This window comes from Paramacrobiotus metropolitanus, unplaced genomic scaffold (assembly GCF_019649055.1).
Source record: "Paramacrobiotus metropolitanus isolate TYO unplaced genomic scaffold, Prichtersi_v1.0 Parri_scaffold0000094, whole genome shotgun sequence".
Lineage (NCBI taxonomy): Eukaryota > Metazoa > Tardigrada > Eutardigrada > Parachela > Macrobiotidae > Paramacrobiotus > Paramacrobiotus metropolitanus.
Genome location: NW_026570314.1, coordinates 396194 through 464085, shown reverse-complemented (window position 1 = coordinate 464085; position 67892 = coordinate 396194). Strand labels below are relative to the sequence as shown.

Below are 67892 nucleotides of genomic sequence, written 5' to 3'. Positions count from 1 at the left end.
TGTAACTCAGAATTATCCCAGTTGACCATACGGCTAAAAGTGTGTGGTTTCTGTGTGTCTGTGCTTGTAAATAATCATGTGTCTGTGTTTTTAAATTAATGTCTGTGTTTTTAAATTATTTCAGGTCAAGACCAACCATGCAGCGGTCGAGGCACATGCGTTAATGGAAAGTGCACATCATGCGAAACCTGGCAGGCAAGTTCGTAAACAGATCAAAGAAAACTGGGTCATTTTCATAATTCCGTTTTTAAATCTTTATTCGCTATGGGCTACGTATACGACATACCATAAGAGATTTGTTGTATAATGCTTACATCTCAGCCTACATATTTTTACTCGTAACTAGTACTGGTCTTCCTGGGTCTACAGGGAAATCGCGATGGGGAACACGTGAACGTCGTATATTCTGGCCAGTACTGCGAATGCGACAACATCAGCTGTCCCAGGTTTAACAGAGTTATGTGTAAGTGTTGCGTATTATAAACAAAATAACTATAGCGTCTTATCAACTATAATAATTAACATTTTGATTATTCTCTGTTTGCGTGCTTTTCTACATAACCATATATATAGTTTCTGGGACGCTCGCTTATGCAGAGTTTAAAATTCTAAGAGAGAAAATTCATAAAAATGTGATTGTAAGTTTATTCATGGCGATGACCTTTGTGGTATGTATATAACAATATACTAATACTCGTACATAACTATACTATATATGTTCAACAGTTTAACACAATGTTAGCATACCTCTGTATGCACCACTATCGAAATATTATAATTATTTATATGAACAGGTTGTAAAGTTTAATTTCGGTTAAAATACTCTGTAAATATTAAACTAATTGTTTGGTTAGTGCATTAATTTTCCTCATTTCGCCGGTGTTTAGGTGCCGGACACGGACGCTGCGAATGTGGTCGATGTGTTTGTGAAAGCGGGTACAGCTCTTACGACTGCTCCCTAAACGATGCAGTAGCGGAAGATGTCGTTAACATGCTGAGAAACTTTAACAAGGACAAAACAAGCAGTTAGCTGAGTGTTGCAAAATTGTTTGATTAAAGAGCGCACTTCTCATTCTTTGTGCTGACTCGCTGGTCACAAAACTGTTTAACTTGACTATTATTATTATTATTATTGTAGTATGACAACGTTTGCGCCTCTCGTATACGATGTTATGTTGTCTGGGTTATTAGATAGTCAAACGAATTAAAATGTAATTGTTCGAGTCATTGCGTCGTTGCCTTTCTGTGAGATAAAATTTCTCAGAAACTTAACGCAGTGATTTGTTTAATACAATACAAAATCGCTGGAATTAGGGCCATTTATCGATACAGGTACCGGGTGTACGAGTATTTTGTATCCTCGCGCAATGCGGTTGATTATACAAGTACACCGACCACCACTGGCAACACATTGATTTTGTAGCGTGCTGCTATCTTTCTAAAATTTAATATTAATGACTCACTTGACAATTAGATAATAAGGCCACAGTGATTTTTTAAAAAATGGGGTACTACAAATACTGTACATGTGTTGCCGGAAACGAATGTCAGTACGCCAGTGCACATCCCACGCCAGTGATGCGCAATGGCGGCGCGGCGCTCTTCGCTCCTCTCTAATTTCATGACTAAGTACAACTCAAACACGACACACGAGCTTGTCATACAAGTTGCGCCAAGGGTGCAGTTTTTCGCCTAAGCAATCATCCAGAATGCAGCATTCTTCTTTGGCTGCATAAGTGCAGCAACGTTTTACCAAGCGAATAACGGTTAGTGCGCATTGCGCAATAACTAAATTTGCTGTACTTAACACCAGTTTACTGAAGTTCGCACAGAAAGTAGCTCGTGTCAGCACATTTACATTATCTGCCAAACTCGTCAATAAGCCGGTGAGCCACCACTTTCAGCGCTTCCATCGTCTCTCGTCCGCTGGGAATAATTTGTTCGGCCGGCAGAATAAACTCGAACTCGCCGGTATCACGTAGTTCTATGGTGTAGACGTATTTGGTGGTTGTGCGACCTTTAGCAAAATCCCGCGATGTTCCTGAAGATGTGTCTATCCGAACAACGGATGATTAGGTACACTTCTTACCAAAACTTTTAAACCATATTACAGAGAATCTCGGCGGTGGTCCCTACACGGTAAACTGTTCCGTAAACGGCACGCAGGGCCTCCGTGGCATTCACGGCTAAAGCATACTACAAGCAGCAGCAAGGTTAGTTAATTTGTTGCGCTACTTAGAACGTTCGCAAGTGTTGACCTAGTAGTTACTGTAGTACCATGTCGGCAAAATCAGCCGGAAGCTCGTAGGTGTATCCGTAAGGCGTCATCCATAACTGCGAATGGGAGTGAAAAGTCAGGAAAGCCCGCAATTCCCGCCGAAGATCCAAAATCTTCTCGAAGATAAGCAGATTTTCCGGCTCGGAATAAGGTGACGCGCCGCCGTAAGTGAGGCTGCAGGGATCCACCGCTGGCAGCACTTCTACTCAATGCCGTAACAGATGACATCGTGGTCTATTTAATAATCACTGAACCAGTGCCGACGTTCTTACTTTGCCACATAAAGTCGTAATTTCGGTTGGGATCCACTCCCATGCATTCACTAAAGGGATCAATCCGCCTGGTTTTTCGCCACAAACGGTCCTATAAATACGAAACCGGTTAGAAATCTTGAAGCCCGCGAATACTCTGATCGCTTTACGGTTGTGTGGGTGTATTCGTATCCGTCGGGATTGATCATGGGCAGAAAATACCAGTTTAGATTTTCGTACATCCACCGGTTGCTGCTATTTGTCACCACCTACAGCGAAATTGACGCCATACTCGTCAGCGCTGTTTATAAGCAGTCAATATTTACTTCAGACCTGGTTAAGCATAAAGGTCACCGTTGCGCTGGAGATCCATTCGCGCGCGTGGATGCCTGTGGGCGGAGATTAGTTTTAGGCAAGACATTCCATAGTTACTCGGATGCTGTAGCCTTAGAAACGCTTTTGCTACCAAGCAAACCATACGCCGAAAACGCTTTTAATGCAAAAAAATGTCCAGGGAGAATCGATAACAAAATAAAGCATAAATTATTATTGTTAGTACCTCCATCCACCCAGATGGATGGTTTAGTGGGATCACTGAATGTTCCATTAGCGTCGAGATGACCGATCTTTAGCAGCCACACATTTCGTCCTTCGTACGTTTGGCCTAAGAGTACGCGGCGCACGATGTCAGGATGCGTTGTCTCCAAGTACAAATAGAAGCTCGTAATCTGCAGCGGAAGCAGGTATGCCATGCATACCGTCAGTTGGAACAGAGACGGAATTTAGACAATTTAAAATGCGAGTTTACGGTATCATACCGTTGTGTATCGATGGTAAGTGTCCCAGTTCATCAATGGGGCTTTATCCGTGTCCAGCCGGCTGCTTGGCGCTTCTTGATCCTTCATTACACTAGACATTGCCAAGTGCAATCAACTGACTTTACCTAATTTTCTTACGATAAAATTTGGTGTGACACGTTCACTTACCGGGAAAAATCTTCCCAGACCAGTTCTATATCGAGATTGTGCTGGCGACAGAAAGTTTGGAAGGCAGCTATTTCGTCGGGGGCTACAGTGACCTTATGCCTCTGGTTGAGGAAGAACGTCTCATCCCAGAACTGTATGCCTGCTTGGGGCGCACCCTGGTAAAGTGCCGCAGTTGATGCATCAGCAAGAAGAAAACTTGCAAAATTATTGTTTTGCCGGTAACCTGATGGGAGTGTCGGAGACCATGGAGGAATCGTTGCAGGGCGTCGACATGCTGCGGCGAAGTAGGAATTACTTGGAAAACTGCGTAGCTATAGGCATGCAGTGCGAGAAAAAGCACGAACAGTCAGCAACATGAACAACCGAATACATACGCGATAATTCCACACATGCTCACCTTGCATAGCTTCCAGCGTCCACGTTTGTTGCCAGTCGAAGCGAAAGCAGCGCGATGCTAAGGCAGACAACTCTTAGCGACATGGTGGCTACCGCAGTGTGTTGGGAGTCCGGGACCCGGTAGCTAGTTAATTAAAATTTAAAAGGAACTTACCTAGAAATGATATTTGATTATATTTCGTCTGGCATGCGTTTCGGCGTTGTAGATTGAACAGCATCTTATCAATAAGGTGTACGATAAGGTGTACGATAAAGACATGCTCTGTTATCTATGGTATAAATACAGTTAATTAAATGTACGTTATTGCTTCGTAACCAGATGCTTTCTTAATCCTATGCGTTGGTGGGACCGCGGGAGAACGGATTGTACAACTTAATTTTTGCACCAATCTGGGAAACCGTAAAATCAATCTTACACTTCGTTTCTGTCGCAGTTCTAGGAACAAACGGTACACACTTAAATAAATAAAGTAACTATGCGCGGATGGTGAAGCCGGGCGACTGTCCACGTAGATTCGATCCGCGCACAAAGTCAAAACTGTACAAAATCCTCTGTCCAGAATCAATAAATGAATCAGTGAATGATCATTCCAAAAAATTCTACACATGTTTTGACGTAACGCCGAACTGTACAACCAGCTAGTGTGCAACACCATTCAAATTCTCGAGCGTTTACGAAGTACGCCCTCTTCATTTTCGTCACTCTGATCGCTACTGTCATGGCCTTCGTCGTTTCTCCATCCGCTTCTAGTCCTCCATCTCCTCGTCTTCTTCGTCCATCTCTTCCTCCTCCTCGTCCTCCTCGTCCTCTTCCTCGTCCACATCTTCGTCTTCGTCGCCATCATCATCGTGATCGCTACTGTCACGGGTTTCGCTGGCCTCCCCCTCGTCGCAGTCATGAACTTTTTTCCATTCCTGCGCATCATCACACTTAACCAGAAGATTCCCAAAAGACACTATCTCCTTCGGGCCGCGCGCTTTCACCCAGTGGCCGGAAAGGCTCCGCTCGTGATAAACAGCGCTGGCGTACTGGGCGCCACTACAGTCCCACACAACGTTGCGACCTTTGGTCAGGAAATCAGCAGCCCGTATGAGCTTTCCCGGTTCCACTAACAGAATGTTTCCTACGTCGGAAAGCTTACACATGATCACAATGAGTTTCGAAGAATGGACACCGAGCACTTTCGCCGGTACCCAGAACGGGTAGCTATCCACGAATACCTCTTCTCGAGGCTGGAATTCCTTATGACGGAGCGACGTAACGACACGGAAAGGTTGAGGCTTGCGTGGCTCAGTGGAAAACGGCAAATTCACGGACTTCTGCGTGGCCAGTTTGTACGTGTAGAGATCTAGCTGTTCCCGTTCAGACAATAAGCCGCTCTGAGAACAATACGGCAAATTTATACTGCAGTAAACTTCCCGAAAACTATTTTCGCTTTTGCCACCGTCGCATAAAACGACTTCGTGCTCATACCATACAAAGCGGACTATATGCATACATAATTCCTGCAGTGTAAGTGAGATACAACTCATAAGTGGCGCGAAAGCCGTTCAGGTAAGACCAATAATTATTACACAAGAAATCTGATCATACACATTACAACATATTTACATACTACCTAAAACATTTAAAGAGTTCTACTGTTCAAAATTTTTCATCATTTTAAATAGATCCCGCCTGCGGAAGCTTATTACCATCTGAACGGGCTACTGCTGAATAAGCATTCCCCTTGAATAAGTTACATTCCCCCTAACGAATCTCTATGCTGTATTTTACACGCTAATATCACCTTGGCAGGGCCGTCAGCCAGTTGGGTAGGGATGAGCAGGGGAAATCGGATAAGGAACAACGCCTCTCCCGGTGCTGCACGCCGATTGGCTGCCGAAGCTTCCTGATTGGCCCGCTTGCAGGCTTCCACGCACCAGCTGCAGCGATAAGCAATAGCAATGGTGAGAAAAATGCACGAGCCACAATCACGCCTGCTATTTTAATGTTTAAATTAATCATTTTACGTAGTATTACGCGAATGCACTTTTTGTTATGTTGTTAACTGCATCATTGCATCCGCTTTGATCATGCCTGGTAGGACCGAAACCTAAACCCGGCTATTCAGTGATTTCGTCAAACCCGTTTACCATAATCGTTACCGGTAAACAAAAAATTTAAGTACTCTGACATCCTTAATCACTGACTGCACTCTGGTCAGTTAGACAAGTGCCATCGTATACTTCAGTTAACTTCACAGCAGAAACACTAATTATGATGGAAGCTACACACCTTTCCACGGCTTTGTACACCGTGTGCTCGTCTACGCGCAGCGTGCCACTCTCCAACAGTTTCTGCAACGTGTCGCGGCTGATAGAAGCAAATTCTTTTGACGTGAACACGACGTCGGAGCAAGCCTCGGCGACATGGAAGCACAACTGCACTATATCATCAGGATGCCACTTTGCACCCTGCAGAGAAAACAACGCTCAAAGTTGTTGGCGCGGTTGTGGCGTACTTACAGCTGCTCAAATGTGCAGCGAACAGACAGAAACCGTGGCCACGATCTCTGATTTTGTAATAATACATAGATAGCGTAAACACAGCAAAATTGTGCTTTCAATTCTTTCTCAAGTCCTGTCAATCTAAAGCGCATTGAAAATTTTACGGCCATTGGGAAAACTATGTACGCACCCCTTCCAAAAGTGTCAGGCAGTTTTCCGCTCGGATATGCTTCAAAAGAAACTGATTGCACTGTTCCAGCAGTAACGGAAGATCATATTTATCCGCACAGTACAACACGGGCCACACATTCTCCACCGTGAGATCAGCCTTGTCAGTGTACAGGTAACTGCAACGGACAGTGCTGAGCCAAGAAACAGCGCACGAAATTCAGGGAAAACTTTGGAATACATAGCATCTGGCACGTTTGCTTACGTCAGCAGGATCTCGAAGGCTTCAGGGAGTACTTCGGGGATATCGATGGTCTCTCTCCGCTCTGGCATACTGCCGTGGAACATTGTGTAGAACACGTCGCTGCTCAGGCTCAAGATGCACCTGCAAAGTCAGAATTCGTCGGGGAACCACTGAAGCACTGACAGCTGGAGATTGATCAATATTAGGCTCAATAGGCTGCAGTGCGCGTACTTGAGTGCAGGGAACGTGCGGGTTTCACCATGATCGCGTCCGACTACGAACTTGATATCACTCAGTTCGCCAGTGTTCAGAGAGCCTTGCAGGCGATTGGCTATCCCTGCCACTGCGCCTCGCCGCGGCTGTGCATCGTCTGCCAGTGCGATCGGCGCAGATTTTCCCGACATGGTTAAACACGGAGCGAATTCCAGCCAAATACAGAATATTCTTTAACTTGTAAGGCACTAGCAGGTAGTTATTTGTCAGGAATCAGTTACTTGAAGTCTTGAACCGAAGAGTTAACAGTCTACCATAACACCTAGAACAAAACACGAAATTTGATTTGATAAATTACTTACTACTTTTAATTCGGCAATGGCCAGTTCACATAAAAATAAGCTTGCGCTGGTAGAAACTAATTAAAATGATTGAAAATTTAAACAGTAAAAATAGACTGCTGACCCTCCTTGGGGGCAAACATCCACTCACGCACCCCAATGTTAGGGGGCCAGTTTTCAGGGGCAAACATCTTATCCGATTCGTGAGCAAATGAACCAACACGCGCAAAGAGATTCTTGCGGCCCTTTTTAGCAGAATAGATAGACACAAATCTAACAAAGATCCCGTTTGATTCAATGACGCGTTTGAGATCTTTGCTGTAATCATCTAGTGACGAATGGTTGGTCTGCTCCAGAGGGGGGATGCCATGCAGACAGAAGTCCTTTTTCTCTTTCTTTTTCCCTTTCTCTTTTCTCTTTGTCTGTCTTGAGGGAACGTTTCGTCTGCAGTGCTGACATTACGATGTCTTCGCTGGAGGCCGAACCGACACTGCGCGCACCGCGAACCAGTTTCTTCTTCGCTACTGTCGACCATGAGTTCCGCGTGTTTGACGAATTCGGAGAAGGACTATCAAAACACGGAGGGACCACAGGAATCTCTGGGGTTGACAACTGGGTTTGTTGACTTCCAAGTGGGGGGAAACTTTCGTCAAAGCTTTCGAAAACAGGATCCTTGACAGGCGTCATCGTGGTCGATCGAAACCCATTGGGCTGAAGCGCTAATCGACCAACTTCGACGGTGTCCGAGGAGGATGCTGCTTGGATATCTTTGATGGCTTTGACTTCGTTACTGAGGTTTCGCACAATGGAAGCAAGCTCATCATACTTCTTCCGACTTTCCGCTAGCTGGGCTTCCACTGAGCTGAGCTGAGATTTGAGTCGCTGATTTTCCAGAGTCGCTTCTGCAACCAAGCTCGGGGCATGTTCCTGGATAAGCTGAGTTATCATCGGGGGAACGTAGTCTTGGATGAGATCTTTTGCTGGGTTCAAGGCCGCATTCGGATTTTCCCAAACATTAATCAGATCATTAAATATGGCTGGCATAAGCTTTCGTAGCAAAGGTATCAGCTTGGCGAAGGACCACTGGTTTGCTGGTGTGCCATCAGGGAAAACGTCGAAGAACGACTCAATATCAAATGGCTGTGGCTGGTAGTCCTGCGTTTTCCCAGTGGCTGCATCAGCCATGGTAGTCACAATAAAAAATAACGTGTAGGATCAAATAGGCTTTGTAAAGATGAAAGATCGAGGAAAGTAAAGATGAGATAATGCTTGGAAAAAACCACTTGCTTGGAATGTTACTTACCAATTACTTACTTAATAGCCTAATCGATCAGCTCTGCGGTATGCGAAGATTTTCGCAAAACCGCCACCCGGCACGCGGCTTGCTCCCCACTACCGCGTACAGGCTGCAGAGCACGTATGCAGCGCAGCAGCGTTCACCAAAATACGAGTACTTACACCAAAGTCCAAAATATACGTATTAAACTTTCAAAGCATTTTGTGTCTAGTTGGCGCGAAACCTGCAAACTGAAACAATAAGTTTTCTATATTTCCATTTTGTTCCACAATACCATAATCGTAGCTGCAATTAACCAGTGCCGCCAAAGCATTATTACTGGGGAGTGCGCGAGAATTCGCAAAATGTGCAGCATTCGCAAAATTCTGAAACGCGAAAATTACAATACACCGCAATTTTTGCGTGGGCATCCGCAGCTGCAAACGCCAGAACATCGGATTGACAACTAAAAACAAAAATCATGACTCATAGACTGCAACTTTCAAACAAAACAAATTCAATATTTATGGCCCTTCGATGGGCAGACAGGTGCAGTCCTGCACGTGACCACTGCTATCCGCAATGGCCACTGCAGCGTTTAGCTCCACATTCTTCCACGCACCGCTTTCGGCAACGTGCTCCTCCATACTGCGCACCGCCTTGGTATCGCTGTCGTTCCCGCCGACGACAAACCCGCCCCGCCCGCAGTCAGATGCCGTGCGCTGCGCGAGCCTTTTTCAACCCGGCACCTACAAGCTCCCATGTTTTCGTCTGCGGATTAAATCGCTCACAGGAGCGCAGCGAAGAATCGCACCAACCGCCTGTAACGCAGAGGTCGTTCTCGTACGCGATGGCCGCGCAATTCCGTCGCGGCCTCACCAGACTGGGACACTCCCCCAGTACCCGATGGCCGTGTTGAAGGCTTCCGCACAGCTAGAGGCGGCAGATGAATTCCACCCGCCGATATAGTAGATGACCTCACCCACCACCGCCGTGGCGAAATACTTCCGGGGCGTTCGCAGTGGTGGGAGGGTGTGACTTCTTGGTGCAGATGTCCGCTCGCATGTAGGTGTTTGTGTTGAAGCCATACAGGTTGTCGCCCTCCACCACCGGTTTATATTCGCCGGTAAAACTGATGGCGTCTGCCCATGGGAGGCCGCGCCATGTCTCACGGACAATGTCCACTGCCACAGTATGGTCTCTGCCACCGCCTTTCTTTCGGAATCGCCTTGAAAAGTATTTCCGTTTCGGCCACGTACAACGGTGCAGCACTTCAGTACTTTATTGTCCTCCAGCTCGGTAGGTAGTTGCAGTTGGCGCAGCGTGACCCAGTTCGGATCGTAAAGCTGCAGATGCAGTTTGCGGCTAATGCAAACAAAGAGGACGTTCAAGAAGAGAACGAATCAGCGGGAGTTGCGTTTCTTTTTGACTGGCACATTGGTATCGGCAGTCTGAGTGGACACTCGCAGACTCGCTGGATGCAGCTACGCAGTGGTTCATCAACGGCAGGAAACAAGATACGAGAACGTCGGCCAGTTGCTTGCAGTCTAGCTCGGCCAGGACGCTACCCGTTGTTGTCATCTCGAAGCGCTGTCGAAGCGGCACCAGGAAATGACCACCTACAAGCGCTTTGCAGATTTATTTTTACAACCGCCTCCATCACTTCATTTAATCAAAATGTAAAAAAATATTTCGATATTTCTCAACAACTTATTACGAATAAAGACTGAATGTGGAGAAAGAGCATGTTTTAATTAAATATGAAAACCGCTTGCGCTACCTACGACGTACATTGAGCAGCTCCCTCTTGGAGGCAACTTGCACATCTTCATGTGCCAGGACATCCGTCAGTTCTTCCGCGGTGTACTCCAAGAAACCATCAGCAACAATGCTGACAAGTGCTTGACCACCAGTCGCAGGGCGGTTTCCCGTAGCTCGACGTAGTTAAGTCACCTATGTGCACTGCCCAGTCGTCACGCGCGGTAGGCAGATTATCCAACAGCATCGCCAGACTCTGGTGTCGGTATCGGTTGTCGTTTGTTGCTCAAGTAAACAGATGACCCGTTTAAGGCTTGTATCTAGCGTGGGAATTTAAACCTGGCTAGAAATGGAAATATAACAAACCGATGAAGAAAGATTATACACACGCCATAAAAGGAATGTGCAGAAGTTAAATTACATATCCAGCAGTGGTAACGTGCTTCAATGTACTGCGGAAAACAGGAAAGTCATCTGCTATTAACAATGTCATTTTCGGCTCGATTCGGTTGGTCCAAGATATTGTGTAGCCTCCAAGCCAACCTGGAATCTCCCGCCCTTGTGGCCGCTTCCTCAACTTTTGCAATTATTTACGTTCCCATGATAGCAATTTTACCGTGACCTCTTTGTGATGACTGGGAGCCGTTTCCACCTATGGTCGGCATAACTACCCAAAACGGAGTAAATTCCGAGTACATGTTTGATGCTCTCTCCTGACGTGTCGGAGTGAGGGGCTGGATTCGGAGAGACGCAGGATTCCGGCTATTGCGACACGCCCGCTCTTTAGTGGTCTCACTGTTACAGTTATCTGTTATGTGTGTATGCGAGCTGATACAAATTGGGAAATGTTCAACGCTAACATGTGTCAATTACTACGTAAACCTTTTTCTGTTTTGTACCTCATTGTGATGGCTTGGGGCCGGTTCCGGAAATGTTGGGCATAATTGCCCAAAGGAAGTGAATTGCGAGCCCACCTTTGGAGTTCTCGCGTCGAGGGAGGGAGTAATTAGTTGATTTCCGCATGACGTCCCTAAATTATGACATGAGTATAATGGAGTGGCTTTATTGACACTTCGCTGCATCGCACTGCCTTTACAAGCAGCATCTACACAACCTGTATAAAAACTCTCAATCAAGATAATAGCTATTATCACAAACGTAACACCTATTAGTTATGTAATAAATAGGCGTTCGCCAAGCGTTTCCATATGTCTGGATCCTTTACATAAAGTGTCATAAACTGCCCTAATCGACCCCGCTCTGAATAATCTTCCTTTGTTGTAAATGCTTTCTGTGGCACACCAAGAAGGTTGCCAATATAATTACTAGGTTTAAGGTTTGATTTTCGATGAGTTAAACCCGATTGTTATGCACTATTTTTGGTTTATGGCAATCTCGGTGATTAAGTCTAACAATTTTACGCTTAAAAATTGCGGTGTTAATCCATAACGTGTTGTGGTTCCATTTTTAACGCCCGCCCGGTTTACTCCACTCTTGTTCAGCATAGAAACCGCGTCGTTGGCTAGGCATTTTCAAACATTCCTTGATTGATTGCCGGGATCACTATTAACAAGCGCCGGAATCGTACTTGCCGTACGTCAAATCCAAGGCGAAATTTCCCCTTGTGTTAAGATTAAAATTCATGTGAAGCGTTGCTTCCACGAACCGGCTTTCATGTTCACTACGAGTCCTATTACGGCGCGTAACGTGAAGATGATTTCGTTCACTCCGGTCTCCATCCTTGTTGCTATGGTGTGTGTTGATCCAGTTCTTAATCAGTTGGAGCAGCAGCCAGGTCATCGTACTGTAAATGTGAGCTTGCTAGTAGCCGGCATCACGAACGGAGGTTACGGATCTCTTCCATATACCGCACCAGCATTGTCGATCGCTGTTGAGCATGTGCACAAGATATACAATGGAGCCATACGATTCAATACTGAATATGTTCAGGATCGGAACTGTGGGGACCTTACCGGCAATGTCGCTGCAATGTCGGCCGGTATTTACTATCGTCAGCCTAATGAGCGCGACGTCCTCGTGTCCATTCTACCAGGTAAAATTTTGCAAAAAGGCAGAAAAGCAAGTTATCACAAGTTGTTCGCAAACATGCGAGAATTGCCCAGTTCCAAATGTCGAATACTAGCAGTATAAGGTGATTTTCCGAAATTCTAGGGTGTGAAATCGGTGGAGCTGTAGAATTAGCACGACTCTGTACACAATGGGACGCTTTATGGATTTCGATGTACGTAGGTAGATGCAGCAAGCTGCTCATTAGCAGTTTAACTGCTTCGTAAAAAAGCCCTGCTCTTAATCTTTCAGGGTAGGCTCCAGCCCGATCACCCGCTCACAACGGTGGCAGTACCCAACGGGAATATTCACCGCCTATTACCGTATGCCCGACGCTGCGGAACTATTTACTCAGTTACTGAACAAGTTCAACTGGACATCGGTGAATATCATCATCGACAATAGCTCGCCGGCCTTCTATGCTGAACTGGGAGCGTTGGTCGTGACGCATCTAAAGGATGAAAGACACATCAGGTACACTGTCTGGACCATTTACGCGCAGTCAGGTTTACCGTTTGCCGACTTTCCATCGATTCTGGAGAAGATCCGTGCAACAAGTAGAGGTGAGAAAGAGCTTTCGTGGATAGATAGAGCTGTCCGGATCAGGTTGGCTGAGAGTGTTTCATTTCTAGTTGTGCTGTATTTTGGTTTGGGGCCGACGTTACGAGAATTTCTGGTAAGGGATATCTGTGGGAACTGAAGTATTTACGACTGCTACGGTGTGACATTTGATGGAACGTTTCTGCAGTTCACAGCCTCCTCTATGGAAATGACGAATGGCGAATATGTAAACGAACTTGACTGCTTTCAATTGGTTTACGCCTTTACGGTACGTCGTGTTAACCGATCGATGGAAACGAGATTTCAATTGTAGGTTTATGTCTTGGTTGAGAACAATCTGTTTCGCCCAATAAATTGGCAAGCGGGCGATAGAAACGACTCGGTAAGTTCTTGTTGTTTTATGTGCAATACCGCTTACATTAATTTTAGCTGTTTTTGCGTTTTATCATTTTACCACGCCAGAGGTACCAGAAACCAATGTGTTTTGCTTGCTTGCTAACTGTGGTGAAGGGAAATTACTCACTCACAGTCACATAGGCACACTGTTTCTCCAGATTATACTGCAAGCGTTTCGATCCGTACTGATGATCAATCCAAGCGAAAACAAGAATAGCAGCTTTGCAAAAATGCAGCTTGGAGAAGAAATTCTTCGGCGAACCGAAAGAGATTTTAATTTTACCTATCCTCTACATAGCCAGGTAGGTAGACCATTCCCCTGCTGAAAGTTATCCTTCTCAAAATGTAGTTCCGCTGATATTCTTGTATGCTTTCTGCAGCCGTATATTCTTATCGTCAGCGGTTATACCACAATCTTTGCACTTGCTAAGGTAAGCTCAACAGTAAAGGTCCAAATACGTTTTCAAAACTGGGACGCCGGTAGACGTTTTCAAAACGTTTTCAAAACTGGGACGACGTTTTCAAAACTGGGACGCTCCCGTTTTCTGCTCTAACTTCTGAATACTACAAAATACAAACTTTTTTTTGAAATTTCTCGTTCTCATTAAGCCAGTAATTTCGATCATGACAGTCGTTCATAAATTATAAGGATTGTCAACGGACACAAATAAGTAATTCAACAAAACAAAAAATTTGAACGTATTTACGAAATATTGCTAACCTGAAAATTATTCTGTCATTTCTCCTGAAGGTCAACGAATAGGTTATGAAACAAAAATACGTTAATGAATGCTCGTTATACCTATTGTATCGGGATACCGACTGCAGCACATTGTTAAGGAGGTCTGTCCCGGTTTTGACACTCCTCTGATTCGGAGTACTTTTAAAATCCTTTTAAATCCTGTTACCGGTATCATGTTGGGTGCCAAAGATATTGGATAGAATGCGTGATCACGCAAAAACTTCATAAAGATATTTTACTGACGAGTGACCGGTGGGAACTTTTTTGTATAAGGAGGTCGGACAAGGCGTGAACCGTATTATCCCGTGACGTCATGCGGACAAAATGCTGAAGACTTTCGATGGTAATTATCGTAACAGACTGGCAGAAGGGAGTCACGGGAAAGATATCATAATTCCACAGGGTTTAGAAAATTGTCCGGAAAATCCCAGCCGGGAGCATTCGTAAGCGTGCTTGTTTTGCATACGTAGCCGAACCAAGCAAAGTAGAGATACGCCGTCAAAGCAAACAAAGCAGATGTCGTAAAGAAATCGAGCTAGGGGAGGAAACTAGTATTTCCGAAGAGGACTTAAGATCAGATGCGGAAGATCAAGCCATAGGCGGGAATAACGTAGCGTTTTTGTTAGACCGAGCCCCATATATGATTTGATCTGTGGCCAGTTTAAGAAAGTTTAGAAAAAGGGTGAATGAAACTTACCACTATACGCCACCAACAGAAGAATATGTGAGTTTCTGTCAAAATGTTTTCCAAGTATCAACTTTTAGGTTATTAATGATACAATAGTGATGGGAAACCAAGCAGACTGGAGTGGTGCGGCTCTAATGCAACGCCTGGTCAACGGAACCTTTGTCGATAACGTTGGCAACACAATGTACATCGACAGTGAAGGACAGCGGCGTACTGACTTCACAGTTTCTTTTTTCAATGCAAATGGAAGTCGTGAGGTAAGTTTTAGCTAGTGACTGTCTGTTGTATAACAGGGCACGCACGCCTTTATTTTCTTTTCAACAGCCCTTGCTGCGAAAGTTTGGACGGACCGGGGATATACAAGAACTGCAGCAACTGTTAGTGTGGGGCGTTTCCAATGTTTCTTTTCCTCCACCTGGCGAACCGCTATGTGGATATCTTAAGGAACGCCCGCCATGTATGCGCGGTAAGAAAAATGTCGCCAACATAAAAAAGCTTATCTGCCTGACACATACAAACCAGCAATTTTTCGAATCCTTCTGTTTTTCGGTAGGAATTTACCATTTCGTGTACGTTACAGGTGCTAATCAATTTACATACGTTTTATCGATCAGTTTAATTTTGTCGTGCGTGGCCGTCACTATCCTGGGATGTACTGCGTAAGTAACTTCTTCAACGGCTAGACCAATCAGAAATACGAACGGAATCACTGCTGACTTTATAGAACTGTCAGCTAAGAGTCATTTATTACTACATTCAAGATTCAGTTTCATAAACTGTAAAAAGAAAAAAAACGATTACGACAATAACTGTAAGGTGCGTACTGGAATTGCGCACCCCATAGAAATTTTAGCAGACGAAAAAAATAATACTTTTTTTATATGGTTTCCTGCTGTTCATAAGTTTACGCTTTGCAGGTGCATTAAACGCAAAGCAAAAAATCAGTTACTCCGTGAATCCTGGTGGCACGTGTATCTGCAGGCCCCAGATCACCGAGCTTTTTCCCGTCACTCACTTACACTAGGAAGAAAACCCAGTTTCCCATTGGAGTCAATTGCGCTACGTGGTGCAACGTTTTTATCATCTACAAAAGCAAGTTGTTTCTTACGTTTACTTAGCAGTTAGCACAATTTAATCTATTGACCTTTGGTATCTGCAGAACTTTTGCAGTGCCGTCGTTTTTGGTTCTTTTAAAGACCAGTCTGTGATGGGCTGGAAAGTGGTCAGCAGAAACAATCCAACAAGCTTTGCTGACATAGTTGCTACAAAAGAACTCCTTCTTTTATTACGCAAGGTACTGTGACCACTGACCAGTAACGAAGTACTTGTGCCTTTACAGGCCTTTCTAGATTTTCCGTTTTGTAGCTCGAAAGAATGGAAAGCGTCAACGTTTGCCAGTTCTTTGGACTGGCCATAACAGCATCCCCAAGCGGCGTTTACTTTATCTCCGCCGTGATGGAAAGTCCGTTACGGGGGGCTCTACCGGACGTATTTGACAGCTCTGTTAGCAGAGATCCGACAATGCAAAGCTCCTTAGTGATTGACTATATTGAAGTGCGAAGGCGTAGCTAACTATGTGCAGGCGATACTGAAAGCAGGTTTCCTATTTGCAGGCAGTTCGGTATATTCATTCTTCCTCAGTACAATACCATGGGAGAATCAGTGTCCTAACCTGTTGGGTGGATAAGCATTTCACCCTCAAACTGGCGCATTTGGGTTCGGAGAGAATTCGGCATAACCTGTGCCAAGCCAACCGAGATTTGACCACGAATTTATGTCACAATGTCATCGGGGAATCTGTATACTGGTCACCACCCGGAATGACGGCTAGCACTGACAACAAGACACAGCAAATGGTAGATATCTTCTCATCGGGTCTGGTCCTTTACGACATTTTGACGGCTGGGAGTATCTTCGCGAAAATTACCTCAGCTGTCGAAGGTAAGAAGAACCGCTATTTGCGACTGCAGCCGGCAAAACCGTCCGTGGGTTCGGAAAAACGTTCAGCAAGAACTTCGCCTGCCTGCTTTTGAATTTTTCATTGTGATCAAATGCCACGTTTCCGGGTTTACACCCGGACGAATTTTCCAAGAGTGCAAGTTTGTATCGCGACGCTTTTTCCGATTACAAGATATTATCGAGGTTTAGTTACATCCCAAATTTAATGGACATATCTTACAAGCAAGCTCCATAAGTGCAGTTCAATAATGAGCGGAAGTTCAATAATTCAAGGACCAAAATCTCGTTCTCACACATCACAAAATGCGCTTATATAAAGGGGCATGTGGTCCCCGAGAAGAGAATTTGGGCTTAAGAGCTGCAAATACTCCCCTTCTGTATACAGTAAATAGTTGGGTTCTCATTTTTTAATCAGTTTTAAGAGGTCAAAGAATATTACAAACGATTCAGAAAACGCTATACGCCGATGCATTCCGAGTTGTTGTTAACTCGAAGATCGCCAGTACAGACTGTAGGCGCACATATATTACTGTATCAGTACTTCTGTAGCCACACTTCTGATGCCGAATAATTAATTGCCATGCGCTAAAGCGCTCTTGCTGCACGACTGTTTGTAGTTTCTGAACTGCAGTTCATGCTTGAATTTGCAGAAATTCCAAGTCTCCTGAGAATTCACGACCTTTGCTTGAGTGCGCCGGCCATTCCAGAAATACTTCGATTATGTCTTTGTGCAGATCCGCTTCAGCGACCAGATGCCGAGAGACTTCGTCGTGAATTAGTCCAGAGAAATCCGTCGTTGGCACCCGATAGAAGCCAAACTACGCTGTTCGACAAAATTTACAACAGACTGGAGCGTTATGCGGTGGAGTTGGAAAAAGAAGTCGCGACTAGAACCAGCGAACTAAAGGAAGAAATGGACAAATGCGATGCCCTCATCTCACGGTTTCTTCCTAAGTAATGCGTTTGTACTACGATTTCCCACTTTATTATTGGTGCTTATTGATCTTCATGCAGATCTGTGTCAAAGCAGTTGCGCGCCGGCAGAAAAGTTGCAGCCGAAATTTTTGATTCGGTGACAGTTCTGTTCACTGATTTATACGGATTCACTGACTTTATCAAAAGCGGTTCGCCTGGTATCACAATTTCCTTGATCTCGACCACGGAAGCTTTTATCGATAGACTATCAACGGAGTGTCAGGTTTATAAAGTGGAGGCAGTTATGGATTCGTTTATGGTATGTATTTACCGATCAGGTTAAATAATTTATAACTGCTCACAGATATCAGCATATTCCTGTGCAGGTAGCGAGTGGGCTGCCAGAGCGCATCGGAAAAAGACACATCGAAAAGATGGCGGGATTCGCCATTAAGCTGATGAAGGCTAGACCGCAGTTAACCTTTCTTCTAGATTTGCAGTTTAAGATTGGCATGCATTCCGGTAAATACGGTAATTTCGTGTCTGGGTCGTCAGGACATGCTCTGCGTCGATGACAGCTGTTTTTTAGGTCCATGTGCCGCCGGACTTATGGGGTTGAAACGACCACGCTATTGCCTGTACGTCAGATGTATTAAAGGATTTCTTTTTCTTTATTACTGTCCTTGCAGCGTTTTAATAAGTATTTGATTGTAAGCAATAATGCTGCACACTCGAAGGCAAGCTTCCGAGATGTACAAAATGTTGTACATTAAGCCAAAGTTCTCAGCATCCTTGATGTGACAGATTCGGAGACACGGTCAATATGGCTTCCAGAATGTGCAGTCACGGCTTGCCTGGACTCATTCACTTAAGCCCACACAGCCAACTACTTTTGCAGGACTTCCGCCAGTTCGCTGTGGAGACAAGAGGACTGCAAGCTATAAAGGGAAAAGATTATATGACAACATACTGGCTTCTTCTACCATCATGCCACTAAGCATCATATTTATGGCATCGCGGTGTTCGTAGCTGCTACTGGTCAGAAACGCGCCAACTAATTTTTCCGGCGGCGGCTGCCGGTTCAGATACATCGTGTGAATGCTTCGACCATATGCCGATATGCATAATAGTTGCGATTGTGCGTAATAGGTACTTTGTTTTGATTAGTATTTGTGAGCGCTGCGAATTAGCCGCCGTGATGATCGTTTTTTTACGAAATTTCGTTTTACGTTAGCTCAAAATGTTATGTTATACGCCGTCTTAGTTAATGATGACTTCATACAATGATGCACTGTACACCTTAAATTTTCGGGGCATGTCTTTTGAAAAAAGTTTGGAAAGCGGTGATCCCTACACGGTACACTGTTCCGTAGACGGCACGTAATGCCACGGTGGCGTTGACGCCTCCGTAACTGGGAGTGGGAATGAAAGGTCAGGAAGGCCCGCAATTCCCGCCGAAAATCCAGAATCTTTTCGAAGATAAGCATACATTCCGGCTCGGAATAGGGCGACGCGCCGCCGTAGGTGAGGCTGCAGGGATCTACCGCCGGCAGCACTTCTGCTCAAAGCCAAAACAAATGGCACAATGGTCGACTCAGCACTTACTAAATCACCGCTACTCTAATAATACTCTTACTCTGCCACATAAAGTCGTAATTTCGGTTGGGATCCACACCCATGCATTCGCTAAATGGATCAATCCTCCTGGTTTTCCGCCACAAACGGTCCTTCATGCGCAAAACGATGAAAAACTCATCGAAGCCGAATGCCATAAGAGCTATTACGGTTTTATGGGTGTAGAGTCTGTCAACTGTAGTCGTATCCACCGGGTTGATCATAGGCACAAAATACCAGTTCAGATTCTCGTACATCCATTTGTTACTGCTGCCTGTCACCATCTACGGCCATTTTGCGGCCAGCTTGTCAGAGCTGTCATAAGTAATCAATATTTACTTCAAACCTGGTTAAGCACAAAGGTCACCGTGGCGCTCGAGATCCACTCGCGTGCATGGATGTCTGATGGAAGGATATTTCATAGTTACTTCAATGTTGCAGCCTTATAGAAACACTTTCGCTACTGAGTGGTTTTATGTAAATCATGGTTTTTGATACAAAAAATGTCTAAGTATTCTGTAGAATCGATAATACAAGAAATCATAGCGGATGTTAGCACCTCCGTCCACCCAGATGGATGGTTTAGTGGGATCACTGAATGCTCCGTTGGCGTCGAGACGACCGACCTTCAGCAGCCGCATATTGCGTCCTTTGTACGTTTGGCCTAAGAGTACGCGGCGCACGATGTCTGGATGCGTTGTCTCCAAGTACAAATAGAAGCTCGTAATCTGAAACAGTCACTTCACAAGTTATTAGTTAGGATAATGTTTACTGGCGGTCCTAACTGCAAATCTGTATCGTACTGTTGTGCATCGATGGTAAGTGTCTCAGTTCATGAATGGAGCTTTGTCAGTGTCCAGCCGGTTGGTCGGCCCATTGTGTTCTTTCAGTACACTAAACACTGCAGAAAGGCTTCCTTTGCCTAAATTCCTTACGTCCAAATTTGTTAGAACACGTCCGCTTACCGGGAGAAGTCTTCCCATATCGGTTCAGTGTCGAGGTTCTGCCGTTGCGGCAGAATGTTTGGAAGTCAGCTATTTCGTCCAGAGCTACGGTGACCTTATGCCTTTTATTCAGAAGGAATGTTACATCCCAGAACTGGATGCCTGCTTGTGGCGCACCCTGATAAAGTACCGCAGCGCATGCATTAGCTAAAACCAAACTTATCGGACTGTCGTTTTGTAGGCAACCTGGATAAAGTGTTGGAAATCATGGAGGAGCTGTTGCAGAGCGTCAATGTGCTGCATCGAGGTAGGAATTACGTGGAAAATTGAGCAGCTGAAAACAAATCGGTTAGGAATGTGAAAAACCGAACAAACAGCGCGACAGTTCAGCAGGTACTCAATTTTCATAGTTCACAGCTTCCACGTTCATTTGCAGTTGGAGCAAAAACAGCGTAATGCTAAGGCAGACTACTCTTCGCCACATGGTGGCACAGCAGTGTGTCTGGTGCTTTGGGATCAGCAAGTAGGCAAGCAGCGGACATGATTATTGCTTGGGAAAATTGCTGGATATCAGGGTTTCGTAGATATCAAGTGCATAGTGGCATTTTGGGATAATGGGATTCAGTTGTTACGAGTACTAAGAAGTAAGTACACCGCGTCGGCTACTCTTTAATTCCAGTAAGTATGCAGTGACATCCCTTGCTTATATAACAGTTCAACCTTAAAACGTTCTTACCAAGTCGTCAGGCAGTTTCCACTGTTTTGCATCCACACGAAAACTGTAAATGATAGTTGTTCATCTACAATTATATGGTAGCAGAACTTTTCACGTATAATAACTATAAGGCATGCAGCGACGTGGTATGAGCGGACTGTAAGTTGGGCAATCGGCAATTGCATCTCAATCTAACATCTCACTACCAGATCCGGAAGGCTCAAAAGCATCAAAAGTTTTACTTGATGTGCTATCATTGCATCTGATTATGAAATGTTCCCGTTTCTGCTTTTTCCTCTCCGCTTTCCTAGCGCATTCTTTTACAGTGAATGATATACGTAGCAAAATAGGAAAATAACAGTGATCAATAATCTTTATTACCAACGTGTACAAGCGAAACGCCATTTACACTTGAACTTGAAAATCCGCTAATTAAAACAAAAAGAAGAGTTCTTCTAGCTCTCTGGAGCAAAAACAAAGGTACATTTTTATGATGTCGTACTCAACAAACAATAAACGCTAATACTATGAGTTAGTTAGTAGTGTAGAATAACTGCGTCCAAATAAACAACTTACACACATCGTTTCGCTACATCCGTAAAAAACTTAAAACTGTTCAAAACCCACTTTCCAGAAATCAAAGAGGTGCTCATTCCGCGAAACCTAAAAACCTGAAATTTCGACCTGAAATTAAACTGTACACCTACTCAGTAGCTGTTGCGTGCCTCGGCGTTTCCTGACTACGCTCACTTGATGTTTGTTAGTCTCATTACTACTCTAGTGTCTCGCGGCCATCATTTTCCTTTGCTCTTAGTCCTCCATCTCTCCGTCCTCTTCTTCCTCCTCTTCTTCTTCCTCCTCGTCATTCATCTCTTCCTCTTCTTCTTCGTCCATTTCTTCCTCCTCCTCCTCCTCCTCCTCATCGCCGTCATCATCGTGATCGCTACTGTCACGTGCATCGTTTTCCTCCCCCTCGTCGCTTACACGAAAAATTTCCCAATCCCGCGCAGTATCAGGCCGAACAAAAATATCCCCAAACGGCACCATTTCGTTTCGGCTACCCACTTTAACACAATGACCTGAAGAGCTTGGCCTCTGATAAACCGCAACGGCATATTTCGCGGCACCACAGTGGCACGCTAGATAACGACCTTTTGTCAAGAAACCGGCAGCACGTATGAACTGTCCCGGTTCCACCAGCAAAATTCTTCCTTCGTCGGCACGCTCACAATTGGACACAATCATTTGCGAAGAGTGGACACCGAGCACTTCCGCTGGTACCCAGAACGGGTGCTGTTCCACGAAGACCTCTTCCTGAGGCTGGAATTCCTCACGAAGGATACGGAAAGGCTGAGGCGTTCGTTGCTCAGTAGAAAACAACAAATTCACGGGCTTCGTTGTGGCCAGCATGTACGTGTAGAGATCCAGCTGTTCCCGTTCGGACAATAAGCCGGTCTAAGAGAAAACAGGACGTAAGTGTAGTTTAGCTACGCAGGATTCCTACGGGTAAGGAAGGAACAATCATTGTGTTGCTAGCGCTTAGGAATTCCTGCAGTTTGCATGGAGCAATTACTGAGTAATCAAAGTAACAGGTCGCTTGAGGCAAGATATCTGCCGATGATCGAATTTGGCTACGGTTCACATTATCGCAATACAAATTACATATAAACCAACTAAATTTGTCTACCCGTATTTTACGCGCTCATTTCTTACCTTGGCAGGGCCGTCAGCCAGCTGAGTAGGGCTAAGCAGGGGAAATCGGATAAGGAAAAACGCCTCTCCCAGTACTGCACGCCGGTTGGCTGCCGACGCCTCCTGATTATTCCGCTTGCAAGCTTCCACGCACCAGCTGCAGTCAAAAAAATTTAATGCAACGGCCAAGGACTATACAATCCAAATCAGGCATGGCTCGACGGGAGCACCGGTCATCGACTATTACTGCTAGCGATATTGTACAATTAATTCCCCTTACAAGCTTACTGTCTGCCATGACCTGCTTATGTCACTTTTAATTTTAAATCATCTCCTGACAAAACTCAGCCATTAGCTGCGCTCCGATCGATTACACAATCGTAAGCATAAGAAGCAGTAATTAAGCTGGAAGATATTCACTCTATTACTAACCTCTCCACAGCTTTGTATACTGTGTGTTCGTCTATTCGCAGCGTGTTACACTCCAGCAGTTTCTGCAACGTGTCTCGGCTGATAGCACTGAATTCTTTTAATTTGAACACGATGTCGGAGTATGCCTCGGCCACACGGAAGCAGAACTGCACGGTATCGTCAGGATGCCACTTTGCACCCTGCAGAGAGAACAATGCTGAATGCTGAAGTTGTGAGCGCGCTGTTAGTAAAGGTAAGTACGGACACACATGAACTGGGATGCCATTGATTTGGCTTCTTCGCAACACAAGCAATGAACACACAACTAACTTTCTCTGAAGTACGAAAGTTGACAGATTAACTTAGAGTCATTGACAAAAACTGTGGAGATTTTTAATTTTGTAACGAATTTTGATTCATACCGGTGATACCGCTATAAAGTGTTTCTCAGAGAAATAGTAATCTGTAAGCGTCTTGAGCAATTTTACATTCGTTGTATCATGTATAGACTGTGTACCCTTTCCAGAAGTGTCAGGCAGTTGTCCGCTCGAATGTGCTTCGAAACAAACTGGTTGCACTGTTCCAGCAGTAACGGAAGATCATATTTATCTGCACAATACAACACGGGCCACACATTCTCCACAGTGAGATCAGCCTTGTCAGTATACATGTAACTGCAACAGACAGTGTTGAGCCAAGTACCAGCGCGCGAATTTCAGGGAAAAACTGTGACACACAGATACACATTATGTCTGCTTACTTCAGCATGGTCTCGAAGGCTTCAGGCAGAACTTCGGGAATATCTACGGTCTTCTTCCGCTCTGGCATGCTGCCGTGGAACATTGTGTAGAAAACATCGCTGCTCAGGCTCAAGATGCACCTGCAAAGTCAGAATTCATCGGGCAACCACTGAAGGACTGACAGCTGGAGATTGATCAATATTAGGCTGCAATGCGCGTACTTGAGTGCAGTGAACATCCGTGTTTCACCGTGATCGCGTCCGACAACGAATTTTATATCACTTAGTTCTCCACTGTTCAGAGAACCTTGCAGGCGATTGGCTATCCCTGCCACTGCGCCTCGGCGCGGCTGCGCGTCGTCTGCGAGCGCGATCGGCGCAGATTTTCCCGACATGGTTGGATTGGGAAGCAAATTCTAGCCAAAAAAAGAATAGCCTTTAACTTGCAAGGCACCAGCAGGTACTTTTGTTAGAGATGTTACAGTTTACAATCTTTCAGAAGCTGTAGAACAAAACTGGCATCGTAACTAAAGGATTCGGATCGCACAGTGAAAATAGTGATAATTAAACTCTTAATTATGCTGGGAATTAAACATTTTACTTAATTCAATTAAAATTATGGCAATTTTAATTATGCTGGAGCATAATTAAAATTGCGTAATTTTAATTAAGCTTGAGCATAATTAAAATTGGTCATTTTTAATTATACTGAAGCTTAATTATACCTGGATAATTTTGCTTGAGCAAAATTAATTAAGCTTAAGTAAAATTGCCTGAATTTTTATTGATGAAACAGTTGGGTGCTGTTTTGAATGCTTCAGATTTATAACTTCAACTTGCAATCAATACTATTCAGTAAGGCGTATAAGACATTCATTTTTTCAACCTCGACCGCCTGTAATTGTACATGCTGCTGCGTAACCTGCTTTCGCAATCGTCTCCCATGCTGTGTACTGCGTCTGACTTGTAGTCATGGACTCATGTACTCTAGTCTTGTAAAATAATGAATTTTACTTGACAATAAACAGACCGGAATCAGAGTATAAGCAAAGGCGGGCATTGAAGACGAAACATGTAAATGCTCGGCGCCTGGCAGTATAATCATGAAAGTACGATATCTCGCACGTGCCTCAAAATATTGAGAAAATAGATGTGCTGGCTGATAAGTAATAACCAATCGCTGATCTACAAAAGCAATTTCTTCAGGAGGAGTAAATTCCTGTACCGCATGGTGTACGATATGAGTATGGACATTGCCAGAATATGAAAATGCGCGCGCATTCAGGCAAAAAGAAGAGAACTATTTTTAGCCTGTCTCTTTCACTGAAAGTGAGCACAATGAGATCTTCTATAATCGACTCCTGCTTGTGAATAAAAGTTCACTAAGGAGAAACTGCAATTATTAACACGTTCTTGTCTTTAGAGCGAGACAAATATGTTTTGTGCTGCGCTGCTAACAACCGTTGTTATTTTATGCGTAAAATTTTTGTGTAGCTTTTTGCCGGTTAGCGGTTTTATCTCTTTGGGGATTACAACGGCTTAATTTGTACGCATAACTGTCAACATGAGCGACGAAGAAGACGACGGGCTTTCCTCTGTTATACCGAAGAAACCTGGGCCTGGTAGACCATCGAGCTCGGTACTGTGGAAATCGGGATACATGACGTACAATCAGGATAAAGAAGAAACAACGTGCCACATCGATCAGTGTAATAAAACCTTCAAGAAAAAAAGGACCAGCAATCTGAAGGAGCACGTGCGCAAGGTTCATGCGGCAGTATATCAGCAGCTGGAGCGAGAAGAACGGGAGAAAGAAACAGAACGTGCCGCCGCTCAGAGTAAGACAGAAGATAGGCCGCCACCTGGTGGTTACTGGCCAAACGACTCGCCGGACTACAAGAAAGCCGTTGCAGCACTATCTGGGTTTATCGTCTGTTCCACGGCATCTTACAGTTCAGTTGATCATCCCTTGTTGAAGAAGTTTTGCCGCATTCTCAATCCGCGATTTCGTAAACCGTCCAAATCAACAGTTGCTACTCAGTGTCCAAAGTTTTACGCGACAATGAAAGACCGGATCAAAGCGGCTATTAAGAACTGCAAAGGGTAAGACAACTGAATTGTGTGTTCGCACTGAACTTTTCCCTGAAAATTTAAATCAATCGTTAGGTGTACTAGATACATATTGTATCAAGACATTGCTGCTATTTGCTCGTTTATTGCATTTATCGCTGTGAAGGCGTTTTATTGGCACTAGTCCAGTGGGCATGGTAAAAAACAAATTGAAGTACATAATGCATGCACCTTTAATGTACTGTACGTAATCCTGTATTCCTATAATTTTTTAATGAAGAAAAATCGCTAGCGTGGCCCACGCAATTCGTTATTTCTTAGGCTAATACCACTGTACACTTGCTTCTTGATGGCATCATAATTACGAGTAAGCGTGCTTTACAATCTACAACAAGAAAATACATTTATTATAATTAATAGCTAAGAACAGTGTCTAATCGCATTCGTATACTGCAAAAACCCGCACACAAAATGCAAACCTTAAAATACATGAAAAGGAACTGTTTCAGGGAAATGACTGTAGATCACAAGAGCATCTCAGGCGAAGTCGAATATGACTCTGGTTTAGCTATATTAAGAAACACCGTACTGGTGCTCAGTACTCAGCAGACATTTCTTTTGAAGTTCTTACATTTTCGCCTTTTCGTAGACTGATCACGATGTGTGTCGATATATGGACTAAAAGAGGCTTAACAGAAAGCTTTCTCGGCATAACAGCACATTTCGTCGACAACAACATGACGCGTTGGTCAGTGACGTTAGCCGTAAAACTGTTTCCCGGCCGGCACACAGGAGAACGTATCAGAGAGCTGATACTTGAAGTTTTGAAAGAATATGGTATATCCGAAGAAGATATCCTGATTGTGGTAACGGACAACGGAAGCAACATGGTAGCGGCATTGAATGATGTTGAACGAGAGTTGACAGAGGATGAAGAGTTGGAAATCATTGAAATGGCGATGAGCGAACTGGAGCATGCTGACGAAAGCCAAATTTTAAACGGTATGCTGTAAAGCGATAAGCAAACTAAGTTTATATGAAGTGCTGTATTTATTTTTTAAAGCACCGTCAAGAGTAAAATACATAATACAATTTAAGGGCTGCAATAGTATACTTTATAGCCACTTTATCCCTGGGCAACGATGAGAACTACGACGGACTGAGCGCAGCTGAGCGGGATGAAACAGAAATAACCGAGTCACAAAAATCACTAGACGACGAAATTAACGATTTCTTGGCATGCGAAGCTGATCACGATGCCCAGCTGAGTGACCTTTATCGGCTTCCTTGTTTTGCTCACACTCTGCAGCTAGTGGCTCGCCAGTTCGACGCATCGGCAGAACTCAAAGATGTCGTGAAGAAAGCACTGAAGTTAATTACTCGGTTCAACTGTTCTGCCATTGCCACTTCTCGTCTTATTGAATTGGCAGGAAAGAAACTCATCGGAGATGTTAAGACGCGTTGGAATTCCACGTTACTGGTGTTGGAAAGGTTAGTATTCTTTTTTTACTGCTATAACATGCATTATTTAAACCCCTTTATGCTCTTTACTGGGCTATTTAAATGTTACTATAAACACTTCCGCTTTTCTCCTATTCTGCCCACCAGATGCTAAAATTATAAGTCTCGTAATCAAAGTTTGCTTCTACTATTGGCACTACACTTCGCAACCTACAATTATTGTCAATCTCCAGTGTCCACTACAGTGAACAGCCAATGGTACTCTGTTTTATCACTTAAATTTATCCTACATTACTGCTTAAATTTTGTTTGCATTTCCAAAGTATGGCTGTCTGTACATCGTCAAGTTTTCGAAAACCATCAATGTTGTTTGTGGATACGGCGTAAAACCGGAATGTCGCACGGTATCACGAATGCTATACTTGTACGGGCTAACACAATTACAATTACTGTAAACCATAATTACTAATATCATATCAGTACCTTGTGACTCGGTTACAATCACAGTAGGTACATATTGTGATATTAAGTGGTGCAAATGCATACTTATAACGCCCTTAATGCCTAAACGTTCAATTATGAAGGATAAGAAATTATTATATTAATAGTGTTTTAAATGTGTTATAACATTGTGCGCCTCATTTAGGCTTTATGAGGTTCGCGAATTCCTTACGATAGTCGGTCAAGAGCAAAAATTCGACACGCTTCTGGAAACCGACTATGAAAAGATCAAAGCAATCATCTTCCTTCTTCGGCCCTTTCACGAGTACACGGAGGCAACCAGTGGAGAAAAATATAACACTGCAGAACTCGTTGTTCCCTCGATCCGCCAGTTACAGGAGCACTTGAAGCTTTGTGCTGGAAAGCGGGTGATCACCAACACTGCCAATAAGCTGCTCTCTGAGTTAAATCGCCGCTTTTCGGTGTTTTTGGATCCGCGTCACGAGAAGCACAATCCGTTCTTCTTGGCGGCTGCTTTCCTGCATCCAACTTACAGGAACCTACTGGATGAATCACAGTCATCGGCAGCGATGAAGTACATTAAGGACATGAACGAACGGGTTCATAGAAAGGAAGGGCGCGACAATGTTCCCGATGACGATATCAGCCCAGCGCGTGGCGAACCGGCGGCTAAGAAGGGTAGATTTAGCCATCTTAGCGGAATCCTTGAGGTAATGCTATGTATTATCAATCAAAATTACAAAATAATGTTGACGAGAAAAGCTGTCGCCCATAATAACAACTTAAACAAATAAAATTTTCTTATTAACTTTAATTATTGGAATCCGCTTGCAGGCTGCAACCTAACACTGTGATACTGTAGTCTAAAAGCATTTAGTGCGCGTACGGTAAGGTTGTAGGTCGCAGTTACCCGCTGATTCGGGAAAGATGGAAGAAGCTTCGAGAAAATCGACGCGTAACAGTAAACTTTGCTGAGAAAAAAACAACAGTACCAAACTGTCAGTGCAGATATAGCTAAAGCCATTAACAACCGTACAGTGTCAAGTGGGCAATGCTGTTGCTGTTGAGTAGCAGCGATACCGGTAACATTTGCATGAAAGCGGAAATAACCGACCAGGTTTACAGAACTGCGGTAGGAATGCTGGACAACGTACAGTACGTCAAATAATTTCCGTCCAATATCCAAATTTCCGTCAAATATCTAAACATTTTTGTTGATATTATCAGCTTGCCTACTGGAAAGGTCATAAAAACAGAAGATTGTAAATTTTTTTGGCTTCGGTGAAATACGAAAAGTATTAATTCGTTAAAAACCGGCACGGAAAATGGGTGTCTCTAATAACCACAGACAGTGTGTAGTTAGGTAACTCCTTGAAAAAAAGGTGCCTTTAAGTAACGGGTGCAAAAAGGGGTGACTATAAAAACCGGGGGTAAAAAGGGAAGGCTATAGTGATATCCTTAACAGTTTTAGCATATTTTAGTATCAATTTATTGTTATTTATGACAGCTACACCCATCATAGATGCTCTTCCTACTGACAAAGGTCAACATAAGCGTTAGACGGTCGCATTAGAAATGTGCCGTCAAGTGTGCCTGAATAAATCGGAAAGCCTTAAAGGCAAGTAACCATATACGGACGCCTATAATAACTGAGGTGGGAGGTAGTAATAGTAATATTGTTAACAACAACTGACAAAGAAACCGAAATGGCGAAAACCATACACCCACAAAAACTAAAAGTCAATTTTTTCTTTATAAAATTACAATATTTCGATATTTCAGAAAAAATCTGGCACCACTACATCCAAGGAAAAGAACCCCGTCTTGAAAGAATGTGCCTTGTTCAAAGCTGAGGACTTTTCAAAAGACAGACTGGTGAAAGACAACTTGGAGCTCGACAGCTTTGAGTTTTGGAAGCAAAGACGCAATATTTTCCCAGAATTGCACAAGGTGGCAATGTGTATCGCCAGCGCACCTGCAACCAGCACACCAGTAGAAAGAGTATTTTCTACTGCCGGAATAGCAACATCGGGAAAAAGGAACAGGCTAAGCGGACTGCGGCTCGAAATGGAGGTTTTACTGCAGCGAAATTACAAGTTATTGGAGATCGACTGATTTTCCTGCCTGCTTTCAATTTTCCATTTTTATGTTTTCCTTTTTTCACTTTCTTAAATTTTTCTCTTTTTGAGTATTTCATTCTTTGCTGTTTCGTTTTTTTCTTTGCACGGGAGTTTCACCCGGGGTCTCCATGTAGTCAACGGTTCTCCTGATCTAGTAATAATAATGAATAACGCTGCTCTGTTCTCTCGTGACATGTAACACGACATTCCTGTGCTTTCGCAAGGCTTTCTTAAAGATTTTGTGTAATAAAAAAGGTCTACAAGTATATAGCTTAACAGTTTTTTTTGTAAAATGGGAAGAGTAATGGACCGTGGGCAGTAGCTGCACCATTCAGCAGCATTTCCTCCTACCAGTCAAATAAATTTTGATTATAAATTTGCTTAAGCAAAATAATATCAAATTTTAATTAAGCTGGAGTATAATTAAAATTGAGCAATTTTAATTATGCTCCAGCTTAATTAAAATTACCCTAATTTTAATTTTGCTGATCATAATTTAAATTGGTTGATTTTGAATTATGATGAGCTTAATTCAAATTATAAGCAAAATAATTATGATCAGTTTAATTATCACTAAATAGCCGCCTGTCCTGTACCCATTTAGAGTTCTTGAAACCGCGCATCTGTCACCATGGCAGCCGCCCTCCCTTGTATGCGAGAGTGATGACGTCAAACGGTTGGTTACCAGTCCTCCTCACACTATAGTAAGTACTTGTCCATGCATTACATGTCAAGTACAATACATGGAAATGGTACAGTACTTATGATTATCTAGAGCGTTTCCATCGGCCTCCGCCGCTGGTAATGATTTTGTCGGCAGAATAAACTCAAACTCGCCGGTATCGCGAGCTCAGTGTAGATTTGGTACTTAATAGTTGGATGCCACAATGCCATAGCTAGCCACTAGCCAGGAGAATGTCGCCGAAGTGTATTCGGGAGTGCGCGAGGGTAAGATGGTATCCGCTAAATTGTTCACGCGAAATACAATACAATAAATCAACACAGTAATGCAACATAAATTAATACAATAACACAACAACAAAAATACAACAACAGAATTACAATACACAAGCAATTTTTAGCGGACATCCACAGCCAATTTATCGCCGACGTATTGCTGTGGCAACTAAAACTGACAAGCACGAATGCGCTGAGCTTTTCTCCCATATGGACACATGGACTGCAGCTGCCAAACGCTTTTAACAAGAAACTCACTACTTATGGCCATTCGATGAGTAGACAGGTGCAGTCTTGCACGAGCCCATTGCTATTTCCGGTGAATAATGGAGGGCTCAACTCCGCGTTCCTCCACGAACCGTTTGCGGCCTCGTTTTCTTTCATACAGCGCAATCCAATAGTGCCGCCACTGCTCCCCGACCACACAAACCCTTCCCGCCCGCTGGGAACTCCCGTGCGCTACCCTGGTCATTTTCATCTTGGCACCTAGGAGCTCCCATTCTTTCGTCTGGGCATTGAATTGTTTAGCGAAGTACAGAGAAGAATCGCGTCTCCCGTCTGTCACAAAGAGGCCGTTCTACGCGACCGCGACGCCCTTCTGCCGCCGCTTTACGAGACGGGGGCATTATTCCCACTGCCCGTGTACCGGGCAGGTGCAGGCGACGCAAGGTGTCCCAGACCGGATCGTACAGTTGCAGACAGAGTGTCAAGCCGCTGCTGTTAGTGATAGCATTGAAGAAGAGGACGAAACTGACACTGTCGGAAATCGTCCGTTAGCGTCAGCGCCGGCAAGTTCCTGACCACCAACCGCAGAGCGGCCGCAGAGCGACCCAGCAAGGTTATGACTTGTGTTAATAAAATCAATCCATCGTTTTCGTTACCTTGGAGTTCTACTGGCAAAATTAATAAGAAAATAGGTTAGTGATGCAGACCGGGGACCGCTGTCCACGCACATTCCCATAGCAAGCCAATGCGTCCCGACGTCACGCAGGATTATGAGCACTGTTGTTACTTTAGCTCCAACGGCATAAGTAGAAGAATTTCGGCGAACAGTAGTACACCAGGCTGATATGTATCAATCAGATTTTCTCATTGATAAGCCTGTCATGGCGTAAAAACCAAAGTACACCATGCTGTGAATTAATAAATGAACGATATATATGGCTTTGAACTAACGTAAACTCTAATGTACAGGGTGTTCAACTGTTCGCGGAGACGTTGCACGCTCTATCGGCCTTTTCCAACAATGACGCTTTTTTTGGAGCACTAAACGTTATCGAATAGGTCAGGCATGTTTTAGGATTCTATACGAAAATAGATTTCTCAGCGAATTGAAGCATCCTCATTTCAATTTCCGCATTTTCTACGTAAAAATGATGTCGCTGGTTTTTACTAGCTGAAAATCGTTTGAATGTTTGTTTTGCTGTATCATGAATGGCTTAACGGTTACTGTTTACCTTCTAATAATCCATGAAACATTTGGAATCCAGAAGGAAGGTAAGCATACTGTACGCACGAATGTACAATAGCTAAATGCACTTCTACTGTTTAACTCTACATGTTAATACTGCTTTGTATTTCAATCTGTAATGTATACGCGTTTATGAAATAAAATCCGACTAAACCAATTTGGATCACCTTAAAGCTACATGTACATACCGCAACTGAACTATACAAATTAATATTAGTCCTTTCCCCTACTAGTTTTTTTGTCGGTAGTTCTTTTGGAATCCACATGCAACAAAACGTTGATGCTACATTGCCCCACGTTCAGCCATATGGAGCACCGGGCAGCACGGTTGAAATTCAACAGTCTCCCACTAGAATCTTGCGCGGTTGTACTACAAATGCCAACCAACTGCAGAACAAGATCATCAATCTACCTAAATTTTCCGTAAGAAAGTGCTGAGTACGGATATAAAGACATACATACATGTATATAGAGGGCATAAAGTCATGAAGTCGTTGCCCTAACGAAACTGCATTTAGGGATTTCGGCCACTGAATAAGTACAGTATTATGCCGATAGGAAACGTACGGAAACCTGTACAGTGATTAGCTTTAGCCTTTAGTCACCTTTGCAATCCAGTGTGATTGATAACGAAGCAACTTTGCATAGGAATAATTTTTTGTAACTAGTGCCTGCCATTTAAGGACGTCGCAAACCATACAGGTCTTCGAACGAACCCATGGTAACCGAAAACTTATCAAGCGCCTGAACGGCAACTTTGCAACCACGTCAAAATGGAATCTGCACTCCGTGGCGCACATTGTATCCGCAATCCATCGTAGTCCGTCTTTGGAGATCGTCCTACACAATAAACCGCACCTTCAAAGTTTCATAAAATACGAGACTGTGCTGATTGATATGACCATCATTTCGCAAGGTAACGATTTAGAGCACTTCCACGTGTGTAGCCGGCAGATATGTTGGCCTGTTGACTGTTGGCGAGCCCGGCAGGAAAGTGGTTTTTCTCCCATAAATCTGCCGAAGTGCACCCACAATTCTGCCGACCCAACCCTATGCATTGCCTATGGGAACTCCAATAGATCAGCCGAACCGGTGCAGCAGTGAAATTTGATACTTTTGTTGAGTGCGTATCGGCAATAGCACGGCCGGGCTGCATCATGTACACCATAGGGCCGCCTAAGCATATTGTGCCGGCGCTAAACAGAGAGAAGCGTGCGCTATCCCTTGCGCCGTGTCTAATCCTTGCACAGAAGCCTTCTGCTTTGTGGGTTCATGCACACTGTACAGATACCATCGCAAAAAATAGTAAATTTATAAGATTTACTAAATCGATGTTTTTCCAAACAACTATTCTGCTTACACCTACAAACTATGGATGGTGTACGTTATCCTTAGACAGCCTTACATAAAAATTCCCCATCCTTTATTCGGCAATATCCCTACATAACACAAAATGCCTGTGCGCTGGACAATAAATAAAATAACTGGTTTAAACATTGAAAAAACACCCAAAATCGTTAATGATACCCACTGCATAAACTATTTATGTATGCCTGCGCTTGATGTACTGTAACTATAAACGAAATAAAAATAGTTTAATAAAAAGTATTACTTAAAAGTTGTCAACATATGGCAACATACTGTCAGTTTAACTGGTGATGTCATGCAAAATTGCACCCAAAATTGAAAAGTAATTTTCAAACAACGACCAATAGATCAGCCGAGCTGCGCCAATATTCCTGCCGACCCGACCCTATTCATTACTTATGGGAACTCCAATATATCTGCCGAACCGACACAACAGTGAAACTCGATATCCTTGATGAGTGCATGCCGGCTTCCACTGTCTGGGAGTGATGCAGCTTGACATACTGATGATAGGGATATTGTAATAGCGGGGATAATGTAACATTTCAACAGGTTTCACTTTTTTTTAATGTTGCAAATTCAAAAAGTTGATTATACACAGAACACATTTAATGAAATTCAGTTGTCATTTCCGAGGGGATAAAAAGAGGTTTGAAAAAGTGGGGATTTAAACGTTTTGTGTAGTGACTGGTTTATGCTGCTGAAAACTCGTGGCAATAAGTCTCTGATGATCAATTCGCTTGGATGTAAACCAACAGCAACTAGATAGGTCTGCAAAAATTATCTTATGAATTTCCAGGTGAATAACACAGTAAGTTAGAGGATGGCCCGCGCTTCGTAAAAAAATTGGTATGAATATGTGCCGATATGAGATAAAATTGCTGTCGATCGATAAGCAAATAATTATTGATTGGGGACTGACCAATCTGTAAATGTCACCCGGTTGGCCCAAACACAAACAAATTTGGGTTTTTTGACAAATAAGAAGTTGTACAAGTACTACTTATACTTAGCACAAAGGTTATAAACGTTCTCCGAATATCCACTCGTCGAAGAGATTTAAATTCTTCATCAAACTAAGCGGTGTGCTTTTGATTTGGTTAAAACTGAATTCCATTACTAAAACCATACCAACACTCAGCATACGGGCAGTCGATTTCATTGACTGTTACGGAGAAGATGCATGAATTAACATACGTCTAAATTGCTGCGTTTTTTTGTTACAAGTTTTTACTGTAAAAATTCGGAACTCTGTAAAGCGGAAACGGTATCTGAATGTCTTCATAAGATTTCTTAAAAATAATCGAGCATATAACAGGCATAGGCAAAATATATAAAAACACGCGCCACCTCACGTTCAGCACTTCCAGTTCCTTAAGATTGTCGAGAAGACCATCAGGTATATACAGTGAAACCCCTCGTAACGTATACCCTTTTAAAGCATTAACCCCTTTATTAAGGGCATGCGGATGGGAACCGGACTGTCCGGCATATTATAACACAGAGGCAGTTCTCTTGTTAACATTCACTTCTCTACAAGTATAACATACACCTATCGTAGAACGGTTGGCCATATTCCCATAGTTAAGGTACATTCAACGCCTGCGTGACGTACACCTGGCTGATAAATAGAAAAATTATCAGCTGGCTGATAAATAGAAAATAAATAAATTTTAAAATTTAATAGAGCTCCGGTTTCTAGCTTAAAGTCTGCCCAATGGCGGATCTTGCACGGAAGTTAGGAGCCATTTGGGTACCGGCTGCCGGCACGCCAGTCGCCTGATCCTTTTCGCGTCATGTCGCGTATCATGCATGCGTATTAAGTCACACTCCGACATTCCGGCCAAAAGCCGGCTGCCGGAAAACGGTCGCGAGAATTCAGTTTGTCGATTATTCCAGCATTCCGGCAGAATGCCAATAGCCGGGAAGCCCCCTGCCGTTGCTGCGTTTTACACAGGCTGTCGGATGCCGGTAGCTTGATACAAAACTACGGTGGCGGTAGGACTTAGAAAATTATTAGTTTTCCGCCTTGTACTGTTCCACAGTATAGGACTTTCCCAGTTGAAATTTAATTCAACAGATGACGTGTGTCCTGTGAATTATTAACTTTTTGAATGCGCATCTTAAAAAAAGTGAAACCTGTTGAAATGTTACAATATCCCCGCTGTTACATTATCCCTATCATCAGTATGTCAAGCTGCATCACTCCCAGACAGTGGAAGCCGGCATGCACTCATCAAGGATATCGAGTTTCACTGTTGTGTCGGTTCGGCAGATATATTGGAGTTCCCATAAGTAATGAATAGGGTCGGGTCGGCAGGAATATTGGCGCAGCTCGGCTGATCTATTGGTCGTTGTTTGAAAATTTCTTTTCAATTTTGGGTGCAATTTTGCATGACATCACCAGTTAAACTGACAGTATGTTGCCATATGTTGACAACTTTTAAGTAATACTTTTTATTAAACTATTTTTATTTCGTTTATAGTTACAGTACATCAAGCGCAGGCATACATAAATAGTTTATGCAGTGGGTATCATTAACGATTTTGGGTGTTTTTTCAATGTTTAAACCAGTTATTTTATTTATTGTCCAGCGCACAGGCATTTTGTGTTATGTAGGGGATATTGCCGAATAAAGGATGGGGGAATTTTTATGTAAGGCTGTCTAAGGATAACGTACACCATCCATAGTTTGTAGGTGTAAGCAGAATAGTTGTTTGGAAAAACATCGATTTAGTAAATCTTATAAATTTACTATTTTTTGCGATGGTATCTGTACAGTGTGCATGAACCCACAAAGCAGAAGGCTTCTGTGCAAGGATTAGACACGGCGCAAGGGATAGCGCACGCTTCTCTCTGTTTAGCGCCGGCACAATATAGGCGGCCCTATGGTGTACATGATGCAGCCCGGCCGTGCTATTGCCGATACGCACTCAACAAAAGTATCAAATTTCACTGCTGCACCGGTTCGGCTGATCTATTGGAGTTCCCATAGGCAATGCATAGGGTTGGGTCGGCAGAATTGTGGGTGCACTTCGGCAGATTTATGGGAGAAAAACCACTTTCCTGCCGGGCTCGCCAACAGTCAACAGGCCAACATATCTGCCGGCTACACACGTGCAACGACGAATTTTGCGGCGCACAAAGACTTCTGTTTACAGATGCATTTGATCGTGGAATCATGCACTGCCCATCCCTAAAAGGCTACGTCCCAAAACGCTTGTGTGAAAGGGATCAGACGCGCATCACCTGCCCACACATATATCGGCATCAGTTAGGTTCAGACGGCATCGAGCAATGCCTTCCATGTGGTAACTCTACGGAACTGGGTGGGGTTCATGGTCAGCATACCGGTTCTTACAGAGGAACCCTAATCCAGACCGTTACTCTGCAAGAAGTACAAGGTAAAATGTTCACTGCCACCATACAAAGTCATATGGTTTCAATCGTTTCAATCAGTTCAGCCTTTTTCGTTCATGGCTCTCTTGGTGTTTCCTCGATACTGTATGCTTGATGAACGCCAAGAATAACCGAGAATAACCTTACTCTGAAATTTAAATACTAAAATCTCCTTATCCAAAATGATATCTGGAGATTCAGGAGATCGACCATGTTGCACTTGCGACCGTCGGTTCTGCATGATCTGTTATTACGATGAGCATCCCTAGCCACACGCTTTCGAATCTAACTTAGCTTTGGTACTTTTTATTACGTATAAGATGATCTTATAAGGTAGGCCTGCGATCTAGTAGCCACTCAGTGAGATGGCCTACCTCGATTTTGGTAATCGTAATCACAGCTGATCGTGATTTTGTGACTTTGCATTTTTTATAACCTCCCAAGCTAAAAGAACAATGCGGCATATAAGTAATTTGAGCTGACTTGTGACAAGCTCTAGCACCACATGCAGTATTTTTAATAATGTACAAGCCTGTCGAGGAATTGAGCATGTAAAGGAACAGGTAGAGCGATATTAGCGCGGAGTTAGCGCTTGAACAGTGGCCAATGCACTACGCATATCGCAATGCGTAACTGCGCTTCGCAGTTTAGATTGCCCCTTACTGCACCGACCGTTTTCGAGCCACATTCCGCCAGGCAGTTACAATTATTCTCATTAAAATATCTGGGGCCGAGTGGGGCGTACCAAGCCACCAGCCAGCCAAATGCATGTTACGTGTTTAAACAGTGTGGCGTGGCACGCCGTAGTAGGGATTTACGCGCAACCCGCAAATTTACAATGTTCGCTGTTCTTACGAATGCTCAGTTTCTCGACAGGCTTGTATATAATTTATTTCTCAATGTGTACAAGGCGAGCTTCACTCAACAAAAATGATCAAATGAAGAATTTGTCCCAATTAACATGGGAAGGGACTGTGCACAATACACTCATAGCATTACCACGCATAATCTCCAAACACAAACGCTGAAACAAAAAACAAGTAGAGCGGCTCTCGCCCGTCCTTAAATATAACTTCATACCAACCTCCTTTAACGTAACAATGCCGGTCTCACACCAAGTGCTGTGATGTATGCATGTATGTAAAGAAGTACGTAAATAAGTATGACTTTAATAATACAGGTTGACAGCAACGAGCTCGCACGATAACTAAATATGAAGTACGACAAGTGACAAACACGCAGTAACGGAGTTGCTAAGTACAACAGGAATAATACGTAAACGTAGATTCACGAGAACACCACATTCGTCCCCACGTATCAAAGAAGCATGATACGTAATGTAATCAGGAAATTGTAATTAGAAATTGTAATTGTACGTACACTGTATAAAGGATCAGTACTAGTATGAACGAACGAAATTGTATGAATAACCAGGCAACCGTATAATTATTGTAAGTTAAGTAATCCACGTAAACAAACACTGATATAAAAACGTAGGTACTTCACTTCTGCAGTCCAACAGTCGAGTACGGCGCCGTTTGGATGGCACTGCAGGTTGCATTCTTGTACTGTACGTCAGGAACAGCGCTTCTCTAGCTGATACGCACCGGTATCCAAGGAAGCGATAGTGTTGTTGGTGCTGTTGGTTGAGAATGGGGCTTGCTGCATTGAGCAAATGAACTATGTCAGCCATGGCAACATCTTCCAATTCCTCCCGCTGGCGGGAAGGACCAGGTATCCATATCGTCCGGTAATGGGCGAAGTGGAAAATTCCAACAAATCCACTGGCGCTGCACCGTGAAGGTCAGCTGGTAGCGGATATCGTAGTACATATGCTGCTGTACATGGCTACGGATCATCCTGTCGTCTTCTGAACGGTGTTCCAGGGCGGAACGCTAAAGTAGATGGTACAGCATTACGGTACCGAAACAGGCAGGAATCCAAATTTATCCAGCATTGTGGAGTAGAAAGGGAGCGAGCATCTGTCGCCTAAACAGTAGTAGCAGGAGAAGCCAGGGATGGGGATGCATCAGCAAACTCGTGGGCGGAGTCCTAGGCAGGATGTAGCAATCCTCTCCCCCACGATAGCATAAGAAGGGCGTAGCAAATTGGCGAAAAACAGTAGTAAATCAAAGCCGTAAGGAATACGAAGAAACCAGCTTAAGTTCGAAACTTCACGCCAATTGTGATGTATGCATGTATGTAAAGAAGTACGTAAATAAGTATGACTTTAATAATACAGGTTGACAGCAACGAGCTCGCACGATAACTAAATATGAAGTACGACAAGTGACAAACACGCAGTAACGGAGTTGCTAAGTACAACAGGAATAATACGTAAACGTAGATTCACGAGAACACCACAAGTGCCAAAAGTCTCACATGCAAAGGGGACGAAATTACACCGATTAGTGAGCGACTTGTATTTTCCAATCTTCTCCCGGCAAGCCAGTTCGGCGGCGGCGCCAGCACACTTTGAGGTCGCGTCGATGTAAGAATTCGCCATGGTGTCTCTGCAAGTGACGTCCCATACTAACGGCCGTCCGCGGTACCACTTCCAACGCGTGGCTGCATCCGGGCGCTTTCCGTTTTTACGCAAAAGCCAATGGGCTCCGGATATGACTCAATACCGGCATTACATAGCGCTCGCAGTATGATATCGTTAATGCCGTTATGGCGTTCCCTTCTCCCGATGCACTTCTTGCACGCTAGCCCATGGTATCCGTTTTCCATAACCTCTTTGCCACATCTCGCACACGAGTGCTGTTCTACGATCTTAGCGCCGAGCCACAGGCCAACAGAAATGCGGAAAGTCTGACTATCCAGGAGGTTGCCGAATACTTTCGGGGAAGGGCGTTAAGCCAGGCCCCGTCGTATAATAATTAATAATATTATTATGTAATACAAATTTAATTTTCTTGAATAAATAAATTAATGCAGCGTAGTTTTCGCTATGCGCAGTTGGACAGAAAATTATAAGATATCGTTTAGAAACGCTTTTTGCTGCGTACCGTTGTACAGGTAAAATTATTAAGGTATCTTTTAGAATATCGATAAATAAGGTATCTTTTAGGATATCTATCAGGGAACTTTAATTATGGCGAGAAACGAAAATATCTATGATTTATCAAAACTCGGAGTTTCGAAATAAGATTTCATGATGCAAATTTTCTAGCAATTGGAACCGTTACATATTTCATGGCGCCTCTTCCCAAGTGTCAGTCGTCATATCGCCTGATTATGGAACCATTAACACTCCTTGTTAGTGATCGGCAGGTTGTCCTGCAAGGTCTTTATGCCGGCAACTTTCACGAAATAGCCAACAGGACCCCGGCTTGCAGCCTGACGCATCCCAACTGCTCCCGCATGGCGCACTGGGTGTCATTCTCCTCGCGGACCGCCGGCACGCCGCCCTTCATAAAATTTGGTTACGGCTACCAAATGCAGGCCAACGTATTGTTTCACTTCGCTTCTAAGACACAGAACAATCATGATGACACCCTGCGACAGGTGAAAATAATTTCATTAGGTGACGGGATTCCGCTCTACGCCAAGCCGAAAGTGGAATGGAAAGCCGTTCTGTATGACATTGCCCCGTTTATAGTACCGCTTGAATCAATGTCGAGGGATGAGCATATTATCATGGCCGACCGCATTTACATGTCGCCGGATAAAAATCCCTTATTAAAAGAAATGCTATTTTTCATCCAAGGCCTCACCGTTTGGTGCCGAGGAATTAGCGGCCATCACATTCTCCCTAATGACCGACGGGTGTATCCTCAATCGCAAACTGAAGAGCAAACGGTCGTTTAACGGAGATAGCCGATCTTCTTATATCCGTATTCCATTGCACAAAGGTCATTTGTCAGCACCGGGACAGGAACTGGTCCTGGAAATCTGGCCGCCGGGCCACTACAGTCCCATACATAACCACGGTAACGCCAGCGCGGTGATCAAGATTTTGCAGGGGGCCCTGCTGTCCAAATTCTACAATCCCATTATCTCGGGTAGCTACGAGATGCCGCAGCTGATCACACAGGAACGACTGTATGCCGGTAACATTACGTGGATGTCGTCGGAGCTCTACCAGACCCATGCACTGGTCAACGAACGACATGATATTCCTGCCATCACGCTACAATCCTACCGCTACGAAGGTAGGAAGGATGTAGTCAATGAGGAGTTCTTTTTCTTCTATCAACCCAACAACGCCACCCTTGGAGAGTTTTTCCCTGGGAGCGATGTGGACATTGGAGAGATTGTGCGGCAGAACGGCACGATTCTACAAGAGTACAGAAATCAAAGATGCAGTACAGAAATCACAAGATGAATATTCGCACGCAGCGTAGTGAAGGTCGTCTGAATAAACCGCAACGAGCGAATGTCAGTCCGTTTACACTGTGTGGAATCTTGTGTTAACCGGCGGCCAAATCACGTGTTGAACGATGAAGTTGGGATTGTTCTCATGTTATACGCAGTTACCTGTTGCATATGATCCCTGGAGTAGAGAAATGTTATTAAACCGAAAAATCTCAGTCCATTTAATGAATTTCCTAATCAATTTGACATTGTCACTTCTGAGAATAAAAATTAAGAGCCCCATTCGACCACAGATACAGATACCGGGTACATACTAATAATTACATACTCTTGTACACGTGGTATGCGTGAGTTTCGTACAATTTAATTAGCACGTTTCAACTACTCGATAAGGGCCATAAAATTAATGATTTATTTATTTAATACAGTTTGGCAAAATGGCAGTTAGTTAGGGAGCAAAATCTAAAAAATACTAATCCCAGTTTGCGTTGGATCAGACTGTGCCCATAACACGCACTGTTGGAATTTGTTAGTTTAAATCAAAAATCTGCAGGCACATTAAAATTTACACTAAGGAATGCTGATGCAGATGTTCAAAAGTTGCAGTTTTTAGCCTATCTATTTAGACATCATTTCAAGCAAGTGAAGCAACTATGAACGGAAGGAAGATTAGAAAGACAGTTGTTGGCAAACTAGCCGTTACGGCAGCCGAGTTGTATGGACCCATGGTAATGTGCAAATGATCCTTGAATCGATAAGCATTTTCTTCGTCCACTCCGTAAACGCTGATGTACACGTACGATTGTGGGAATGTGTAATGGTCAGAAGGCGTCATTCTTTTTCTGCGGCTTAGGAGTTGCAGTTTGGGATTTGGTGGAATGACAATTCTCTGTTCGCCTGCTCCATCGAAAACAGCAGCTGATGGGGTTTCAGAGTCATACGTGAAATAAGCCTTGACCTTCCCCTTCATCGTCTCGATACGAAATTCAACTAAAAATCCAAACAGAACGCTTAGCCTGCAACGAAAATATTTTACTCACAGAAAGTAAAAGTGTGAAAACCGTACATTTCGAGAACACTTAAGCACTACATTTTGATTGCATAACATGTGACTGAAGAACTGCCTTCCGGCATTTGTTTCTGCACTTATTAATGGACCAACCGGTAGAAGCTGGCCAGTGAACTTCTGCCGTGCGTGGTACGGGTACCGTATTGAGTAATCGATCAGCCGAATCACAAAGCGAAAGTGGTCAGCTGACGAGCGTCAAGTAGCCAAAGATAAACACTGATAATAGTCTGTTCATGGCCCGGTGTGCATAAAATGTATTGTGATACTATTCACCGTTTAGCAAAACTAAGTAATTGTCCGATCTTCTAGAAATTCTTGCAAAGAGCCACACACGTTTACACAAGCGAATCTGATTCAAAATCAAGATCACCAAGTTTTCCTGTGATTTAAAATAAATTCAAAAGTTTATAAATCCATTTAAAAAAACTGGAAAGGAACAGCATGAACTGGATCAAGAGCATGAACTGGATCAGTCTTCTTCATAATTACTTGTCTGTACGGCCCAGTGTCAAGAAGATAAAATCGATAATAACAATATATTAATAGTTCTGGTGTACGGCAACGCGTTCTTTCAATTTACTTGCAACCGGATGTTGCGGGCCGCTGTGCTTTTAAGGCCAACGCGCGTAGTTCATTTAGCTTACACATGTAATTTACCGGTAAACGCGGCTTTGGTCCTTTTGCACAACGTCCTCGACGCTTTGGCCGACATGCAGATTCTGCGGTACGGAGCACACCGATTCGCTAATCTGCGAAATTCGCTCCGCCAAATGGTTGTAGTTATCAACGTAAATATCCGATTCTCCCGGTGTTCGGTGATATGCAGCAGATCATCGCTCTTGTAGGGGAATCCAACAGCCACCACGAACACCGTAATTTCCTCGGGGCCAAAGCCGGCGCTGTGCACGATATCCTTGCGCACATTTCCGGCATCGGCGGCTTTATCGGTCAGCAATAGGATCACTTGCGGAACACCGGTCTTTTGCGGTTTATACTGCTTCAGCGCTGAGACGCATTTGTTAACTGCGTTGATCGCGTGCTCCCCATCCTGCATGTGTGATGACTGGGATTCCGCATCGGAATCGTCGAGCAGCGCAATAGAGTGAACTCCTGCTGAATAGACAGCCACATCCGATTGTACCTACAATGAAAAATTAAAACTTCGCGTACTGTAGCACGAAAAAGAAAAACTTAGCCGGTGTTGGTAACAGATTCCAGTTCTCCACTTACTTCATTGCCAATTGCGTCGAGTAGGTTCTGAGCAAAATTTCGGTAGCGTTGACGGTCATCTTCTCCCGTATTTTGCGGTTTATCCATCGTAAAACATACTGCAGCGCGCCCGATGCACTGGTATGGACGGATGCAGTCATGCATATTGTAAAGTTTTTCTTGATCGGTCGTGGAAGAGTCGAAATATCTGGTGAGATAATTTGCTTGGTCGATCAGGTTGTCGGGAATGTTTTGATGGTCAGCTTCTCCAAAGGTCAACGCCAGGCGTGCTGCCAGGCCGGACTTCAGCGGGACATCGAGATCGTTCCATTCCTGGTCCGCCCATTCGAAGCCAAAATTGGATTCGATCAGCTGGTGGTAATGGGTTAAATTTGGATAGTGGTCTGTATGTTTGGTCCGCTCAAACGTCGCTGCAGGAACCTAAGGTTAAACAGAAGTGTCCAGTTAACATACATATACAATACAAAGAGCGGTTACGGTATATCAAGCAAACGGCAAGAAAAACTGCAGTTTTTCAAGGCCACCTGTTACTATGCAGCGCCGCGAAAGCATGCATTTAATTGTAATTGTACGTAACCAACTTAAATTAAGACAGTTTGTATTTACATGATAAATGACGTAAATATATATTAAATAAAGATGATGTCAGAATGAAGCATTGCAGCTGATTCATTCGACGTAAATACTCTCTCGCGGTTTTCATCGCTGCACGGTTTACGTCATTGTTGCCTGAATTTCAAGAACAAGTTGCCAATTTTACGTACGAAGTACAGAGTACTGTACAAACCACAACCGCAGTTTGTGTGCGAAAAAACAGTAGGCGAGCACGTGCAGTTTTTCCGCCGCTCACGCTAACACGCAACACTTATAACAGTAAAGTAACTGCTACCCACTGCCTGCCAATCGATATTTTTAAATCTTATTCAGAAAGCTGTGGTTATAATTATGTGAATGTGTTTTATTCATTATCGTAAGCACTTCATCAAGAGCGCGCGAAGTCAAAATTATCAGTTAAAACTTACAGCAGCCATACAACTTACACACGCAATTAACAACATTACGTACTTATATTTATGTCTATGTCCCAATTTTAAAAAACTACCAATTTTAATAATTTCTATGCACATTACTTCCGTTGCTGCTTTGAAATTAAAGAGGCACCTCGCTCCCTTGATATATGTATGATTCATGCGCTCGTCTTTTAAGTAGGTTATTCGAAAACTAGACGCATAGTTACCGGTTGCCAATTTTTTGTTTTCTCTAAAAATTCTGGAGAGCTGCCCGACAACCTATTGCCAACGCACTAAGGGATCTTTTAAGATCCATCGACATGATATTATATAAAATGCTGCCGCTAAAATCCTTGGCAAAATTATTGCGGAATATTACGTTCTGTAAATTATTGAATGGTACAGTATTATGGAGAGTTTTCAGTTTTCGGTAGCGGAAACGGGTTGGTTAATGCTTAACTATTGGCCCAGTTCGGTGACCTCTTCCCTACCTTCCATAAACCGCCAGACGGGACAGCCATATCGGCGGGCATGTTAGCCGACGTACAAGCCATTCGTCGAAGTAAACCTTTATCATCCCCGAATACATTGAAAATCTTTTCTATTACAGCCTTGACGACAAATTTCCCGCTACTTCCCGCTATAATTGTCAGATCAAATTGGGGAACTGTAACAGCTGAACACAGCATTCTGGTGGCAATAAATCCCAGTATCACATAACATTTTTGTTTCATGCTGTATGAAAGATTGGTCGGGAATGTAGTAGTGTGGAAGAGCTAAGGGAGCGCAGATCAAGCGGAAGTAGGAGTTTAAGCCCGAATCTGCAATGCAAATCAATATGGGAATACAGTAAGTTGAATTGTATTGAGTTCTCGTCTTCACTATGTCCAAATGTCAGGTAGACCGAAAACTAGTGCTTGCACAACCGCCAATAGTTTTTTTGGAAAAGGCTTTACAACACCGAGTAAGATTTTTGAAACAAAAGCTCGTAAATCTACATGTACTGGTATGGATGGTGGTGTTTTACGTAGAGTTATATAGTCCGCGGTTTGCGGCGGCCATTCAATTTCTGTAGTCAAAATAGTGTGCCATGCCCTCGCGGCAAAAATGCTTTCGCGGACGCTGGCAAACATTGTTTTGCAATGTTGTATGATATTGTGAGCATCAAGTACTGCCACCGTCGTTGCGAACGCACACGAGCGCACACTGGGCCTTTGGATGAAGGTGTGAAGCACACTGCCAGTCTAAACACAGGTGAGCTCTATAAACCGGATTTATGGCGTTGGGTAAATTGAGTAGGTTGGTGTGGAGTTAATGGTTGAGTAACTGAATTTCGATTGATGCTGAAGCGATTGATGATGAGTCGATTGATGATGAGTCGATTGATGCTTAATGAGTGATAGTTTCCGAAGCTTTTGTTCAAAGTACTCGTGCTATCTAGCGATTCTCGCCAGCGTTGATAATAAATACTGAATTTATGTACGTGCAGACCAAAATTATTAATTTGTGGTACATATTTTCCCGTTCCTTAGGAAACTAACGGATTTCATTGCCCATTTGATGGACTGGAGTCGACCCCGAAACCAAAACAGGCTTTTTGTTGTTTAATTTTTGGCTTTTGCATTATATTCTACCTATCTAAATTTCTGTGGTTTAAAACAGCAAGTGCAGCACGCAGACGATAGTTTGATGTTTATTTGTGGTTTTTTTCCTGTAATTCAGTGTAATTTTTGTGCTTTAATAGAATTATGTGCAAAATTACGAGTAATGTGCGGCAAAAGTTACAATAAAGCTTCGGACAACGATAAAGCAAAAGTTCTGAATACAGTACAATAAAACTTCTAAAAACGACTGCCAAATTAAGTTGGGAATTTTAAGTTCCACACTAACTTTTACGGCACAAAAAGGTATAGCTGCTGTTCAAAGATTGTTACAAAAAAACTTATACATTTTTACGAGGGTGTAAACCTTTTTCAGGGATTAGAGAATCGATAAGCTATAGGTCACTTCTATTTGCCCCACATTTTTATGGCGCATTGCATTTTTACTATGCACCCAAAAATTTTACGGCGCCTAATGCTGTGCACCACAAAATTTCCGGTCTGAATAAAAAGAACAATAATCTATAGTTATAACAAGTTAAAACTTGGTAGCAGCGAATCCGTAATGTTACTGTTAATGAAAATGTGAGGCAGACAAGGCAAATATTGCAAAAAAACAACGATCTTGTTTGTACTCGTACAATGCATTAAAAAAATGTTTGTACTCGTACAAAACAGTAAAACGGCATTGTTCGGCGATACTTGTGTGGAGTTTGTGAGCTTTATTTGTGGTACTTCGTATTAGTAAATAATTTTGTTTTTACATATCTAAAGATAATATTACGATTGTAGGACAAAACACCTCCAGGGCATTCACTGGAGTTTTTTTCACCGGAAACGAACTGAGCCGGCGTTTAGCTGAGCCGGCAATAACTCTCACGGTCAGTAGCTGCTAGTGACTGATACTCCTCTGGCACGCACGCCGACGTTCTGTCTGTTGATTGCAAGTTTTGTTGGCAGAAGACTGTTTGTTAGTAAATTTCGGTCTTAACAAACCAGTTTTTCTTCTGCGCAGTAACTGGTTTTAGCATTAGGCGAGTGTGCATAGCAATGGGCGTCGACACCAACTCAGATAACTCTCGTCTCACAATATTACTGTTTTTCTTTATAAGATCTAACCGCTTTATAGCCTTGTCTAAAAATGTACTTTTTATTTAACACTCAATTTTAGTAGCGCTTTACTTTTAAAGACAACTCTGCTTATCAAAATTCTATCCGAATTTACCTGAACTCGTGAGTCACGGCATTAGTAATATCGGCAACTGGCGGATGTAAAGCCATTTCTGTATACCAGTCCCTCGTAGCTCCAAAACCGATCATAACGCTCTTTTTAGAAGTTTTCCCGAGAAGTGGTACACGTGCATGTAAGGTGCACAGATACTAAGGCTATGTTAGAAGAATTCGCTTCGATAAATGTTAGAACTGCTCGTGTCTCGTGTTAGATTTTAATATAGAGAACATTACAATTTTGCAGCGCTGGTTGGTGCCCCGCGGGCCGGAGAAAAATTTTCGAGCCGAACTCGACAGTCGCCAGTTGTTACCGGTCGCAAGTGGCGCCGGTTTCGCGGACGATGTTCAGACATAGAGCATGTACGGAGTGGAATGGTATACAGGGTATAGCATAATATGCTATATATCGATATGTACGTACAAGCAAACCATATTATTATACAGGTTTGCTAGTCTTTGAACATACACCTACACAGTAAGGTAAACACTGAGGTTAAGCTGTAATCGGTAGAGGTGTACAAAATAGTTCTTCGTCATGAAAACACTAAATAAAACCATTGGTGCGAAGCAACTGTGCCTCACGTTGCCAAGAATTCACTGGCGTCAAGCTTCGCCTAAACAGTACAGATTACAGACCAACCACTCAGCGGCCTAATTGTCGATCAACCGGCTGTTGGCGGTGATGCGCTTGCACTTCTACCGGCGCAATCACAGCGTCCGCGCGCCTCTCCTGCGTTGAACCATAACGTGAATCGGTTTGCTACTGTAGCTTCTCCCCTTGTTTTTCTAACGGGTGCAAGGCATCCGGTCACCTTGGCGGGGCCATCCAGCAGCTGTGAGCCTGCGCATCGGTGAGCTGCTGGAAACGGTTAATGATAAATGCCCTTCCCAGTATTTGCCGTCGGTTGTCCGGATTCGGCTCCATATTGGCACGCGCGCAAGCCGCCTCTGCCCCTCTGCAGTGGGACAAACGTCAAAGTATTTTCAACCAAACCCCGTAAAGGAAGGAAATCGTATAAAAACCTGATGACCGCAGTTTTGTTTTATGGCGTTGTTAGCGCTCACGCTCAGTGAAAGACATTCACATCATCTTTACTACGTGCAATTTGATGCAGTGATTGTGCTTGCGCGTATCGTACCACTTAGTCGGGGTTCGATTCCCCGCGTGGTGCAGATTTTTATTTTATTCGTCAGTTGCGGATTCTGCTGGTCAGCGTCACCGCTATAGCGTGCCGTGCAATGGCCGGTGTACAAGACCTTTTGTGGTGTTTACATTGCATCTTGTCGAAGCGTAGGTTGTTTCAAATGCTCGGCATGAACGGAGGACGGAGGTTCCAACAAACCTTTGGATGTCCTGCCGACTAAGTGTCCCGTGACGAAATGTCGCGAGAGGAGATTTCGGCGACGAAGTATCTTGACAACGATAGTGATGGAAGCAAACCCACCTAAGGTTGAAATAAGAAGCTGATTCTGTGATAAAAACTGACACTCGGTAATTATTTTTTTCCATGATTATGTTACGTAATTTGCTTACCAATTGCTGTACGAGGGTTTTTTTGCTAGAACTTTACCACTGAATAGGCACACTTCGATTGTCGAAAATATTACGAGATTTATATTGCACAGTATAGCAAACGCATTTTTCAAGCGACTTTATTCCACCTTGGACAAAAAGCGCCGCTTAACAAAATCACATCTGGAAGGAAAACATTTCTGGTCAACGCTACATCACAGTCAATAATAAAAAGCAGTGGATCTAGTAAAGCCTGTACCAGCCGGAGAACACTAAGTTACATTACGTTAACAGTATCATTAAGAGCGCCATGAAGACCACACTGGGCTAGATGAGCTACTAGAGCAGCGACCAGTAGCAAGCCAGACTGGGTCACCGCCATTAGGTGCGGAGGATCCGAGATCTGGTGGATTGAATGTTTGACTGTGGCGGATTTTAGCGCTCTTCTCCGGGCGGCTGTCACCGATCGCAAACTAGACACATCCGCAAAGCGCCGAACCCACAAGAAGCCGGTCTATTACAAATAGAGTACGACGACGCCAACCAGCGGCAGGAAAAAGAACACCACAAAGGTCACAGTTTCCCAGGTGTTCTTGGAGTGGCTGTTGGCGGCGGGAATATCGTTAAGATAAATGTAACCGAACATGGCGTACTGTACGGTTTGTTCGCTTTTGAATTGGGTATGGGTTCGCCCTCTGACCACGGCGGATGAAATTATTGTTTTACTATAGAGTGAATCCGTCTTACAAAAAATAAAATTTTTAGGGGAAGCCGGCGACATTTCTCGGGTTGGATATATTCGCACATTATGCTATTTACTTCGCTGTGACTGCTTTAACAACTCCATTTCCGACAATTGTAGCTTTGGTCAATTGTCTGCTTTGAGGCACACATGATAGTTGCTACGAACCGCGATTCCAAGCCTGACTGGCACCGCGACATTTCGCCGCGGACAACTAGTCGCAGGACTTTCGGTCGCAGACATTTTGCCGCAAGGCCATTTCGCCTCGCGAAGTTTCGTCGCAGGACATTTCGTCGGGAGGACCTTACGCCGCGAGACCTTCCGTCGCATGGCCGTTCCGACGCAAGGAAATTCCGCCGCAAGGATATCTCGACGAAGCGACATTTCGACTAACCGATAAATAATTTATTAAGCTAACTCCAAGAGTCAGTATAAGGAAAAATAAAAAAAAAACGAAATCAAGCGAAACAACCTCAGAAACCTAAGAAACCAAAAAACCCAAGAAACCCAAGAAACCTAAGAAACCTAAGAAACCTAAGAACCTAAGAAACATACGAAACCTAAGAACCTAAGAAACCTAAGAAACATAAGAAACCTAAGAACCTAAGAAATCTAAGAAACCTAAGAAACCTAAGAGCCTAAGAGCCTAAGAACCCTAAGAGCCTAAGAACCTAAGAGCCAAGAACCCTAAGAACCTAAGAAACCTAAGAGCCTAAGAAGCCTAAGAACCTAAGAGCCTAAGAAACCTAAGAACCTTAAGAAACCTAAGAAACCTAAGAAACCTAAGAAACCTAAGAAACCTAAGAAACATAAGAAATATAAGAAACATAAGAAACATAAGAAACCTAAGAAACCTAAGAAACCTAAGAATAACTAAAAAAGCACAGGACCTATGAAAGTCTGAGAAAGACTAGGAAAGCCTAAGAAAAACTTAGAACAAGCTTCAAAAACTGAAAAACTATTGAGAATTAAGCGCGGTGAATGACTTTGCGGCGATAAGTCGCATCGTTCGAAATTTCCCAAGACGAATCGTCCGCGACCAAATGTCTTGCGTCGAAACGTCGCAAGGATAAAATGTCTCAAAGCATAATGTCCCCAACCGAAGTGTCCCAGCGTCCGAATGTCCGGCGGCGAAACGTCTTCGCGGCGAAAAGTCGCGCGTCGAGTTTGAGTGCGGCGAAATGTCACACTCCCAATTGTCCGGGTGCGAGCCTGACTAGTGCTTTTAAATATACAGAGTAGCGGCCTGATTTTGCAGAAGCTGCTGCAAGAAGTCTAATTATGGGATATATGCCAGTACAAGCATGCCACCGTCAAACCGCCGCTCCCCTTCCCGACCGCGTCGCGTCACCGCGCGCTGCACCGTATCGGCTCGTTCGTCTTCAAGGAACGCGAAGAAATCTTTTTAAAGTCCGGTTGCATTTTTAGTGGCCCGCCCTCGTCACCGGCGCCAGCGGTCAATGTAATCTTCATCTGGGCGTACCGGTACCATGAATACTGCAAAGTTCCGGAGAAAGCCACTCCCGCTGCGGAAAATCTATTGTAACCGAAACTCACGTTTAGGCGAATTCCCAACTTTTTTTGCTTTGGTAACGCATCAGCGCTTTTTGTTTTATTAGTGTTATTGATGCGATTTGCACGTATCTGTACAACGGGCAATAAAGTGAAAATGCAGGCTGGTGTGCTGGACATTAAATGGCATAGCAAACCACGAGGAAGTGTTGTTTTGGCTTTCAAGAAAGTAATGAAATTAAACTTGCTTGAATAACAGTACTTTACTGTCAACGGAAATCGTTGGCCAGAATAAAATGCTTCGTTGATTTCAGTTTTGCATTGATTTTAGCAGTTTCCGGGAAACCTAAATCCAAATTTATTCCGAAGGACTATTTTTGCAACTTGAAAGACTAGTACCAATCGGGTGTTAGTTACCTATGTCTTAGTATCCATGCGAACTTGCGACGCAAAACGAAGATATAAAAAATTCTGCAGATAGAATGACTCGATTGTCTTTGCTTTACTTCTCAGCAACACAGTCTTGTTGTTCTTTGCGTAAGAGTATTTTAGCACAAGCTAATCGTTGCAGCTTTCGTTAATGGGTGAGCGCCATAGGTATACCGTCCCATACTCAGTCATTCATAGCCAGTCACAACATAGTATTTGATATTAATCTGTAATTGCCGAAATTCTGCCCAGTGCGAAATTCAAGCCGAAGTTTGAACCGAAAAACAGAATTTCTCCTACAGGTTGCGCTGACACGCATACACAACAAAAACTGGCCGACAATTACAGTATGTTATGCCTAATAAAAGTGCAAACTTATTTTGGCAACAGAGCCCTTCTCTACAGCGGATTAGCAACCGCTAAGGAAAACAAAATAAAAAGCAAATCAGTCGCTAATCACTGTCATCATAACGATGCATTTCAATTAGTCGTCGTCGAAGCTGCTGTCGCTATCCACGTACCCATCGCTATCAACGTCAAACGACACGGATCTGAACGCTTTCCGAACACCATCTCGGTTACCGGTAAGCTGCCTGTGGCACCGCCAGCATTTGGTACTCAAGCACAATTTCGGAACCGCCAAATCCCTACCCGACACACTTGGCTTCCCATACAGCAAAACGGTATATAGACCGGGGCACGGCGAAGAGTACCAATACCATTCCGAGCTCTTAAAGCGAATCCCCTCTACACGCGCGAACACTTTGCTGCGATCTTTCAAAAATTCCGTCGCACGAAGGAGTCCCTGGGCTTTTCGTTTGTACTGTCGTCCACGAAAGCCAGCCACCACGAACTCGGATCCGTCCACCCCGACAACCTCGCCCCCAAACCACCAATGCTTATTGTAATCCACAAAAACCTCTTCTTTCAGCTGGAATTTGGCATCCCCAATTTGAAAAACCCGGGGTGTTCGCGGCTCAGCCTGAAATGCAAGCAACGGTTTGGGTGAAGCTTTTCGCCAGGACTGGATATCCGCAAACTGCGCATCCAGCAGTATGCCATCCCACACAACATTTGCTTTTGCAATAGATACATTCAGAAAGAAACAGAAACGAAATCGTTTTATTGGTTTACCTTGGTAAAGCACTTGGTCAACTGGACATCGGCCAACAAAGCATAAACCGTATTGACGTGTGGAGGAGTACGTACGAGGGATTCCACCGTACATCCACTGACTGTCCGCCCACACCTTACAACATACAACACCGGATATCAGCGCCGATCAGTTCTGTGATTCGTTATATCTACGGCTTAGCGGTGTATCTGATGTTTTTACTTCTGAGTCTATTTAAGTCTGAGATTTTACTAATATCAAAAGGGGATTGGATTTCAGTTTTGGATTTCTGATCTGACGACTACTTGCTTTTAACTTTCCTTGTGTTGTACATATGATTGTGTGTTAGCGGAATAAAGCATCTTCTGTGATTATCGACGTTCGTAATTTGTATCGGATTATAGCGTGGTAAACACGGTATGCTCGTGCTTCGTCCAACCCGCATATGTAACGACCCGAAGTTAGGAGTATTATTCAGCATAATCGCTTAGGGATTCCTGATCTTCGTGTTCCTGAACCTACCAGATTCCGCGTATTTCCTGTGATCCGCTGTAACAGTTGAGACAAGAGTTGCGATACTCACTGAGCAAGGCAGGGATAGTGGTTACGACGATCCCGTCCGGAGAGTCGTTAGTTAATCGCGTACTTCTTGGTACCGTTGACAAACTCATAATACGACATGGCGTCCACCGATGGTTTTTAATTTCCCGATGTTACAGCGAAATTAAGGAAGGAATCTGATGGTAATTAATTGATAGAATTGTGGTGGTCCGTAGAAAGGGGTCGAACCGAAAGGTACACCGAAGGAGGTCAGTGTTCCAGATCTGGCCTAGGGTTTTAACTGGGTGAGCTTACTCCCCCGGCTGAGCTTCCTCGCCCAATTGGCTGAGCTTCCTCGCCATTAATTAATTGATAAATTCGGACCGTAAATTCAGCAGTACAAACTGGTTGAAACCTTGAAGGTCAGCCAGAGAAAAGTGGTGGAAATAGAGAGTGAAAGTGGGTAATTTCCGGGTTGTCTGCGCAAAGCGATGACCGGAAAAAATAAAGCGTAAAGTGTAGCGTCAGTGCGCCTGGCTTACACTTAGATCGTAGCTGTAGATCGCATCAGAGCTAAAGCTATTGTCTACGGTAAACCTAGATTGAATCTTCAGCAGGTGAATACAAAGGCAGCGGAATCGCTAGCCAAATCAGTAGTTAGCCATATCAGGCAGCTAAAATCGTAAACAAACCAGGCAATCGGAGATTGACCTGCAGCGTGGAAAATAAAGTTGAAACTGGAACTAAAAGTAAATTCGTGGTTGAGACCGCAAAGATCGCCAGCAGTAATTAATCATAGGGAAGGCAGCAAATTGCCGTAATGGATTATTGTCCCAAACCTTAAAGGTGAGATGATGAACCAGATCTAACAGTAAGCACAATTGCTGCTGTTGTAAGGCACAATCGCCATAAACAAATTGTAGGGAATTGTTTTTGTAAGGCACAATCGCCATAAACAAATTGTAGGGAATTGTTTTTGTAAGGCACAATCGCCATAAACAAATTGTAGGGAATTGTTTTTGTAAGGCACAATCGCCATTATAGGGAATTCGGATTAAAACCGCAAAAGGTTGTAATCCATTGGACACAATCGCCAGTAGTAATTAATTATAGGGAAACGGGACTTGAACCGCAAAGGTTTGAGTCGGGAAGAAAACTGCACAATGGCAGATTTAGGGAAGAATAGTTCGAGGGCGATCATAAAGATTGACCCGAAGATTCTTGCCTTGTATCAGGAAGGACCGTATGATGCATCGCGCCAGAAACGATTTAAATTTAATGTGGATGTTATTCCACTAGAGCTGATGTATCGAGAATTGGGCATTGAGGTACCGGATGTACCGTATTGCGGATTACCTTGGGTTTAGTATCAGGAGGATCCAACGCTGCCGCAATACCAGCGGAAACGGCCCAATTACCTTAAGAATTGGTTGTCAACGGACAGGTGTATCCCTGAGCCGTACATTAAGGAATACGTGACTGATGAGCAGTTCAAAGCTGCCGCGGAGCGCGCATTGGAAAAAGCTCCAGAATTCAAAAAGGAAGTGGAATCACGGAAGTTACTGGCTGAATTGGGGGAAAAAACGCCTCAAGCCTCAGAACCGTCAACCAGATCCGTACAGGAGAAGGTTGTGGATTCGGTGTCAAAACTGAAGGACAGATCGACGCCAAAAGAGGTGCTAGCTCGTCCTCAGGAAGAAAATCAACCGGTAACGGAAGTGAGCCTCATTGATTTTGACGATGCCACGATAGGCACAGAAGAGGACGACCACTCGTCTAACTATGAAACACCGGCCAATAAACATGACGAAACATTGCACTTACCCAAGATGAAAATTGTGCGCACGGGTCAAGCAACATTTCATGCGTCCCAGGCCGGACTGGAGAACTTTCTTTCGGACAAAGACTTTGAATTCACCGATGAGGAATTTTTGGAACAAGCAGCTAATGTCGATGATAAACTGACAATAGCCAAAACAAAACAGGAAGTACAGGAAGTCGTGCGTGATTCGATTCCATTCCTCATCAAGGGAATACGCAGAATCGTGGCACAGTCTAAATTGAAGCTAGACTCCATCGGCGAATCGCAAAAGCTGGATCAGCTCCTACAGGAAGAGAGGAAGCAGAAATTAAAATTCCAGTCTGAATTTAATGAGATGCGGAAGAAATGCGAAGCAGCTCATAAAGAGCGGGATACCGCATTGTATAAGAATCGTGCATTATCCGATAGTTTACAAAATTATCGCGATAAATCGGACACGGATAAAAAGGAATACGACAAATTGTTGGAAGAGTTTCAACAATTAAAAGATGGTAACCGTGAGTTGGAAAATGCAGCGAAAGAACTTCAGAGGGAAAATGAAAACTTGCGGGCATCCAGAAGTTCGAAGGTGAACCAGCAGGCGGAAGCCGAGCTGCAAAAACAAAATCAGAAATTAACCGGACAGAATCAAAGGTTGCGTACTGAATTACAGCAACAGAGGGACGCCTATGCGGAATTACAAAAGAAAAATGGACAGGATGTGAATGAAATTGAATCACTAAGGAGACAGTTGAAGGAAGAACAAAAGCGCATTAATCCAAGTGTGGATTATGTGGCGGAACTACAACAAGAGTTAGCCACAGTTAAATCAGAGAACGAAATGTACTTGTCCTCTTCGCAAGCGGCAACGTCGGCAGTAACCAAAGATAGGGAAGAAACGCTGCTAGCAATGATTGAGCAGTACAAAATTGAGACTGCAGCAGAAAAAGCGGAGAAGGAGATACTACAAAAGGAGCGCAGATTAACGAAAGACTGTGCAAAATGCATTAATGCAGAAAAAGAAATGAGGGAAGCACAGGCAGCAGCTTTTGTGAGACAAACGGAAGTAGATAGATTACGGGCCGAAACTGACCAATGTCGAACCGTAATTTGTGATTTGCAACAAAAATTGCAGCATACGGGTGCGGCGTGCGCAGAGATGCAGGAAGAAATTCAACACTACCGGAATCAGCATGCAGCTCGAGAAGTACATTTCGAATCGGAGGCGCCGTTGAGCGCTGGCGATATTAACTCCCCGTCTAGGAAGGACCTTTACGATCACCAGATTTTTGAACCGTCGGATTCAAATCTGTTGTTGTCTCAACGTGAGCCCAGTACAGTGCCGCCACTAAAGCCGGCTATCCGAACAGAGAAAACGGTTGAACCACCTAAAATAAGAGAAAGGGAAAGTTTTATTAAACTAAAAAGAATACCGTCACAGAGGAAAGAAGTGTTGCAACGGCACACAGTTGAAACAGAACGTAGAAGGAAGAAAAGTGTGCGACATACGGAAACTGAGGAAGAAATGTCCGACACGGATGAACAGAGTGAAGAAGATGATTACCGTGAGCCGCCGAGTGCGACTGGTTCAGTCTCTTCCCGTTCATCCCAGCGAGTGATCCGTCAAGATCCGCGCACGCAAAGACAACAGGATACGGAAGGCAAAATTGTGGACATCCTGGCACAATTGGCAAAAAGAGGTTCTGAAAAACCAGAATCTAGTATGAAATTGCCGAACTTTGACGACTCACGTCCTGAAAAGATACATCAATGGGTAATTGCGGTAGATCAGTGTCGCACGACGAATGGATGGAATGACCGACAAACCTGCCAAGCAATTTCCGGTGCATTAAAAGGCGCTTCATACATTTGGTTTGCCGAATTGTATAAAGATAATCCGACGAGGACATGGAACAGATTCTTTAAACAGGCGTTAATCAGGCATTTCAACGGTGCATCGTCGAAGGCGGAAATGAGACGGGCAATGAATAACAGGCATTGCCTAAAGGAAGAATCAGTCCGGACATATATGGATAGTTTTATGATGTGGTTCAAGGAGTTACGAATTGAGGAAGAGGAACAGGTGGAGGTCCTGTTGGAAGGTCTGAAAAAACACAGACCGGGCTGGTATGCAACATTATACCGCAACAGACCAGAATCCTATGAAGAGTTCGAAGCGCAGGTGCAGGATTGTGAGAAATTGCAGAAAATTCTGGATGAGGAGAAAAAAGGCGGTGAATCACGACAACGCGTAACTATCCAAGAGCCAAGAAGTGCCGGCAGCATCAATGATGCAGAGAACCGTACCAATCGTGGCGGATTTCAGTCTCGCGGAAGTTACTTCCAGCCGCGTGGAGGCCGCGGAAATTATTTCGGTAACAGAGGCGGATACTCAAGACCGTATTTTGGTTCAGGAAATTACCAGAATGTCCAAGCGGGAAGTCAGCCGTCACAGCCGCCGCCGGCGCAGGCAACTTCCGTTCCGAACATATCCCAGCCGCAAGTACAGTACATTCCGTATCCCGTATACCAGCAGCCTCAGGCGCAGGAAATGCAACCGGTACAGTTTGCACAGACATTCCCACCGCCTCCCACATCAGTAATTCAACCGCAGATGCAAGCGCCTGTTGTCCCGATGCAACCAGTGCAGCAGCCGCTTCCACCATTGCAGAATTTCTAGCAGTTCCGGCCAAATGCTCCTGTAAATAATAATAATCAGGGTATGAATCAAGGGCAATTCCGACCGAATAATTACGGAAATAATTTCCGCGGGAATAATTTCCAGCGCGGTGGGTACAATAACAATTACCGGCAGCAACAGCCGAATAATAATCAAAATTACCGGCAGAATTCCCAGCAACCGAACCAGCAAGAACAGCCGCTTGATGAGAGGAACATTTGTAAGGAAGCTTGGAGAACGGCTCAGGGGAACGAAATCTGTTATCGCTGTCATGGGATGCATCCAGCATCGTCATGTCAAAATCCTTTAGCGGTTCCAAGATTGTATCGCCCAACGCCGGAAATCCTGAACAGATGTAATAATCCGCAAATTAACATAATGGAAATAGAGCCAGTAACTACTCCAATAATGGGCAGCGTATCAGCCAGTTGTAATACGTTGGAGGTGATAGATCCGAACAAGTACCCAGTAACTGATGCAGTGTGCCTGAAACCGACCTTGGACGCACAGGCGTGGTATTCAGTGATTGACGTGAACCACCACAAGGTGAAAACAATGATTGATACTGGCTCCAGCATATCGGTGATGTCGCACCAAATGGCGAAGGAATTGGATTTATATATACATCAGTGTCCAGATCACATCCAAGGGAGAGTGGTTCATACAGCCTATCAAGGAAGACAGCTAATTGAACCCATGTGCGCGGTCATAACTATTCATGAATTCGGATAAGCGTTTGAACACGCAATCTTGGTCAGTTCAACGTTTGAACGGGACCATATCGTATTGGGATTGGACTTTCTAGCCACGAAACCTTTCATTCTGGATATGAATACCATGACGTGGAGACTCTCTCGTCGACGTCCGAATTCTCCAATGTGGTATCCAAGAAAAATGCACTCAACGGCTGACATTATCAGAGCACATCATTTCGACCCAATGATTCCACCTGGAGTGAAACCGTTGCCGTCCATACCGGCGTTAATGTTAACAGAAAGAATCGTCATTGCGAAGGAAGCACAATTTGTACCGTACGAATCAGCTCACCTGATTTTAACTAAGGCACCAGCGGAAATTTGCATGATGCATATCCAGCGAGCGAAAGAAGAATGGCCGCGGCCTCCGAAACAGGTATTTGATCAAACTGTAGCCCAAATAAGCACGAAGTCACTGGACTCGAGTCAGATGCCATCGGGGTCGAACCAAAGGGATCGGGCATTCCTGGAAGAAGCAGTAAAAGAGTCGATCAAAGGTTATGCAAACCTCAAGCAGGAAAAGACTATTAAGCGGGAGGAAAATGGTATACCAAAACGTCAGATGCCATCGGGGTCGAACCAAAGGGATCGGGCATTCCCTGGATCCACGATGGATCCACGACATGGTGGATCCACCGATAAATCCTGTTCCCAGTCAAGTTTGTGGGGGAGGCGCGATGCCGAAGCAGAATGTTCAGAAGGAAGAAATAGCCGACGGCGTTGTGAAGCCGTTATCGGCAGTACAAATTCCGGTAAAAAATTCTATAATTAAACCAAGTCGATGTTTTGCAATTGATGCTAGTCAAGTTTGTGGGGGTGGCGGTAAGCCTATTAAATCGCTCACCACGCTGGCAGCGTTGCTATATATTTTGCCGGATGAACAGTACACGTTTGCGGGTTTTCCTAAAAAGACAAATAAAACAGCCGAATGCGTAGTGTTTGGAAATAAAGTGTTAAACGTTGTACCGATCGATTTTAACCATCAGCATGTTGATGAAACACATGAGCGGGAATATCCCACTAAATTAGCCAGAAATCCAGAGTTGATGCGTTGGATGATGCCGCCGACTCGGCCGCAGGACAGAGACCGATTTCCAACAGAAAAACAATACAGAGATGTAGAATTCTGGAAAATTGAGCAGCAAAATTGTATGGATAGCCGAATGTGGTTGCGTTATCTAAACAGACCCGAATATGCGAATATAAATTACTTAAAGTACGAATTGAACAGAATGATCACCTTCGAAGGGTTGATCTGTCGAATTCCCGATCATGACGGACAATGTCCACGTATCTATGTTCCATTTCAGTGGCGCGAGAAGTTAATCGCTAAATTTCATGAAAACTTAATACATAAACAAGTGTATGGTCCAAGAGAAAAACTTTACCCGTACCTCGTGAAAATGTTTTACTGGCCGGACATCATTATCCAGATAGAGGAGTATGAGAAGGAATGCGAAGAATGCCGCCACTCCCTGAATTATAGGCAGCATTACAATTCGGCGCACCGAAAGGAACTCTTAGCGACTCCAGATAAGAAAACAGTTAAATTTTCACCGGAAAATCCAGCTCCGGCGGGGGATTTTGAAGATGGTACATTCGTTCCAGCAGAAGATATGCCGTTGTCAGATATGGGCCCAGTCCCTGTTTCCTACGAAGACAGAATGGCGCAGAAGCAAAAGCTGACCCGTGAACAGGCGTTAAGTAAATTACCGTTCGGTCTGGACGTGTCCAACATCCAGTTGTCACCCAAAATGGCACCAAATGATTCAGCAGTTTATGTCGGAGCTCCACAGGATCCGATGGTGGCATATCATGGACAGCAGAAAAGAGAACAGTTACCGAGTTGGCAAAATCCGGAGTTATTGGCGACACAAGCCGCCACGGCTGATGTAGATGTGGGCGAACAACATCGTATCTGGAACGAGATTCAACAGAGCAAACATCTTAATGTCAGATTAGAAGACAATATTGGTGAGGAAAACGTGGAACAATGGGAATTGACCAATACGAATATAAACGGAAGCGAAAGTCGGGCGCGAGTCGCCGTTTAAAACAACAGTTAATTCAATTAGCGTTGGAACGTGAAAAATTAAATGAACTCACCCAGCAATGCATCCAGCAATTAGAAGAAAATCAGCGAGTAATAATGGCGCAAGAAATTCAAAATTGTTTAACACCGGCGATAAAATCACAAGATGCACGGGATTTCAGGATATTCCGGCGCATGTGTACACAAAGAATGGTATCCAAACAGTGACACGGGGATTGGAAGCCCAGAGTGAGGCGGATGTTGTCGAAACGGTTAGCAAAACAGAAGATGATATATACCGGGTCGAGCCAGAGCCGGTGCCCATTGAATTTTTCAAAATGGAATTATTCCCTACGTCCCCAGTAATTATTCAGCCGCGTTCCCAAGGAATTATCCGAGTCAGAACGGATATGCCGGCCCAAAAACTGCAAAAATTCCAGGAGAAAGATCTGCAGAAGCTACCATACCTGTACGAAGGCAAAATACCGACTAACAATAAAAACGTTCTTTTATTCGATGGCGTTGTGTCACTGAATGAAAAAGGAAATACACGTATTTGCGTCATGAACGCCTCGGACAAACATATGGTTTTAAATCGGGAAACGAACCTTGGCAGTATTGTGGCGGTTGACGAAGTGTATCAGGTCGATACTCCGGGATATTGGGAGAATTATCACGATGAGTTCTGTAAAATTCCACGGGATGAAAATGGTACACCGATGGCAGAAAGAATGTGTGAATGCTTGGCAATACAGGCACAGGAGGCACAATCGGACACGGAAATCGACCCTGAAACAGAAGAAACGTTTGCTAAAATTAAAATTGGTGAAATTTGTCCGGACAAGGAAGCGTTAAAACGGATCTTTTATGAAGCGAAATCAGTCCTACCTACACAGGCTCGTCCCGTCGGATGTTGCACCATTTATGAACACTCAGTCGATACAGGAAACAGTGCTCCAGTGCGTACCCCACCTTATCGTACGTCGTTTGAGGACAGGAAATGGCTTCAAGCCAAGACGGCGGAAATGGTCAGAGATGGGATAACAGAACCTACTAACTCAGCATGGGGAAGTCCAATATGCATCGTTAAAAAGAAGGATAAATCGAGGCGACTTACCGTAGATTTCCGGAAGCTGAATGAACGGTTGTTGGGAAGTTCTTACCCTTTACCACGGGTTGACGATATCCTAAATGCATTGGACAAAGCAACTGTGTTCTCAAAAATAGATCTTAAATCGGGATTTTGGCAGATAAAAATCAAGCCAGAGGACAGAGCGAAAACAACAATGGTGGGAGAAGAGTTTACCTTCCAATACAGAGTACTTCCATTTGGGATGAAGGACGCGCCGTCTGCGTTCCAACGTGCAATGGATTTAACTCTGGCAAATATGAAATGGCGCAACGTGTTGGTGTTCATAGACGACATAATTGTTTTCTCCAAAATCCTGGCAGATCATATGCGGGATTTACGGGAATTATTCCTTCGGCTTCAGGAGTGTGGCTGGACCATAAGTCCTGAAAAAACAGAATTATTTGTTAGGTCAATTACATTTTTGGGACATACTGTAGATCAGCATGGTATAAGCACAGATCCTGAAAAGATTAAGGCGGTCCAGGAATTCGGCCCTATAAAAGACAAAAAAGACATTCTCAGATTTTTAGGAATGGTGGGATATTACCGCCAGTTCATTAAGAACTTTCAAGAGAAAGCAGATCCGTTGCAACGCTTGATTCCTAAAAAAGCGGACTTAGAATGGGGACCAGAACAAGCAGACGCTGTGCAGGAACTCAAAGACGCACTTACCTCGGCACCAGTGTTGGCTCGGTACGACCCAGAGGCGAAGTCTAGAGTTGTCGTTGATGCAAGTACAATTGCAGTTGGAACAGTTTTTATGCAGTGCCCGAAAGGAAAGGAACAGGAAGGATCGGCAAACTGGAAATCTGTTGCATTCCTGAGCAGAAAATTAACGGAGACGCAGAAGAAAATTTACTTTCCAACTGAGTTGGAGGCGTACGCATTAATTTGCGCGTTGAAGAAATGGCGCCATTATCTTTCGGACTACGAGTTTGAAGTCCAGACGGACCATCAAGCGCTTGTATTCCTTCACAATATGAAAGACACGGCGGGTCGTCTTGGAAGATGGGCGTTGTATGTGCAACAGTTTAACACTAAGCCGGTGCACATACCTGGTAAAGAGAATGTGATCGCCGATGCGTTGAGCCGTAATCCCGGAGATCAAGTAGAGCCAGAGTCTGATGACTCGGATACTGATTTTGATTACCGGCAAACGAATCCTGTGATTGGTGATGCGGCGATGGTCCAATATTGCCAGCAAGTACGAGAACGTGAGTACCCGGAATTGTACATGAACATGATGGAGATGGCCAAGGAGCTGAAAGTGATTGATGAGAAAGACGAAGAGGCATTTGACGTGGATAAAATGCAGAAACTAGTCCAAGATGAAAAGGCGGCCTTTTGGGCGGAAGAGCAGTCAAAGGACGCTCGCATTCTGCGTTGGAAATTATTGTTAGAGCACAAAAATGAAAAGAAATCGGAACATGAGAAAATACATCTACCGAAGTTCACTGTGCGGCAGGGTGTAGTTTATTACAAATTCGAATTGAACCGGAAGATATTTTACTGCATGTACGTACCAATACATCGGAGGCTAGAATTCTTGCGAGAGAATCACGATTCTCCGCTGGAAGCACACCTGGGCGTTTTGGCAACCTATAAAAGAATGTATAAGTATTTCTATTGGCCGAAAATGCTTGATTCTGTCAGGGCTTACTGTGCCTCGTGTCCGGCCTGTTTGGCACAGAACAACCCAGCGACGGCACCGGCGGGATCCCTCCAGACAAATCCTACTGTGCCTCCGAGAATGGTCTGGGCAATCGATGTAGCTCCGGCGCTTCCTCCAACTGAATCTGGAAAAAAGCATATAATTATTGCGGTAGATTATGGAAGTAAATATGTACTTGCTGAGGCAGTCGAAAGAAACGACGCCGCGACCTTAGCTTTATTCTTTTACCAACGGATCATGACTGTCTTTGGCATGCCGGCACATATCACGTCAGACAGAGGCAGTAATTTTAGGTCCGAAATGTTCCGTGAGCTTCTAGCTCTGTCGGGCGTCGCACACGCGCCGACGGCGTCGGGTCACCAGCAGGGAAATGGCCTTGTGGAGAAACGAGTTGGCGAGATTAAGCGCGCATTGGCGAAGTATACTAATGAAAAACAAAGTGATTGGGATACATTTCTTCCAGCCCTGACGGCTGCATTTAACGCTAAAATAGATGAGCGAACGCAACACTCACCGTTTTTCTTAATGTACGGACAGGAAATGCGCCTCCCGGTTGCTAATTTTATTCCGATGAATGAGAATTATGTCGTTCCCGCCCACGTATTTGTGCAGCAGATGCAAAGGAGTCTGCGCGAAGCCCTGGAGATAGCGAATGTCGAGGAATTTAAGAATAAAATCAAGGATAAAGTCAGATATGATACGAACACGCGAGATACCACTTACCAAATTGGGGATCACGTGTTGGTATACGTATTGCACAGGAAGTTAGGCAAAAATCCAAGTCTTATGCCGCGTTGGACGGCAGGATGGGAGATTGTAAGGCCTAGCGGTCCGGTCCATTACGTGGTTAAATCTAACAAGAAAGGAAACGTCAAAATGGACACGGTTCATGTTTCCCGTTTAAAACCCTACTGTTTCCGGGACATTGATACGATACTTGCTGATGAGAGACCGCCGAAGGTGCTCTCCTGCTTGGAGAAGGAGTGTCCAGAAGAGCTAGAGGAGGCCCCCGCGCCGCCTCCGGTATTACCGACACCAGACATGGCAACTTCCAAGCTGGACAAGGACTAAGCCGATTATCTAGAAAAACAACAAATGGCAGAAATAGTTCGTACACGTTCGGGACGAATTAGTAAACCGGTAACGAAATTTGTGGTCGAACACAGTAAAAGAAAACGAGACCATAATGGTGAAAGAATAATACCAGATGTAAAAGCAAAAGAAGCTGTACCTGTCCTGAATGTATCCCAGATGGCGGAACAGGCGTTAGCAGATCGAAGCTCACCGAAACGAATTAAAGCGGAAGTGAAAACAGAAAACGGTGTAGTTGCACAGAAACCGCTGGAAATTACGAGCCAACCAGTGGCAGTGAATGCAGGAAAGACATCGGATATGAAAATTAAAGAGGAAATTTTCTGCGGAATTTTTGAAGTCGCTGCCATTAATAGGGCTACCGTGGAAACGTGTATTAAACCGGTAGGAAAATTTGTACCTGATTGGATGAAGCCGGCAGAAACGTTCTGGCCAGTCGGTGCCATTACTGATGACCTTCTGGAGCGACCAGAATTCTGGCGTTATCGACAGTCTGAATGTGCAGACATTCAGATGTGGAAAGCGTTAGCAGACGGAGTGATCACGGATGAATCCGACTATGTCAAGGAACATCTTCCTAAAATCAGAAATAGTAATGGATACATTTGTTATGAGGATTCTTCGCCGGACAAAGTAAAGAGAATTCTGATACCACATCAGTGGCGTACTATCCTGGCCGAATCGGTGCACAGGCGCCTAAAGCATAAATATTTTAGTAATACGCGAATAATGGACTACATTTTGTACGAGTTACGCTTTTATTGGCCGGAAATCGAGGAAGACCTCGAGCAACACGATGTAGAATGCGTGCTATGTTGGACACGTTAAAAGAGAGGAAATGCAGATTTAAGTGTACATAATTTTATGATTTTAAATTGCAGTGATGTTTTACGATTTTACATTCTAAACTAACTAATAGAGCGTGTACTAACAAGTACTAATCTTAAAACACGAGTATCAGTGCGAAACCAGCGGAGCTGATTGGCTAGGAAATAAAGCCGGAATTCAAAACTTAATGCACCCGGATGCACAGTGATAGAAGTGTAACATGAATCTTTAATCGTTTCGAAAGTTTAAATCGCGATTAGCAAAGCAGCGTAAAGTGAGAAACTTAAACTTACTGTGTATTGATGAGAATGAACCGCGGTCATCAATTGCCGGAAATGGATGAGCAGCCGTGGGACGCTATGCCTGATGAAGAGATTCAGTCCCAAGCTGACACGGAAGAGTATATCGACATGTCCGTGGAATCGCGCAGTGCAGTTACGACGCCTGACAGTGGACAGGAAACTGAAGAGGAAGATTGCGACTTACCTCCGTCTTGGTTGAATTACGCCAGGGGAGTTGATGAGCGCGCAAAGCCGTACGCGATTTAAGATTACGGACTGGAGAGCGAATATATTCTGGTTCATCCTGGAACCCGGCTGTACATTGGACGGAAATGTCTGCAAGCGGGAAGTATCATGCCAGTCGGACGTTTTAACAGTTACCTGGCCACGCTGAATTATGATCATCCGGCGGAACAGCGTATCTGGCGATTTCTGTGTACGGATCCAACGGATACAGTGCAGATCGCCCATTTGATATACGAATTGCGCAGGAACCATGGCCTGGATATTGTTACGGACCCTGTTGCTGTGATCACCGCTGCGGGTTTGGAGCCAGGAGAGTTGAGTGACGGTGGTGCCGTGGAGACCCTACAGCAAGCACTCACCAGGGCCGATGCGCTTTTGAAACAGCTCCAATTGAATGATAGTGGGCAGGATGAGGGCCGTCAAGGAACAAAGCGCCCACTGGAAGATTGAGTACAATGTGGAGACAAGGGAAACAAAAAACACGTTGAAATTGATTGTTAGAACTTTTTGTTGATAGAAAATGGGGACTAAAAGCTGGAATTGGTATCACTGTGTCCTTGTAGAATATGCTCTCAAATAGTACACTTTTGTTTATCGTGTCTTAACTAGCCAAAGAATGTCTCTGTTTACCGTATCATGATAATCTGGCACTCCAGAGAATGAGAAGGATTAAATCTCTAAAGGAATAATTGGGAATCAATAAAACATGGATGAAAACAAGGGAAAAGTTAAAGTAATTTAATTAGAAATGAAGAACCGTTTTTCCAGTAGTTTTAAAGCGCTGAAACTGTCGCTGTGTTAGCCGCCTGCAGCAGTGACTGCCAGGGGCGACCGGAAACGAAAACTGCCATCTCATGCTAAGTACAGAGCGGAAGTCACAGTTTGTTGCGGTTTTTAAATGTATCTGTAATTCCGTTCTTTAATAAGATTTATAATTATCCCTATTATTATGGTGTCTCCGCAGTCAGCTCACATGTTTTTTGCCAATGAAGTTTACGGGAAGTTAAAGACTCCCCTTGTTGAATGGAACCTTTACGAACGGCAGTATTCTAATGCGATTCATCTTTGGCGTGAGAGTGGTAGCGGAATTCCCTTCCAAAAGCAATGGAAAGAGTACGTGAGCAGGACCTGGGCTCAGAACATGAAGAAAAGGCGCTGATTGAGCAGGAGTATTTACTGGACATGCTCGAGCCTGACTCGGACCACTTCTGCAGTTTTGCCTACCGGATGATGGAAGCGCGAGCACATATTCTGCAGCAGCAACGAGATACCCGTGCACAGGGCAGAAGGATGACAGCAGACGAACGCAAGGAGATTAAGTTGGCAGTTCAGACGTACGACACGATGCAGCGAGGAGCTGACATCGCAGCAGATGATCGGGCCAAGGTATTGCTGAACCAGAGAATGCGACGCCAGCAAGCCGTGTTGGAAGCCCTGTTAAAGAAAAAGGCAGTAGAAGAAGGAGGGCAGGAAACAGAGGAAACGGGTGGTGAGTCCGATTCCGCCGAACATGAGACATATTTCAGCAGCAATGGCTACCGACCGGAAGCACTCGATCAGCACTTGGATGAAACCGCGTTGACTGAGCAAAGCAGCAGAGCGTACCAGTTTTGGTAAGCCCAGCAACTGACCGTTAAAGAGGCATTCTTCAAGTGCCCCAGAAAACCTAAAGAGACTGGGAAAAAGGAAGAGAAACCACAGGAGCGACCGAAGCCAGTACAGAAACCACCGACTCCCGTACCACAATTGGAAACTGTTAAAGTGAAGAAGTTGCGTGTGCGTCCTGTCTCCAATTACACCAATATTGATCAAGTTGAGCGGGAAATGAAAGAGATCCTAAAACAACCAAGGGAAAAGCAATATCGACGCCAACTTGATTGGTTATCGAAGCAGCACATCCGGCTGCAGTT

At 44.1% G+C, this 67892-nt stretch overlaps 10 protein-coding genes across 10 annotated transcripts in view; 5 read left to right on the top strand and 5 right to left on the bottom strand.

Moving 5' to 3' along the window:
- The window catches only part of LOC129596730 (integrin beta-8-like), a 3508-nt gene extending 2241 nt beyond the window's left edge, over window positions 1-1267 (top strand). Inside the window, exons 3-5 of the mRNA XM_055494077.1 lie at window positions 125-195; window positions 370-463; window positions 888-1267. Coding sequence (XP_055350052.1) covers window positions 125-195; window positions 370-463; window positions 888-1030 — 308 coding nt within the window. The 3' untranslated portion in view covers window positions 1031-1267. The remainder of the gene's footprint in view (window positions 1-124; window positions 196-369; window positions 464-887) is intronic.
- Window positions 1268-1512: 245 nt separating this feature from the next.
- LOC129596687 (carboxypeptidase B-like) lies at window positions 1513-4075 on the bottom strand. The gene is made up of 11 exons (XM_055494021.1): window positions 3913-4075; window positions 3739-3826; window positions 3516-3670; window positions 3348-3438; window positions 3089-3257; window positions 2863-2918; window positions 2700-2798; window positions 2551-2641; window positions 2278-2480; window positions 2112-2196; window positions 1513-2053 (listed from the first exon to the last, which is right to left on the bottom strand). The coding sequence occupies exons 1-11, from the start codon at window positions 3993-3995 to the stop codon at window positions 1860-1862; spliced, it is 1314 nt and encodes a 437-aa protein (XP_055349996.1). The 5' UTR covers window positions 3996-4075; the 3' UTR covers window positions 1513-1859.
- A 268-nt stretch (window positions 4076-4343) lies between these two features.
- On the bottom strand, window positions 4344-7321 carry LOC129596683 (BTB/POZ domain-containing protein 6-like). The gene is made up of 6 exons (XM_055494016.1): window positions 7045-7321; window positions 6835-6954; window positions 6592-6748; window positions 6190-6368; window positions 5702-5837; window positions 4344-5291 (listed from the first exon to the last, which is right to left on the bottom strand). Exons 1-6 carry the CDS (start codon window positions 7215-7217, stop codon window positions 4659-4661), a joined length of 1398 nt encoding a protein of 465 aa, XP_055349991.1. The 5' UTR covers window positions 7218-7321; the 3' UTR covers window positions 4344-4658.
- A 4934-nt stretch (window positions 7322-12255) lies between these two features.
- Window positions 12256-16542, top strand: LOC129596724 (uncharacterized). The gene is made up of 10 exons (XM_055494070.1): window positions 12256-12454; window positions 12574-12643; window positions 12721-13031; window positions 13101-13144; window positions 13217-13255; window positions 13343-13411; window positions 13584-13727; window positions 13806-13856; window positions 16221-16317; window positions 16469-16542. Exons 1-10 carry the CDS (start codon window positions 12391-12393, stop codon window positions 16540-16542), a joined length of 963 nt encoding a protein of 320 aa, XP_055350045.1. The 5' UTR covers window positions 12256-12390.
- Window positions 16543-18615: 2073 nt separating this feature from the next.
- Window positions 18616-20326, bottom strand: LOC129596723 (zinc carboxypeptidase-like). The gene is made up of 6 exons (XM_055494069.1): window positions 20309-20326; window positions 19903-20071; window positions 19690-19745; window positions 19366-19627; window positions 19143-19269; window positions 18616-18667 (listed from the first exon to the last, which is right to left on the bottom strand). Exons 1-6 carry the CDS (start codon window positions 20324-20326, stop codon window positions 18616-18618), a joined length of 684 nt encoding a protein of 227 aa, XP_055350044.1.
- A 1187-nt stretch (window positions 20327-21513) lies between these two features.
- On the bottom strand, window positions 21514-24178 carry LOC129596684 (BTB/POZ domain-containing protein 3-like). The gene is made up of 6 exons (XM_055494017.1): window positions 24067-24178; window positions 23866-23985; window positions 23623-23779; window positions 23127-23305; window positions 22716-22851; window positions 21514-22457 (listed from the first exon to the last, which is right to left on the bottom strand). The coding sequence occupies exons 1-6, from the start codon at window positions 24081-24083 to the stop codon at window positions 21813-21815; spliced, it is 1254 nt and encodes a 417-aa protein (XP_055349992.1). The 5' UTR covers window positions 24084-24178; the 3' UTR covers window positions 21514-21812.
- A 972-nt stretch (window positions 24179-25150) lies between these two features.
- Window positions 25151-30125, top strand: LOC129596698 (uncharacterized). The gene is made up of 5 exons (XM_055494042.1): window positions 25151-25947; window positions 26564-26916; window positions 27036-27405; window positions 28022-28547; window positions 29620-30125. The coding sequence occupies exons 1-5, from the start codon at window positions 25409-25411 to the stop codon at window positions 29950-29952; spliced, it is 2121 nt and encodes a 706-aa protein (XP_055350017.1). The 5' UTR covers window positions 25151-25408; the 3' UTR covers window positions 29953-30125.
- Window positions 30126-32139: 2014 nt separating this feature from the next.
- LOC129596682 (uncharacterized) lies at window positions 32140-41679 on the top strand. Its single transcript, XM_055494015.1, has 5 exons — window positions 32140-32411; window positions 32634-32808; window positions 33054-33301; window positions 36916-37158; window positions 40329-41679. The coding sequence occupies exons 1-5, from the start codon at window positions 32345-32347 to the stop codon at window positions 40964-40966; spliced, it is 1371 nt and encodes a 456-aa protein (XP_055349990.1). The 5' UTR covers window positions 32140-32344; the 3' UTR covers window positions 40967-41679.
- Window positions 41680-41849: 170 nt separating this feature from the next.
- Window positions 41850-47847, bottom strand: LOC129596697 (uncharacterized). Its single transcript, XM_055494041.1, has 5 exons — window positions 47609-47847; window positions 45274-45603; window positions 43773-44192; window positions 43200-43683; window positions 41850-42489 (listed from the first exon to the last, which is right to left on the bottom strand). The coding sequence occupies exons 2-5, from the start codon at window positions 45514-45516 to the stop codon at window positions 42485-42487; spliced, it is 1152 nt and encodes a 383-aa protein (XP_055350016.1). The 5' UTR covers window positions 45517-45603; window positions 47609-47847; the 3' UTR covers window positions 41850-42484.
- Window positions 47848-54626: 6779 nt separating this feature from the next.
- LOC129596722 (periplakin-like) lies at window positions 54627-57944 on the top strand. Its single transcript, XM_055494068.1, has 4 exons — window positions 54627-54805; window positions 54908-56315; window positions 56400-56589; window positions 57052-57944. The coding sequence occupies exons 1-4, from the start codon at window positions 54627-54629 to the stop codon at window positions 57942-57944; spliced, it is 2670 nt and encodes an 889-aa protein (XP_055350043.1).
- Window positions 57945-67892: the final 9948 nt, after the last annotated feature.

What these genes read in the sequence shown, in the direction of transcription:
- LOC129596687 (XM_055494021.1), bottom strand. Translation starts at nt 3,995, where the DNA reads ATGTCGCTAAGAGTTGTCTGCCTTAGCATCGCGCTGCTTTCGCTTCGA. An exon ending in CTTACCATCGATACACAACG is followed by an intron (nt 3,258 to 3,347) that starts GTATGATACCGT and finishes CTTCCGCTGCAG; the next exon opens with ATTACGAGCTTCTATTTGTA. An exon ending in TTACGACTTTATGTGGCAAA is followed by an intron (nt 2,481 to 2,550) that starts GTAAGAACGTCG and finishes GGCATTGAGTAG; the next exon opens with AAGTGCTGCCAGCGGTGGAT.
- LOC129596683 (XM_055494016.1), bottom strand. Translation starts at nt 7,217, where the DNA reads ATGTCGGGAAAATCTGCGCCGATCGCACTGGCAGACGATGCACAGCCG. An exon ending in GTGTACAAAGCCGTGGAAAG is followed by an intron (nt 5,838 to 6,189) that starts GTGTGTAGCTTC and finishes TTATCGCTGCAG; the next exon opens with CTGGTGCGTGGAAGCCTGCA. An exon ending in TGGCTGACGGCCCTGCCAAG is followed by an intron (nt 5,292 to 5,701) that starts GTGATATTAGCG and finishes TATTGTTCTCAG; the next exon opens with AGCGGCTTATTGTCTGAACG.
- LOC129596724 (XM_055494070.1), top strand. Translation starts at nt 12,391, where the DNA reads ATGTCGGCCGGTATTTACTATCGTCAGCCTAATGAGCGCGACGTCCTC. An exon ending in CGACGTTACGAGAATTTCTG is followed by an intron (nt 13,145 to 13,216) that starts GTAAGGGATATC and finishes ACGTTTCTGCAG; the next exon opens with TTCACAGCCTCCTCTATGGA. An exon ending in AAATGACGAATGGCGAATAT is followed by an intron (nt 13,256 to 13,342) that starts GTAAACGAACTT and finishes TTTCAATTGTAG; the next exon opens with GTTTATGTCTTGGTTGAGAA.
- LOC129596723 (XM_055494069.1), bottom strand. An exon ending in ATCCATCTGGGTGGACGGAG is followed by an intron (nt 19,746 to 19,902) that starts GTGCTAACATCC and finishes TCCTTCCATCAG; the next exon opens with ACATCCATGCACGCGAGTGG. An exon ending in TTACGACTTTATGTGGCAGA is followed by an intron (nt 19,270 to 19,365) that starts GTAAGAGTATTA and finishes TGCCGGCGGTAG; the next exon opens with ATCCCTGCAGCCTCACCTAC.
- LOC129596684 (XM_055494017.1), bottom strand. An exon ending in GCCTTCGAGACCATGCTGAA is followed by an intron (nt 23,780 to 23,865) that starts GTAAGCAGACAT and finishes TGTCTGTTGCAG; the next exon opens with TTACATGTATACTGACAAGG. An exon ending in GCCTGACACTTCTGGAAAGG is followed by an intron (nt 23,306 to 23,622) that starts GTACACAGTCTA and finishes TTCTCTCTGCAG; the next exon opens with GGTGCAAAGTGGCATCCTGA.
- LOC129596698 (XM_055494042.1), top strand. Translation starts at nt 25,409, where the DNA reads ATGAGCGACGAAGAAGACGACGGGCTTTCCTCTGTTATACCGAAGAAA. An exon ending in CGAAAGCCAAATTTTAAACG is followed by an intron (nt 26,917 to 27,035) that starts GTATGCTGTAAA and finishes TATACTTTATAG; the next exon opens with CCACTTTATCCCTGGGCAAC. An exon ending in ATCTTAGCGGAATCCTTGAG is followed by an intron (nt 28,548 to 29,619) that starts GTAATGCTATGT and finishes TCGATATTTCAG; the next exon opens with AAAAAATCTGGCACCACTAC.
- LOC129596682 (XM_055494015.1), top strand. Translation starts at nt 32,345, where the DNA reads ATGAATGGCTTAACGGTTACTGTTTACCTTCTAATAATCCATGAAACA. An exon ending in ATTTGGAATCCAGAAGGAAG is followed by an intron (nt 32,412 to 32,633) that starts GTAAGCATACTG and finishes TTTTGTCGGTAG; the next exon opens with TTCTTTTGGAATCCACATGC. An exon ending in TACTCTGCAAGAAGTACAAG is followed by an intron (nt 37,159 to 40,328) that starts GTAAAATGTTCA and finishes CAAATTTTCTAG; the next exon opens with CAATTGGAACCGTTACATAT.
- LOC129596697 (XM_055494041.1), bottom strand. Translation starts at nt 45,516, where the DNA reads ATGAAACAAAAATGTTATGTGATACTGGGATTTATTGCCACCAGAATG. An exon ending in CGTCTGGCGGTTTATGGAAG is followed by an intron (nt 44,193 to 45,273) that starts GTAGGGAAGAGG and finishes GTTTAACCTTAG; the next exon opens with GTTCCTGCAGCGACGTTTGA. An exon ending in TCGACGCAATTGGCAATGAA is followed by an intron (nt 43,684 to 43,772) that starts GTAAGTGGAGAA and finishes TTTTCATTGTAG; the next exon opens with GTACAATCGGATGTGGCTGT.
- LOC129596722 (XM_055494068.1), top strand. Translation starts at nt 54,627, where the DNA reads ATGGCAGATTTAGGGAAGAATAGTTCGAGGGCGATCATAAAGATTGAC. An exon ending in ATTGAGGTACCGGATGTACC is followed by an intron (nt 54,806 to 54,907) that starts GTATTGCGGATT and finishes GTCAACGGACAG; the next exon opens with GTGTATCCCTGAGCCGTACA. An exon ending in AAGCACAGGCAGCAGCTTTT is followed by an intron (nt 56,316 to 56,399) that starts GTGAGACAAACG and finishes CAAAAATTGCAG; the next exon opens with CATACGGGTGCGGCGTGCGC.